Genomic DNA, 72,089 nt, shown 5'->3' on the forward strand with positions numbered 1-72,089 from the left:
CTGCTTTAGTTGGTACTCTATTCAAAATGTAAGCTGCTGTCTTTAATGCTTCTCCCCAGAGAGACTCAGGTAAGGTAGAATGAACAATCATGCTCCTTACCATATCCTTAAGAGTCCTATTGCGTCTTTCAGCTACACCATTCATGCTAGGTGATCCTGGCATGGTGTACTGTGGGACAATACCGCATTCCTCTAGGAATTTAGCAAACGACCCTGGACGTTGTTCGCCTGAGCCATCATATCTACCGTAGTACTCACCACCACGATCGGATCTGACGTTTTTAATCCTTTTGTTGAGTTGATTCTCAACTTCAGCTTTATAAGCTTTGAACACATCCAGAGACTGTGACTTTTCATGAATAAGATATAGGTACCCATAACGTGAGTAATCGTCTATGAATGATATGAAATATTGTTGACCATTCCATGATGCTGTAGGGAATGGCCCACAAATATCTGTATGAATCAATTCTAAGACATCTGTAGATCTGTTGGCACCTAATCTCTTAGTTTTGGTCTGTTTTCCCTTGATACAATTGACACAAACATCAAAGTTTGTGAAGTCAAGAGACTCTAAAATGCCATCAGCCACAAGACGCTCAACTCTACCTTTTGAGATATGACCTAAGCGCTTATGTCATAATGAGGCTGAATTTTCCTTATTTAATTTGCGTTTAGTACCACGTGATTCCACATGCAAGGTTTCATTATAGGATGCAATTGTTTCTAGCAAATAAAGGTTGTCATAAGCATTCAAGTAACCAGTTCCAACAACATTTGAATTTAAAGACAAACTAAATTGATTGTTTCCAAAAGAACAACAATATCCAAATTTGTCCAATAATGAAACATAAACTAAATTCCGTCTAAAAGACGGTACAATAAAAGTGTCTTTTAAATCCAAATAAAAACCAGTTCCTAATAACAACCTAAAATGCCCAATAGCTTCAACTTCTACCGATTGTCCATCACCCACAAAGATGTGTCTTTCACCATCACTTGGCTTTCGGTAGCTCAGGCAACCCTGCATAGAAACACTTATGTGAGTAGTAGCACCAGAATCTATCCACCAAGTGTTTCTAGGTACTAAAGATAAATTAACCTCAGAACAGACCAAAGTAAGAAACATACCTTTCTTTGCACGCCATGCGTGATATTTTGTACATTCCTTCTTCACATGTCCAGGCTTGCCACAAAAGAAACAACCTGTTGGTTCCTTATGTTGTTTCTTTTGCACTAGACCCTTAGCAGCTTCATTTTCATGCTTTCTTTTCTTGCCCTTATCCTTAGAGGCACTGGCCAAGTGAGCACTTTTAGTTTTATCTTGCTTCAACCTTTCTTCCTCTTGCACACAATGAGAAATGAGCTCGTTTAGAGTCCATTTCTCCCTTTGACAGTTATAACTGACTTTGAACTGATTAAAATGTGCACGAAGCGATATCAAACCCATAAGAACAAGCGAATCCTCAGAAAGCTCGATCTTAAGTGCCTTAAGTTTTGAAGCAATTTGGTACATTTCCATAATGTACTCTCTAACATTTCCTCGACCCTTATACTTCATGGACATCAAGGAAGCCAGAAGTGAAGTCATTTCAGCCTTATCATTTCTAGCGAAACGTTTTTCAATTGCATCGAGGAAATCCTTGGCCTTAGTGATCTCTTCAGATTCTGTGCCTCCGAAGGCTTCTGTTATACCCAAAAATTGGAGAATGCATCCTAGGAGACCCCAAGGAGGATGTGGTCCTAGGAGACCCCAAGGGAGTGGTCTTAGGAGACCCCAAGGAGAAAGTGGTATTAGGAGACCCCAAGGGGAAAGTGGTCCTAAGAGACCCCAAGGGTGTGTAGGAGACAAGCCTCCCAAGGTTTCCTAAGTGTTGGCTCGAACGTGTCCAAGGTAAGTAGCTAAGGAGGAGGAGTCTCATGCAAGAGGATGGAGACTTAGATTTTGATAAGGAGAGCCTATACAATGTTCGATCAGACATGTTTGGGAGATGCTAAAGGAGAATGCCTTGAACTTGTCCAAGGTGAGATGTCATGGAGGAGGTTGCCTCAATGTTGTCCAAGGTGAGGTGCCAAGGAGGTTGCCTCGGACCACCTTGGTCCGAGGAGAAGCCAAGGAGATTGGTTCAAGGAGGAACATGGCATGCTAGAGGAGAGTGTCATGTTAGAGGAGAGAAGTGCATGTCCTACCACCATGCACGTTCAACCCACGAAAACATGTCCTACCACCATGCACAAGTCCTACCACCATGCACGTTCGACCAGCACTTGCATAGGTAGTCAGTAGGAGGTGGATCAATTAGCTAGAGGAGACTAAGTCAAGGTTCCCAGAGACAGCTTCAACAACATACGCGGGAATCTCTCATTCCTCACTCAAATTGAGGAATTAGTTATATTTTAAATATTTCTTGTAATATAAATATAAGATGAATAATAAAATATCCCTATCTAAAGGGGATATCAGTTGAGTATCACAGGCCTATAAATAGAGGGCTTATGGATTAGAGAGGGGTTCTTCGGCTTCTTCTTCCTAGAGAGAGAAAATTGGGTTTGTGTATTCTAGAGAGAGAAAGTGCTGATATTTGAGAGAACTCTTGTATTTTCACAATCTGTACTGAAGAAACTCAGTTGGCTCAGTCCATCTGATCTTGAGTATAGATCTATAAATCACAACTCTAAGTGGATTAGGCTATTACCGACAATCGGGGCTGAACCACTATAAAAATCTCCTGTGTTATTTACTTTTCTTGCTTATACCGTCTGTTGTCGTTTTTATTTCTCTTGAAGGCTTGTCGTTATTGACGTTCTCACGTCGTTGGCTAAAAACGCAGTCAACAGCTTCTGGAATGCATTGTTGCATGATCATTAGACTCATGCGATTAGAACGATCCCATCTCTCAAACTCCATCTTTTCATCAAGAGTGCTTTCTGCAGTAAGAGGTGAAGGTTGTTCTTGCCTTAATGCATAGTCTAATTCCATGCAACCAAGGTTTACAAGTAATTTTCCTTTTCACGCCTTGAAATTTGTCCCATTAAGCATGGGAATAGAGTTAATGTTGGCAGTTATTGTGGCAGGAGTAGATGAATTAACTGAATATATAACAAAATAACAAAAAAAAAACAAGCTCACATAAGAATCCATATAAAACAATAAAATCAAATAATGGTTAATCCCATCTCAAGATACCAAACACATCATTAATATTAAGTCTTTGGACAGTAATATTAACTGTAAGCGGTACTCTTGTTGTAGCGATCAAACATTAACAATAAATTATGTCAAACAATATGCAATCTTTGGACTAACATATTATTCGCAAAAAAATACCTTACAATTGCCACATATTTATCACCACAGGTATGCATAAAATTCGGCCAAATATTAACTCACATTTGGGTTAATTAATAAATGCATGAATTATATACACACTATTATCTTGATATTTTAATTAAATTAATCTACACAAAAGAGATCACTTTGGTGATATTTTGTTTCAATTAATTTAACTAAAATATAAGATATCCTTAATTAAATCCAAAACCAAAATCAAAATTTATTGTTACTGTATTCCAGAATCAATAAACTGTATATAAGAAATATATACAGGTAAATTAATATAAGCAATGATCATAACACTTTAACAGTAAATCCTCAAGAATTAATTTAGAGATGGCTCTGGTACCAAATGTTAGAATACTATAATCTGAATTTAGCCCTAATTAATTCAAGAGAATCAAACAATAAATAGCCAAAGGTTAGCGGAAGCGTACCGGAGTCCATTGAATCGTTTGTAAAAGAGTATGATCTTCCAATTTTGCATCAAAAACCTTTGAAACCTTATTTTCCTGATGATGGGGATTCAGGAATCTGAAAAATACGATACGATGCAAAAAATGGGGACCATTACCTGTTATATTACCAACTGCCAAAACAGTTAGTAATATTTATTAACTATTTCTAATTTGGCCCCTCATCAAATCAGAAATTGTCTAATTGGTATCCACATATTAAAATCATGACAATCATGCCCTTAAGTCATAAACTTTATTCCAAAATAGACCACATAATTTTGACTCATTTATATGATGACCCAACACACATTTTATATATACAATTGTGACCCCAATAAATTTCTAACACTAACAACCCAATTTTTTTTTTGGTAAATAGGAGTTCTATTATGGGTGTTTGTTTTGAGTAGTTATGTGATCTTGGAAAGTATAGAGGGACTTAGAATGAAGGTAATATTAAACTTAAGTGTATAAAATGGTTCAATTTACCCTTAGGGGGTGTTTGGTATGGGGTAAAGTAAATGTGAGAATAGAAATCTAAAATCATTTCTATATTTGGTTCAAATTTTAAGGGGGTAAAGTGATTAATTTGTGTAGGTCCCTTAGTGGGTCCACACAAATTATTAACTTTACCCTCTAAAAATTTGAACCAAACATGGAAAATGTTTTAGATTCTTATTCTCACATTCACTTTATCCCATACCAAACACCCCATTAATGATTATAATCGAATAGTGAAAAAATCAAATAGCAATGACAATTTTTTAAAATAAAAATGAACTAAATAAGCTAACTAAGTAGTAGTCGAAACTAAGATATAAGCCAAAGATCCAACAAAGAACAAAAGTGAAATAGTACAAAACTAATGCAACAACAAAACTTGAAAGCAAAGATAACATCACATCATAAACTTGGACTATCATTCATTCAACTATGTACGTTTACTAGTAGGGATGCACATTTTCTCCATGGGGACCCGCCCTAATGGGGCGGGGAATCCTCATCTAAATGGAGAACGGAGGCAGGGACAGGGATAATTTTCAATCCCCGAATATTAAATAGGGATGGGGCAGGGATAGTACTCCCCGCTCCGACGGGGCTCCGTTTAAATTTTTATATATTTTTGTAATATTTTATATATATTTATTTATGTGTTACTGTAGTATAGTAGTAACTTTTTAAATATTTAAAATTTTATTTAGGATAATGTTTAATATTTTAAATAATAAATATTATACAATATTTTAATTTACATATAATTTATGATTATTATTTTAAATTTTATTTTTCTAAATAAATAGGTTCCCGTGGGAATTCCCCTCTCCAATAGGGATTCCTCACCCTGCCCCCAACGGGGAATAAGCAGGGATAGGGCGGGGATGAGAATTAAAAATATAAATAAGAACAATGATGGGGGAGTACTCCCCGCCAAGTGTGCATCACTATTTACTAGGCTGAAAATGTTTGGAATGGAATAATCATGACCATTCTAGTGTTTGGTTTGTAAATTTAATAATGGAATGGCACTCCTATTATTCAATGGAAACAAGTTTCCAATCATACACCATTCTATTACTAAATTAAATTTAAAAAATGATATAAAATACTCATTTTAATCTTTTACTCTACTTTCCTAAATAAAAATATCATAGTCTAATAAAATAAAAATAGTGTGATGTTGATACAAAACTTATTAAGTTCTAGTGTTGATTCTAAAGTTTATGCAAACAATTCCTAAAATTATTCCTATTTCTTTTCTTAACTATTTTCATTACCATTTTCATTACCTTCCATCAAACCAAACTTGACTCAAATGTATCCCAATCAAAACCATTGATCATCTTAATTACTTTTTGTTTTTTATTTTATGAAAATAACGGTAGGTATAATTACAACAAATCAGTATAAATTTTACTACTAAAAAAATTAAATTAAATACTTATGCGCTACTCTTAGAATTTCATCATCAATATTTTAATTATAGATCAGACTACACTAGTATTTTGTCTTTATAAAAAAATTTAAGTAATTAAATATAACCTAAAAATAATTGTGTCCCTTGGTAAAATAACATATTTTTTAAAGTCATTTTGTATTTTAGCATAATTTTAATAATTTTTTGCAAAATGACTTCTCATAATTTAGACAGTTAGTCAAAAATTTAGACAGGTGGTCAAAAATTTCAAACAGTCAATAAAAAAATTTAGACAGCGGGTTGAATCTTAGACAGAGACAATTTTGTAAAAAATTATCAAAGTAGAACAGACTGCAAAATCACTTAAAAAAATATATATATATCATTTTCACCAATTTCTGAAAAGAATTTATAACTATTGCATTCTATAATAGTTATTACACCTGATTATGATTTGACTCTTAAATACCAAACCCCACAAAATGCCCTAGTGTAAGGTGATGAGAAAAGCACTTGATCTAGATTTCAGAATAAGAATAATGCTGGAGAAGACTAGGCGGGGGCGTTGAGCAATAGTATCTCAAATTGAAGAAAATGCAAATAATTAAAAGAGCTCTTTCCAATCCACAAGATGTAAGTGAGCTAATACTCGTTACTTCGTTAGTGGTTGGCGTTTAGAAGAGAAAGAGAGATTAAATCAATAACATTTAAATAATCTTTAACTCAATCTTTTTAAGTTTTAAATATTACAAGTTGCTATTGCCAAAAAAAAAAATTACAAGTTGGTAAAATTATTGTACTAAAACAATGTCACTGTAAGAGGTGCTGCAAAAATGTATGCCAGTAACATGTTGAAGCATCCAACAAGCAATCTTAACCTATTCTGAGCCCTAAATAACATCTCTACTTGCTGACTCCGGAGGCTTGTTCCAAACCAACTTTACAATTTCAGCAATGTGTCATGCACACAAGTTGAAACTGCAGCAGAACTCCTTAATATTCAAATTGGCAGCGAAATGTGCACAAGTGGCTTCCAAATTGTGAGATAACATCAACAAGGCCTCCATAACCACCAACGGCTGTAACCTGAACGAAACAGTGGTTCAATGAAATGAGAAGCATGGCTGAGCCTGAGTCACTCAAATAGAGAGAAAGAGACATCAAAATCATACCCCAGATGGATGTAATGAGACAGAAAAAGCTGACTGAGGAGCACATTGTATTTGTGAAAGAATCTCCCCGTTTATATTGAATCGATTGAGCAGGGGTTCTGCCCCAACTGCTACTATCTGATATGGAGCCAAAAATGTTAAAAGCTTAACTGCATGTCGTGCTGTTTAACAGCTGAGAGTAAAAGGAAAAGCCACTCACTTGGTTCTCATCAAATACCACATCCTGCACAGATGCAGAAGTTGAAATCTTCGAAATACATTCAGAAGCAGGAAGATTCCATACTGATAAACTCCGACCACTCCCACAAGCCTACAAATGTGTGCTACTAAGTAAGAAATATCAAAATAAAGAAAAGAAAAAGAATAATACTACAGTAAATGCATACTAACCAACCAGCTTTCACTTGCATCAAGATTAATGCAGCCAACATATGAGGAATATCCTTTCAGCTTCATCTCCTTTGCTGGCTCAATCACTTGAATACACTTTCCACTTCTGCAATCTAAGTTACACCGCATTACTTCCTCTTAAAAAGAGAACTCAGTACTACTTACAAGCTTAAACGAAGGAAAACAAATTAAGATTATATATTACAAAGTAGTAGTCAAAGTAGAGAAACCAATAGACCACTTAAGACAGAGGACAACAAGGAAATCAAAACAAAGAAAAGGAAAAAAAAAAATATATATATATAATTGGTTTGGTGCAAAAACTTCTGCTCTAAATACTTCAAAACCAAAAGTGCTAGATTTTTACCCCATATTCGTGCTGTGCCATCCTCTGAACCAGTTATAATCTGAATATTAAAAAAATGAGAAGAAACAAATAGTCAGGAAAATAATGCATGATCTCTATATTTAAACGAACTCTGCCTTTGGAGCTATCATTGTGATTAAATTTTAAATATGTCAAAGGAAAGCTACTCCCTCCACCCGCTTTCCCTCTTATCCTCAATTAAGAAAATTCTTTCAAGACATTCATGCCTCTCTTGATGGAACATTTTTTGCCCAAGCTATTTGTGTTGAGGAGAGCCAGGTAAGAAATTTTTTTATTACAGGTTAAAAATGTGAGATATTAGAGCATCTCTAGGAGTGCCAAATTAGTGATGCAATGCTAAAATATAGCACACTACAAAAAAACTGTTTTATGGTGTGTCAAAATCTGTGCCAAATTTGGCGCGTGCTATGATGTATATTTTGGAACAAACATTAATTAATTACTTTAGTGCAACATTAAATGTAAATGGAGACTTTTTATATAATTAGATTTTTAGATAATAATAAAATAAATAAAAAATTATTACTTTTTTATATTTTCAATAAATATTAAATGAGCATTAATGAAATATTCATATTTGTATCAACTTTTACAGTACATTGGAGCACAGTTGTAAAAATTGTGCAAAATATATCAATTATTGACTTTTTGTGCCAAATATAACACAACATCTATATCTACAGTTGAAGATGGCCTTAGCCTACTAGACATAGCTCTTAAGAAGGTTTAAGAAAAACTAAAAAAGACATTTTCACCTGATTAGTAGAGTTTCTAGCAATTATACTATGCAAGTAATCTGAATGCCCCTTATAAACCATTTTCACTTGACCAGTCTCCTACAATTTTCCAACAAAAGTCACACAGGATTAGTGTAGATAAAAAATCAAATCAATAATAATTTGAAGTAATGTATGTCTGCCAGGAAAAGTCATAACATAAGCAGTACGAACAAATACATACCACATCCCAACAATAAGCACAAGAATCACCTGCAGCTGCATATATGGACCCCCCCTGGAAAAGAAGTTATTGTTAGAATTATTTCACCATTCTGAGGGGAAGGATTGATGAAGAGACACAGAATTGAAATGTTGAAAGAGCACACACCAGAGTATTAACAGCAATAGCATTGTTCTCAGGGACTGGAGATAAAGCTCCCCAAGGACCTCTAGAAAGCACAACAACATGAGATGAAAATGAAAAAACAGTATTTAGGAAAAATCAAACTAAAAAGCAGAATGCCTTCAGAAAAACTAACAAAGAAAGTAGCATCATAATATTAAAAGAAGTTCAGATTTGCAACTCTGACAAGAAAATCCAATCCAAACATATAAATCTCATCTTTGTTTCAGTATACCAATAAGGTTCAATGATTTTACATATTATATGAAGGCAGTAACAAGACTACATGTGACAGATCCTGCAACTAGAAAATGTGAGGCAACTAGACTGGCCCTTCATACTCCATTACAATAAATATATAAAATTTGAAAAACACAGTAGTAAAATAGTTTATCATTTTTAATAACTCACTTATGTTGAGGATTCATCAAGTCAAGAACTGGTCTCATGTGCTTTCCTGAAAAAATAATAATAAAAGAACAACAACAAGTAAGATTTTACTTAATTTCAATAAAAACAAGGCTATTAACATATCAATTATCAAGCTAAGCTAAGGCTTAGAGATTCCAAGTTACACTGCTAAAAAAACAAAATTCAAAAGGCATGCTTGCACCAAAACTTGTTACAGAAAGTTACATTCAATACCTTGCAGTGGAATAGGAACCTCAGATTCCGTACAATCCTTCCACCTCCATCCTCGAATACGACCATCATCACCGCAACTGCATTTAAAAATTTTAAAAATCAAAATCACAACTTTCAGATGAAACGATAACTTGTGTTTAAAATACAAGCATGAAACGATAAATAAAATATTGCCCGTTAACAAGCATTATCTTTTTACAAAATACAAAACTCAAAATGTATCATTGAACTATTACCTTAGCAGTAAAGCATCCTCACCATCACCGTAGAATTTTACATCATATAAAGGTCCTTCATGCCCTTGAAGGAAGCACTCAGGTTCAGCCTCAAAATAGCTAAATTAAAACCAAGCAACATAACACCATGCTCAGCTCAGTTCAACAAAATACTCCCAAAAAAAGAAATGATCGACACGGCATACGTACTGTGGAGCTTTGGCATTTTCTAGTCCTAATGGCTGTAATCGAAAACGAAGAAAACGCAATTATGCTCAATTATTATTTGTAAGAAGAAAATATCCATTTTCAGAATTTAAGGGTTAATATCAGGGAGAGAAAATGATGAACATACAAGCTCGGAAATAATGGATGAAATGGAGTAAGAACCGAGGGATCCATCACTGGAGGCGACGACGATGGAGTCCGGACTAGGGTTTTGTGAGGGAGTCCAGACGGTTCGGAAAACGGTCCGAGTTTGAATTTCTCTCTCCTTCAATATGCTTTCCCTGTAAGTCTCTTCGTCCCAGTTGGTTGCGTCCCCGCACATTCTGTAATGGAAGAAGTGTTGAGCTCTCTGGTTCGATTAGCCGTGAGGTACTGTTACCGAACTTGCTATAAAACCAGGTTTGAAAAAATGATGTCGTTTATTTCAAAAAACGACATGCCAGAAATAATGACCCAAAAACAAAAGAATTGGATTAAAACGACATGACGTAATTTTCATGAAATAACAATCACTTTAGCTGGTTGAATGTGTAAAACTATTTGTCGTCTGTTTCGTTCTAATGAGAAGATTGATAACAAGTATTGCTTAACCCCACAATTGAAAATGTGTTGATAAATGTGTGGTTAAAAATATAATTATAATTAATCATTTTATCAATATAAGCTTTTTAGCACATTTAATTTAGTTTATTAATTCATATATTTTTTTCTGTCAAACAAATAATTTTAAAAATTTGTCTAGTAATAATTAATTATTTTATATTATCTACTAAAATTAATCTTATACTAAATTATGGTTTATTTTTAAATGATTATTTTGCTCGTAGATAAATAACTTAATATAATTAATAAAAATCGATAAAATATTATCTTTGTCAATACTATACTTAACTCTTATTTTAAACCTACCAAATTTAATTAAGAATAAAATTGTTATTGAAAAAAAATGACAAAAATTCAACATAAAATTAATTTTGTTGGTTTTGTAAAACAAATAATCATTATTGTAATATTTCATAAAAAATATTTATTAATGGTATTTAGGTGAAAAAAAATAACATTTTCCAAAAACTAAAAAAAAATTAAAAAAAGACTTAAAATTAAACAAATGGATCATTATTATTTTATATGTTGTAAATAAACAGGCTTAATTCTATTTTGGACAAATATATAAATATCTATATATACATATATTAGGTGAAAGCAATGTATATTGCAAGTTTGCTTAATTTTATTTTTAAAATATATTAGTTTATTTTTATTGTGTTTTTTAATTATCATATAAATTTTAAATAAATAAACAATAGCATATATTATTTTAAAAAATGACATAAACATATAAAAAATAATTAATCAAAACATTTTTTATAAATTTTTAAAATAAATCATATAATAACTTTTTAAATCATAAATTACCCTACTTATCTCTATTCAAGGTATAAAAATATTCGATCATGATATTCTTCAAAATACACATTAGTGATTGAAGAATAAACTCGTTTATTTTTTATAGAAAAGGGATATTCTTTTTTCTTATATAGTTACCGCTAACTATATATAATGTTTGTTATTATTTAACATAAATGTAAACATATATATTTATATAAACTAGACTAAGTAATAAAAAAAAGTGTATTGTTTTTTTAAAATAATAAAAATTAGGACTGTGTATAAAATATTACTATAATAATGATATTTTATAATATTTAAATTTATATTAATGTAATTATTAAGAGAAATTGCAATGTCTCAAATTCCCTAATGTAGCTTAATGTCTGGATTAGGGGGTCAGAAAGGTCATAATTGATTTAATATGCGATTATATGCATGACTATGTGAGTATTATTATTATATGATGATAATTGCATGCATGTGGGCCCACTTCTTATTAGAAGGGTATTTTCATAATTTTGGCCCGTTAAGGGCATAATTGTATATTTATGTGAATGTATGTGTGATAAGGTCATTTTTGTATTAATATTTGTTAAGTTTTTCTATGCTTGGATGGTGTTATGATAGTTTTTAATAGTTTTAACTTAGTTTCGTGATTCTACAACATATTTTATACATTGCATTCTATGATGATAAATCTGATATTTTGATGGCAAGTGTAGTTAAAATGAAGTTTTAGGAGTATTCCAGGATTTCGGGATTGAAATGTTAAAGTGGCGGCAACGTACAAGTTATCTAAGGTCAAGAATTGAAGAAATTGAAGATAGGTCGCAGCTCATAAAATTCAGGGCGCGGCACTTCAATTGGAATTGACGTTTCAGTTTTTTCTGTTATAGATAGGCCGCTGCTCAGTTTTTTCAAGCCGCTGCCCAGTTTTTTTCAGGACGCTGCCTGCGTGACCAATTTCTGCACATATTTTGTTTTAGGCCGCAGTGCAAATTTTCCAGGCCACGGCTTGCAACGTCATTTTCAGATTTTTAATTACTTTTAATTAGAATTTAATTGACACTATAAAAGATTATTAGGGTTAATTTTAGATTAGAGTTTTTATTACGGTTCAGGAGAGAAAAAGACTGAGAAATGGCTGGAGAGAAGACTGCAACACTATTGTTCATCAATCTAATTTCTTTTCTTCCCTTAATCTCTTTAATTTTAATTATAATTATGTTTGTGATTATGATTACTATTATGGAGAAGGTTCTTTTTAGGTTAAAGGTTAATTCAAAACTCAATACATGAATTATTGATTGTTGATAATGAATATTATTCTTTAATTTCTCTCAATATTAAATTGTTTCTATTTTTCTAATTAAATGTTATGAATTTTGTGATTTCTTGTTAGGTGGCCAACTAATTAAGGTTTTATATTATTCAATTGTCATCTTAGAATTACTACTCACCTAATAGTTTAGGGTTCTAAGTGTATGTGATAAATTACAATTGATAGTGATGTCAACAGAATTGTTGATTGTGATGAAAAATAGAGCCTAGGTTAAATGAATTATATGCTTTATTAATTTATTGCCTAGATTAACTTGTTTCTAGAGGACTTAATGCTTTATCTAAGTTAAATAGATTGTATGCTTCATATATTTATTGCTTAGTTAAAGGAGTTAATTATTGAGTACTTCGCCTTGATTACTTATAATAGGGAGACTAGGATAATTGACTGCTTCAGCGTTATCTGTGAGGTTAATAGTTTAATTGAGAAATTAGAATAATATTTATTATTAGTGATTAGGAATGATTGTTGAGGGTGGAGATTAACCTTTAACTATTTCTTAATATCGTAATATCAATCTTTATTTGCTTTCTAATTTATGTTATTTAATTTTGAGTTAAAAATCAAAATCCTCCATTTAAGTTTTAGTGTTAATTATTGAATAATAAAATGAACAATAATCCTCGTGGGTTCGACCTGTGCTTGCTATTATACTAAAATAATTGGAAGTATTGAAAGAAAAATCATTGTTAATTTTGTTGTGGTATACGACATCCATCAATGTGATATATGGGTAAGACCACATTATTATGTGCATATGTTTGAGCTATTCGGCATGAGGCGATCCTACGAAGCAAGTTAGCGGTTTTGTCATAACGGGGTCAAATACTAGGCTCAAGGCGAGCCTAAGGGTAATTTGGTAACTTAGTACATTACCGGGATCGGATAATGGGGGAAATTATTTGGTAATTACTTGAGGATATTGGAATTAACGAGAATTGTGAGACATTAATTATGATCAACGGGGTAAGTGGCAAATGACGAAACTGCCCTTGAAGGGCTTTGATAGAGTGTTATGGCCCTAGGAGCAAATTAGTCTTTTGGACCAATATGGTGACTTAGTCACTAAAACCCTCTGGTGAAGGAAACCACACAACAACACAAAAACAGAGTGTTACCTCTCTCTCTTTCTCGGCTATCTCTTCATCTCTCTATCTCTTGGAAGTTTTGAGGAAGGGCTAGGGAATTGACGATTCAAGCTAGGAATTTAGTAGGAGGAAGTTATCCATCACTGAGGTAAGCTTTAACCCCACTTTGATTCATGGTTTTTCTGAGTTTTTCTTGTGGTGTTCTTGGGTTGTTATTGAGCTTCAAAACTCAAGTATTGATTTTGAGTATTAATGGTGTTTTGATTGTGTTTGAACTCGGGTTTTGATGAGGTTGAGGTATTGATGAAGTTTTGGAGTTAAAGTATAAGTTTGGATAGTGTTTAGGTCAGTTTGAAGTTTAGAACTTAGGGGAAAACGCAGGGGAAAAAACTAGAAAATTCTGGTCTGTAGAACTGGCGCCCCAGTGCTATGCCTGTTTCAGCAAGAACCATTTTTAGGGCTTGGGGACTTGGGGGCTTATTAGTCATCTACATCAGAAAGACTTATTAGTCATTGATAACTCTACAAAATAGAGTTATTTTACCACTTTTTATGTGCTAATTGTTGCTTAATTCTTGAGTTTTTAATTGATTTATTAAATTTTAAAGTAATTTTGAATTTATTGGGCTTATTTTGATTTTATATACTTTTGTGTGTTTTTATAATTATTTTGTTGTAAATTGTTGTAATTTAATTATTTGAAATATTGTTGTGTGTTTAGTGGTAAAAATAAATGCATATTTATTCAACTTAAGTGTCAAAACAAATTAAGTTTAAATTAATATTTTCTTTAAATTAATGAGATGTATTTGTATGTTGAAAATATTTATTTGAAGTTAATTTATACTATTTTATAGAAATTAATTTGCATTTTTTTTGTTTAAAGGAAATCAATGATAGAGGTGGCATTTTTAAAAAGAAAGCAAAGAAAATGGCTCAGCCCAGCCATGGCCCAGGCCCAGCCCGCTGCCCCCTGGCCCGTGTCCCTCCCAGCCATCTTCAGCTCCTCCAACAATCAATTCCAATGCCTCCAGCAAGCTTCCTCTCCTGCCGCCACTTGTCCACATAAATTCAGCATCACACCTGATGCCACAATGCCTCCAGCAAGCCCTTGAATCTCCTTCAACAATTTCTTCTTCCACTCCACGCCAAAATCACGCCCAAGCCATCTCACAGCATCAACCTCATCACTTCACCAGCCCACTAACCCCCACGGCCCAAGGCAATGCCCAGCCGAAGACTCCTCCAGGCCCATGCCACCCATTTCCTGCTCAGCCGCCTGGTGTACCGTACACCATTCCCTTGAGCCCATCAACTTGCTCTTGTGTCCCCTATGACAAAAATGCCAACTTTTTTACCCTTTTGTCTACACATTTTCACCACAACATCATAATTACACCCTATAATTTACCCCTATTTGCCATATTATAATTAATTCATTTAATTTAATCAATTTAATTAATTTAAATTGATTATTTTAATACCACTTTTTTTGGCTATAAATAAGGGAATTTGGTCCATTTTTAGGAGAGGTGACTATACCATAATTTCTACACATTCAAAACCTCTCTATTCTCTTCATCTTCTTCTTCTTTTTGGCTATTTTCTATGTATTTTTAGAGGAAATTTTGGGGGTTTCTCCTCCAAATTTTCCTATTTATGTTTGTAATTTTTAGTGTGTATTTGCTATTCTAGTTATGAGTTTCTAATCTTTTTAAGATTATTAAGGTGATGATGAAACAATATGTAACTAGATAGTGTTTATTTTGTATGTTGATTTCCCATTTTATGCAACAAAGTTTATGGAATTTTATTCTTCAAATATCTTCTTTCATCTTAAATATCATGTATTTTTTATTGTTAGCACATATTTACACTTTGTTCTTCATTAGTGCATAAACATAATATTTTTTGTGTAAGATGTGTCATTAAATTGTACACATCCATGCTTAGAACAAAAATATTATGTTTTGCCTTTTAAATAATGCTCATTGATTTATTTGTTATTTCATTAGATTGATTTACACTAAATGCTTTGAAATTATAATTTTGAAAAGTGAAGAAAAATTCTATCTTTTTAGAAGTAATTTGTGCTTAAAAATATAAATCTATTTGGAAAATGATAGTTTGAATTATTTTAACTATCACTAAAACTTGGGAATCAATATACTTATAAATATTATTGAACTTATATTTTGTGGATTCTAATCCTTAATAATCTTATTTTACCATCTTAATTTTTACTTTTAATTTATGTTTATATATTTGTCTTTAATATCTTTAGCATTGTCTTTTATTTTTATTTTCATTATTCAAATTTTCATCAATCTTTGGATCTAGGTTATAATTTATTAATTTTGATTTAAAATAGTTTCCTTTTTCGATTTTAGTCAACTCCTTTGGGTTCGATCTCGTGCTTACACGAAAACTATTCTATAAATACGATTCATGCGCTTGCGAGTATAAATATTTAAAACATACCCGTTTTGGGTCCATCAGTCATCTACCCCAGAGAGACTAATTAGTCATCTATCCCAGAGAAACTTATTACTCATCTACCCCAGAAAGACTTATTAGTCACCATCTGATTAGGGCTGCAAGCCTAGTAGGATTTATTTATATTGTATACATGCAGTAATAAGTTTTCTTGCTGAGCCTCGACTCACGGGTGCTATGTGGTGCAGGTAAAGGGAAAGAAAAGCTCACCCAACCTTGAGTGGAGAGCGTAGGTGGCGACGTGTACATATGCGGCCGCTTGACCACCACGACCAAGGTGTTTCTCAAGGAACTAGGGTTTAACCCTATTTTTGCCGCTTAGGTCAGCAGATTGTAACTTTTGAACTGTAATGACCATTTTGGATTGTAAATAGCTTTGTAAGCACTTTTATGGAATCCCATGTATAGTTTAATGTTTTAAATAAAATATATCAATTCCTTTTAACCGAAATTTCCACCCTGGCCTATTAATGACATTTAGATGCACGTTTATAACCTAATGACTTGTTTAGCGAGATAAACACTATTTAAAGTACACAGTGTGACAGTCTTGGGTTATCCAGGGCGTTACAACTTTGTATTAGAGCGTGCCAAGGTTTAGGGTTCCTGTAGACTGGCTTGGCACGTGCACTTGCCACTGAAGACAAGATAGACTCATGGTTTGGTAACTATTTATGTGGTTATGTGTTTAACTGCTTAAATATAATATAATTGCTTTACATGCATGCATGAGCTACACTAATAGGTTTGGCCATTGACTGCTACATGATAAGCAAGAACGTGCTTATTAGCACTGATATTGCTATAACATGCTTATTAGCATTGTTAATGGTTGATCGATGATTGCTAAATGTTAATTGCTATGATTATGAATCAACATGTTTATTGGTTTGATTGTAGAACAATTGATGAGTTCTATTGAATCTTGGACCATGAGGCAGCAAGAGGTTTAGTTATCATTACCTAACTGGTTGTATTGATTATTGTAGCAAGGTATAAGTTGAAAATATGCTTCCAAGACAGGTAGACTCATCAGCTGGCCAGGAAGGTCAGGGCCAGAATGGCAGACAGGGTCAGGAAAATGACCAGGGTCAGATCCTTCAGCCAGCTCTTGATTTACAAGCTAGAGTAATGAGGCAGGAAGAAGAAATCTGCCTTCTAAGACAACAACAAGTTCCTGCATGGAACATTTTACCAGAGGCACCACCTATATCGGTGCTAACAGTTGAGCATTTACCAGAGGGTGGAAGTAAATGGGAACCTCTTTATGAAAGGTTCAGGAAACAACACCCTCTAGTTTTTTAGGGTAATGCAGATCCATCTAAGGCTGAGCAATGGATGAGCATGGTTACCACCATCCTTGACTTTATGAGGGTGTCTAGTAATGAGAAGGTGGCTTGTGCCACATATATGTTTCAGGAGGATGCCCGAATTTGGTGGGAAGTTATATCCCTGACCAGAAATGTTAATGCCCTGAGTTGGGAAGAGTTTCAGACTTTGTTCAATGAAAAATACTATAATGATGCCATCAGGGCTGCAAAAGCTGAAGAGTTCAGCAAGCTATTTGAGGGAAGTTTGTCAATGACTGAGTATGCTCTAAAGTTTGACAGGCTGGCCAAGTTTGCAATGGAATTAGTGTCCACTGATGGGACCAGAAGGGAGAGGTTTCTCCAGGGGCTACAACCTAGAATAGCCCTTGATGTTCGTATTACCACTGTGTTTGGAGTTACTACTTATCCACAGGTGGTTGAGAAGGCGCTCACAGCTGAGAGCGCAAAGAACAAGATATGGCGTGACAGTGCAGCCATGAGAGACACTAGGAGGGTGGGACCTCCATTTATAGGTTCAGGTAGGGGGAGAGGCCCCAGTGATCAGAAGAGGAAGGCTCATGATGCCTTCCCAGCTCCAGGCCCTGATAGGCGACCACGTGGTATTACAATGGGCCGCCAGGGTGGCAGTGAGGCCTGGAGGGTTTATCCTGAATGCCCTAGGTGCAAGAGGCACCATATAGGGGAGTGTAGGGCAAAATCTTGCTTCTTATGCGGAGTAGTGGGACATTTGAAGAATGATTGCCCGAGAGCAAGGAAGGAAGAGCCAAGAAAGGCGGACAACTCGGCCCTAGCTCGAGTGTTTGCATTGACTCAGGCAGAAGCTGAGGCTTGTCCCTCAGTAGTTACAGGTCAGCTTTTTAGTGCTGGAACCTCTTATACTGTTTTGATTGATTCTAGTGCTACACATTCTTTTGTTGCTAGTAGAATTATTGATAGGTCGTGTAGATGTGATTATTATGTTGTGGGGTTCAGAACCTTATTACCCACTAGGGAGCTAATAGTATCCAGAAGATGGGTCAGATCATTGCTAGTGACAGTGGAGGGCAGAGAGTTAACAGTTGATTTGATAAAGTTGGTTATGTCCGACTTTGACATGATTATGGGTATGGATTGCTTAGTGAAGTATAGGGCAACCATAGATTGTAGAAGGAAAATGGTAACCTTTGAGCTTGAAGGTGAGGATCATTTTGTGTTTGTTGGCACTGTGCATGGACCCCGCATACCTATGATATATGTTCTAAAGGCTAGAGATATATTGCAAGGATGTTGCATAGGATTCTTAGCCAGTGTGGTTGATACCACTCAGGTCATGCCAGTGGGACCAGAGGAGAACGGACTAGTTTGTGAGTTTCTGGATGTGTTTCCAGAAGATTTACCAGAGTTGCCACCACATAGGGAGATTGAATTTGTGATTGAATTGGCACCAGGGACGGAGCCAGTAGCTAGAGCACCTTACAGAATGGCCCTAGCAAAATTAAAAGAACTGAAGGTACAGTTGTATGAGTTGTTAGACTTAGGTTTTATCAGACCTAGTTTCTCACTGTGGGGTGCACCAGTTCTATTTGTAAAGAAGAAAGATGGTTCTCTGAGGATGTGTATTGATTACAGAGAATTGAATAATTTAACAATTAAGAACAAGTATCCTCTTCCAATAATAGAAGATTTATTTGATCAGTTGCAAGGTAAAAGGGTGTTCTCTAAGATAGACCTTCGATTTGGTTATTATCAACTGAGGGTCAAGGAGGGAGATATACCGAAGACTTTTTTCGAACCAAATATGAGCATTATGAGTTCTTAGTCATGTCCTTTAGGTTGACTAATGCCCCATTTGTGTTTAGGATTTGATGAACTGAGTGTTCAAGGATTATTTGGATCAGTTTGTGATTGTCTTCGTCGATGATATTCTAGTTTATTCTCAGTCAGAGTTAGAGCATGAGTAACATTCGAGGTTGGTTCTTCAGAGACAGAGAGAACATAGATTGTTTGCAAAATTCAAGAAGTGTGAGTTCTTGTTATCTCAGGTAACTTTCCTTGGGCACATTGTCAGTAAGGAGAGGATTAAGGTGGACCCAACCAAGATTGAGGCGGTCAGAGATTGGACAAGGCCGAAGAATGCTTCAGAGGTTAGGATTTTTCTTGGATTGGCAGGTTATTACAGACGTTTTGTGGAAGGGTTCTCAAAGATTGTCATTTCATTGACCGAGCTGACACGCAGGAATCAGAGATTTGGGTGATCAGACAAGTGTGAGAATAACTTCCAAGAATTGAAGCAGAGGTTGATTATAGCTCTAGTTTTGAGTGTTCCAACAGATCAGGAGAAGTTTGTGATATATTGTGATGTCTCACATCAGGGTTTGGGTTGTGTTCTTATGCAGTCAGGGAAGGTGATTGCTTATGCCTCACGTCAGCTAAAAGAGTATGAATAGAGATATTCTACTCATGATTTAGAGTTGGTGGCTGTGGTCTTTGCATTAAAGGTATTGAGGCATCACCTTTATGGAGAGAAGTGTGAGATTTATATTGGCCACAAGAGCCTGAAGTACATCTTCACACAGAAAGATTTGAACATGAGACAAAGGCGTTGGCTGGAGTTAGTGAAAGATTATGATTGTGAAATCTTGTATCATCTAGGAAAGGCCAACGTGATAGCAGATGCTTTAAGTCAGAAGGGTCCGGGGCAGATTTTCAGTGTGAGGCTGATATCCAGGGAGTTAGCAGAGGATATGACCAGAGCTGGTGTAATGCCCCAAAATCCCTAATGTGGTTTAATGGCTAGATTAGTAGGTCGGGAGGGCCATAATTATTTAATTATGCCATTAAATGACTATATGCATGTTTATGTGAATTATATTATAATATGATGGTAAATGCATACATGTGGGTCCACATTTGATTATTAGGACATTTTAGTAATTTGGCCCGTTGATGGCATATTTGTGTATTTTGGTGCATATTGTGATTTATGGATGAGTTCCCATTATTATGGAGATATATTCAAGCTATTCGGCATGAGACGGTCTTATGTTGAAAATTAGCGGTTTTGTCATAACGGGGTCAATTATTGGGATATTGGACAATGAAAATGTTTATATGATGATATATTGGAAATTATTGAGATCAGGAGGAAATTTTGGGAGTTTTGACTATTTTGCCCCCGAGGATGTTTTTGGAACCCCGAGCATTAGGTTTTATTTGAGGTTACTTAAGCCTGAAGTAGTCTGATAGAAAGAACCGTACGTTAAAAACACTTTCTCTCTCTCCCGTTAACCTTTGTGACCATTCGAGGCAATTTCGAAGAAATCTTGAGTTCTAGGAGTCGGAATCAAGCAAGGATTGAGGCATAGAGATCCTAGGAAAGAATATAAGCTTCTTGATTGAAGGATTTAACGAGAAACAACCCAATCAAAGGTAATTCAAGCTTTAAGTTTTGAGTTTTAGAGTTTCTAAGCTTTGATTTGGATTTTGTGTATCGATGAGTTTTTGATTCATTTGAGCCTCGGGATTTGATGATTTTGGATCATTGGGAAGTTTGGGAACTCTGATTTTTGGATTTGGAGATGTTTAGGTATGTTCTTGGAAGGTTTAAAATGGGAGAAAATGGAGTTATGGTAGGTTTCCCAGGTGGGGCCGCGACCTAAGCTCGAAGATGAAGATGGTGGAGGTTGTGTGTGCTGGGGGCCGCGGCGCTTGCTCCTAGTTTGGCTGGGGGCCGCGGCTCATGGAGGTTTTTGAGGCCAAACGGGTGCTTTGATCATGGGAACTCAATTTTAGGCCTCGGGATCGTTCCTACTACCCGGTTTAGTGGGATTCGATGTGTCGGAGGCTAGATCTTGGTTCGGGAACCTTAGTTGTTCATTTTATTGATGGAATCCCATATTTGGTTATGATTAAGTGACCGCTAAAGGACTAAAAGTCAGATCGTTCTCAAGGGTCGTGTGGATGCCAAAAATCCACCAAATAAGAAATCTCTAAACCTCGATTAGAACAGAGGGATAAAGGCCACTTAATCATGCAATTGGACTCGAGCCTGTAGGCCCTTTTGAATACAAGAGATTGTCTCATGAGAAATGTGGATGCTCGAAATTCAATAGTTACAAAAAGGCCAAAAGCGCGTGATAGGCTCCCATAAACGCCTCGTGGGTACGCCCGATATGCCACGGGCATATCGCACCAACTGTTTTAGGGACCCATCTCGCGCCCATGCATGACACAGCCTCGTGTGCCCCCGCACCATGGCCTCGCGTGCCACCAAGGCCCCGCACCACGGCCTCGCGCAGCCACGCTCGCACACCAGGCGGCCTCGCGCCCCAGCAGGCTCTCGGCCTCGCGTAGCCACGCCCGCACACCAGGCGGCCTCGCGCCCCAGCAAGCCCTCGGCCTCGCGCAGCCACGCCCGCACACCAGGCGGCCTCGCGCCCCAGCAGGCCCTCGGCCTTGTGCAGCCACGCCCGCACACCAGGTGGCCTCGCGCCCCAGCAGGCCCTCGGCCTCGTGCAGCCACGCCTGCACACCAGGTGGCCTCGCGCCCCAGCAGGCCCTCGGCCTCGTGCAGCCACGCCAGCACACCAGGTGGCCTTACGCCCCAGCAGGCCCTCGGCCTCGCGCAGCCACGCCCGCAGCATCAGGTGGCCATGCGAATGGGGGCACGCGTCAAAGGAGCCTTGCCCTCAAGGGCCACGCATACCCAGTGGCCTTGTGTGCCTCGCCTTGCGCACCGGCCACGTCAAAGGCCTCAAGAGACATAGCCTCCACTGAACACCCTTCGGCCATATACCAGGGGCCTCGTAGTGTGGGGGCTGCAAAGTGATGGTTTCACAAGATGAGACCCTCATCCCATTTGTAGGCATCATGCTTCATCACACACACAGCAGGCCCCGTTGAAGAGGCCTTACCTCTCTTCCTGAGGTAAGTGCCACCAATGGGGCACCACTCTCCCTATGAGTCACATGAGATAAAGAGCAATAGGAGAGACCCAATAACTATTAGGTATAGAGCCAATAGTGGAATAGATGACTGAGTATATCGTTCATGTCAACACACTAGCTTCCCTACACTTAGTAGGACGTGGAATAGCCTTGAGCAGATACATGCCTTGGAGAGGCGAGAATAACCATCGGGTACATAGTACTCGTACGTGTACGGGTGCATGACGTACAACCATGAGGAGGACAGAAGCATGACCCTGACACCTGTATCACACAGGTAGTGGAGGTACGGATTTGTACAGAGAGTGGAGGCATTATATGCATGCCTCTGACTATGTACCAGGCTGACACTATGATCTTCTGCTCCACCACTCTTCCCATACCACTACCACCTGTGCTATTACCCTGACAGTGTACTTATGTACTATTTTGTCCCAAGGGACCACTATGTATAAGGGGCCATTAGAGCCCAGCTATAAAATGAGCTTGACCCCTCAGAATGAGGGGTTGGAAAATTCATTGTAAGCAGAGGCTATGGAGAAATATACCAAGACTTGCTCCATCATTTATCTGTGTTTACTTTTCCTTAAAGTTTATTCTCAGTTCTTATATAAACATCACCTGACTTACCTTTGAGTTTTCCGATCTAATTTCGTTGACGAGATTTCACCGTCAACAGGTCGTTCTTTTACTCATTCTTGCTCGAATCAGAGGTAAGAAAACTACACTCTGTGTATATGACATGCGTGGTTGTTATAGAGGCATGTTGGTTGTTAAATGTGGACGTTGATTGCATATTAAATGGTTAGAAAATCTTGCTTACTTGTGTATGGCACTAACTAGTCAGGGTCGGCACTGGCCGCGTATTACTAACCTAAGAGTCAGAAACGGCATAAGTGTCAAGAACGCAGAGCCGATAAAAGATTAGATCTAATCGATATCAGCGTTGAACGACTCTAGGAGCATTAATGTTGGACCGACCCTAAGGTCGATGAAAATTATAAGCGATTGACTAGTCTAAGACTAGTTACTCAGAGCCAGGGCCTAAGGCCTAGATGACTGTTTGTCACGTGGCTAGGGAGAGGAATCCCATGGTTGTGACTCTATGGTCATGCGGTAGGTTATATTGGTGACTAGTTCATCGAACACCTATCTTGATAAGCTAGTGAAAGGATCACTTATTTGTAAAGCCCAGGTGACCCTATCGTCACATGGCTAATGGGAATGAAACCCACTTTAGTGACTTTTCTAATTGTCACTCCTCTATTTTGGACTGAAAGTCCTAAATGATTATTATGATCATTGTTGATATTATATGCATGCAATATTGTGGTTTCTTGCTGGGCTTTGGCTCAAGGGTGCTATGTGGTGCAGGTAAAGGGAAAGAAAAGCTCACCCAGCCTTGAGTGGAGAGCTTAGGTGGTGCTGTGTACATATGCGGCCGCTTGACCACCACGGCCAAGGAGTTCTTGTTGGAAAAAGCTTATACAGGATCTTTATTTATTTTCATGTATATCTAATATTAAACAAATTAATACAAGATAGCCTAAAACATGTTTCTAAAATTGAATTCAAAGAGAAACAAATAATATAATACTTACAGTATACGCAGCGGAATTAAGAGTCCTTCCTTCAGTTTCTCTAACTCTTGTATCCTCTCTGTCGCAGAGTATTATCAAGAAACTGAACCGATCTTCTATTTTCTTCACGATCTTCCAATGTATCCTTAGAACCACCTAGACTAGTGTGGGCAATTCTCAACACATGAGATAGATATAGAGAGAAGAAGAGAAAATAACAAAGTGGCTTAGAAAAGGACTTGTGTTTAGAGAGAATATAAAACTATCAGAAAATCTGATTTGTGACTTATCTGTCATCTCTGAAATCTTCTCTCTAAGCACTCCTTTTATAGACTCAATTAGGCCATTTAATTTAATTAAAAAATCAATAAAATAACAGCCATTTTGAAGCCCTAGGTCGAAATTATCATGGGCTATAGGCCCGTGAAATTTCCCATTTGATTATAAGCCCATTGGACTTAAAATCAAGGCCTGTATTATTTTCTATTGATTTAATTAATTAAATAATTATTTAAATCCTTTATCAAATTAATTATTTATAATTTGAACCTTGATTTAAATTTATTTATTAATTTAGATACCAATTTATCTTAATTAATAAATCTGCCATAATTCTCTTTTCTTCTCAAAATTACACAACTCTGTGAAACTATCCAAAATTGACCTGGTCAACTTTGATAATTCTAATTGATAATTAAATCAATTAATTGAGACTATCTAGATGATTTTATCCAAGGTACAATGGGGACCATGGGCCTATGAAATCAAGCTCCAATAAGTTATCATAAATCTAACAAATAAATTTACTAACTTATTAATTCCTCGTGACTCCACTATAGACTTGGAATTGCACTCTTGAATTCATAGAATGCTCTATAACAAATATAGATACGCTATTAATTATCCATTGTTACAACCATAATTTTCACTCAATCCTCTATAGACGGTCTACAATGAGATAGGACTAAAATACCGTTTTACCCCTCATTGTATTTTATCCTTAAAACACTTAGTTCCTTGTAAATGATATTTCAGTAAACTAATTTAATTACTGAAATGAAATCTCTATCATTTATTACCTTGAACCAAACTAAAAGGAAACCATCGTTTCACTTCTTCATCAGAAGCTATAGATGTTCATATCTATGATTAACACTCCCACTCAATTATACTACCGAGTTCCCAAGATGTAAGTATGGGCTAGTCTGTAGGGTAAGCTGGTAACGAACAAGTCAAAGAACTCAAATAATACAATCAGTTAGAATACTAACCACTCAGAATTGAGATTGAATTGACCTATGGTCAACTATATGATATGACTAGAATAGATAATAACGGTATGTTTACTTATCTTATCAACTGTCAATATCGGTCCTGTCCGATGTAACATATACATCCGATTTTATCTACTTTGCCAATGTTCTGGAAAGAACATAACACTGTAATGTGTAAGTAGATCATATCATAGATTGGCAAGTCAGTGTAAATCCGGTGCACTGACTAATCTTAGGACTAACTTATTTTGAACATATAATCATATTTATATTCCACTGTGATTACGTCACTATAAATAAGATTAGCTATATGCTCAGGATTTAATAAAAGTTTATATTAAACAAATAATCATGAAAATAAAACATGTGAGCAAAGTGATTGACCAAGTCAAAAAATGATTTATATTCTTTTATTGATAATAAAATGAGATTACAAAGAATTTGAGTTTTAATTAGGGCATAAAACCCCAACAGTTCTCAAGGGAACGAGGGGGTTTACCCTATTTTTCCCGCTTAGGTCGGCAGGTTGTAAATTTTATCATGTATTACCTTTTTGAGTTGTAACTAACTTGTAAATGTTTTGATGGGCCCATGAACAGTTTTATGTTTTAAATAAAATTTATCATTTCCTTTTGATTGGTTTTCCACCTTACCCTATTAATAACACCTAGAAGCACGTTTTTAACCAAAGAACTCAGGTAGCGAGTTAATTTCACGGCTCAACGTTCACCGTAACGATTTTGGGGTAACCAGAGCGTTACAGTTGGCATAGAGTTGTTGGTAGGCCAGTTGGCCAACATTACGCTACAGTCTATGTTGTTATAGAGAATAAAGGAAGGTCAGTTGGGTGATCCACCGCTCACCAAGATTAGAGAGGATGTTTTGGCTGGAGTATCCAGAGATTATACAGTGTCAGAGATGGCCTTGTTGACATACAAAGGTCGGATAAGTGTTTTGATGGACAATGTTTTGAGGCGAGAAATTCTGAATGAATCTCATACTATTCTTTACTCTTTGCATCCAGGCACCACGAAAATGTATCAGGATGTGAGATCGTTGTATTGGTGGTGTAACGCCCTACTTCTTTAGAGCTGTCACTAAGTGAGTTTGAAAACATGCAATTAACTCTCTAACCGAGGTTTTAAGACAAAAGTGTGATTAAACCATAAACAGAGTCATATATTTTGAAAATAGTTCCATTCATTGAAAATCATAAAGCGTTTAACATTTGGGATCCCAAAATACTGTTTAGAAATATTTACAATTAAAAAATATAACCAAAGTCGGCTAAACGACAAAATCTAGGTTTAGTACAATCATCTCCCAAAAATACCCCTGGCCGTGGCAACCAGGCAGGCCAAACATGTACACACCGCTTCACATTCTCCGTACTCATGGTTGGTCGACTTTCCCCTTGCCATTACCTACACCACAGAGCACCCGTGAGCCGAAGCCCAGCAAGAAAATCCTCACAAGCAGATAACATAAGCATATTTCACATTCAACATATAATAAAGCCATCATCAGGCTAAACACGTACAGCCATGCCGTCCCAGGCACTTTACCAGGCTCTGGGTTCGCGGTCCACACCGTGAGGTTATCCCAGGTATCTTTTAGGGTCTCGCCCTGGCAACTCGCACTCAGCGTGCTAAACGCTGCTCTCGGCCCCTTGTCGTTCTCGGCCTTCGCCGTTCCTAGCTCTTGCCGTTCATTCAAATATATGCACACATAGCATAATTAAGTAGATACTTAAACACGTATAAACTCATTCAAAGGGCTACGCCCTGCAACACAATCATATAGGGTCGAGCCCTACAACACAATCATATGGGGTCGTGCCCTGCAACATAAGCTCTACGGGAACATCAGTTTTCTTACCTGTGTCCCAAGCTTTCCAAGCACCGATGTCCCGAGCACAGTCCCCTAGTCCAAGCCTCGCTGAAACCCTAGTCACAACGCACCAACAATATCCATCCATTAAATAACTTTGGGTCATAATTCTAGTCTCCAGGACCTTGAATTCTATCAATCCGGGTGATAAAATCCATCCCGAGCCTTAACTTTTGGATTCCCAAGCCTAAATCCTCTTTAAAGCCCAAAAATGCACTAAGCATCGCAGTCCGCCCCCAACCAGAGACCTCCAACCATAGAATAAGGCAGGCGCATCGTGGCCCAAGCTAGGGCATGCCGCGGCACGCCCCTCTTCCTGGCCTCCAATCTGTTCTAGAGGGCCGCGGCTCAACAAGAATAATGCCGCAACCCGACCCTTCGAACCCAGAAAAATCCACCATTTTTACCACAAATACCCATCCAATTTACCCCAAAATCAACCTAACAATCCCACTCAACCATCACAACATTTCCAGAGTAATCCTAGTAGCAAAACCTAACAGAAACTATCCTCAAAACTCACCCGTATAATCAAGAGCAATTCTCAGCTTACAATTCAATACAATTCTCTAAGTTAAGAGCTTACCTTGAGCTGAGTTGAACCCCTGGATTAGTTCCCTAAGCTCCAAGCTTCTAGCTCCCAAAATCGCAGCTCAAAATCCTTAATCTTTGGTTAGTTTCCACCAAAATGCTCCAAGTTTCCAAAGGGAGAAAACACCAAGAGAAAGAGGAAGAAAGTGGGTCGGTTTCTAATTTTCTAAAAGCTTCTTTGGTTTTGTTTTATTTAACTTAAGTTTCTAACGTAATCTCAAAGGCTCGGGGTGCCAAAAACGTTCCCGAGGACAAAATGGTAAATTTCCCCAATATTCCTTCCTAAACATTCTAATCTCAAATATATCTCAAAATATTTATTTCCATAACTCGATAGCCCCATAAAATTCCTAATGCCCAAAATACCCCTCGACTCGCCCCGAGTCAGGTATTCGACCCCTTTGTGACTTTCTAGCTCACCGCTCCCTAGAACTGTCTCGGATTGTGCAACACAGATATATCACAAGTATATCGCAATTATTACAATTATCACATTTATGCCCTCAACAGGCTAAAATTACAAACATGCCCCTAATAACCAAACGATGCCCACATGCATATTTAATTTACCTAAACATGCATCTTTAATCACATACTCATACAAATACACATATTATAATAATAAATCACTTATTGCCCTCTAGGCACGCTAATTAAGGCCCTAAGCCTTATTAGCAAATTTGGGACGCTACAGGTGGCCTGGGATGAAGAGGGATATGGTAGAGTATGTGGCTAAGTGCTTGACATGTCAACAGGTCAAGGCTGAGCATCAGATACCAACAGAGCTATTACAGCCTATGGACATCCAATAGTGGAAATGGAAGGACATCACGATGGACTTCATGGTGGCGTTACCCAGGACTGTGGGTCAACATGATTCAGTGTGGGTTATTATGGATTGATACACCAAGTCAGCTCACTTCTTACCAGTGAGGACTACTTATACAGTTGACCAGTACACAGATCTCTATGTGAGAGAGATTGTGCGCCTTCATAAGGCACCAAGGTCGATCATGTCAGATAGGGATCCCACCTTCACTTCCAAGTTCTGGGGAAGTTTACAGAAGGCCATGGGTACACAATTGAAGTTCAGTACTACTTATCATCCTTAGACAGATGGACAATCTGAGAGGACGATCCAGATATTAGAAGACATGTTGCGAGTAGGGGTGTTCATAAAACCGCCCACACCGCACAAACCGCCTATATCGCACCACACTGCACCGCAATTTGCGGTTTAGAACCCTTTGCGGTGCGATTGGGGTTTGTATTTTTGCCAAACCGCGCGGTGCGGTGTAGTTTGCGATTTTAAATTTTATAAATGCGGTTCAAACCACACCACACCGCATCATTATATATATTAACTTTTTATATTATTTTTTTCAATTTTACTACATTTAAAGTTAATGCATAAATATTTATATAGTATAATATAATATACACAATATCTAGAAAAAAAATAATGTTTAATAGAATGCTAACACATATTCTACTTAAATCTAAAGATATTCCTCCTTAATTAAAATAATATTTACTTTTATATTACATTTTTTCTTTGTTATTAGTTTGTTATATTTTTATTGTTTTGCTTAAAGTTTATTATTTACTTATTTTGTTAAACACTCTATGGTTATGAGATTTATTATGAATCTTTCTTAATTATAATATTTAATTATTAAATTATTTTGCGATAGGTATAAACTGTCCACATCCCACCGCATGTTTGCGGTGTGGTTTATGCAGTTTGAGGTCTATGTGGTGCGGGTTGCGGTTTGGAAAATTGTTCAAACCGCATATACGGTGCGGTCCAAAAAATTAGAGAAAAACCGCACCACCCGCACCACGAACACCCCTAGTTGCGAGCATGTGTGCTGGACTTTGGTGGGTCTTAAGTAAGTATCTACCTTTGATAGAGTTTTCCTACAACAAAAACTATCAGTCGACCATTGGGGTGGCTCCTTATGAGATGTTGTATGGTAGGAAATGCAGATCTCTCATTCATTGGGATGAGACAGGAGAAATGAGATACTTAGGTCCTGAGGCAGTTTAGAGGACCAATGAGGCCATCGAGAAGATTAGAGCTCAGGTGCTCGCTTCTCAAAGCAGACATAAGAGTTATGCAGATCCCAAACGCAGGAACGTGGAGTTCCAAGTGGGAGACTATGTCTTCCTTAGAGTCTCACCATGGAAAGGGGTGAGAAGATTTGGGAAGAAAGGCAAGTTGAGCCCTAGATTTGTACGACCATTTGAGATCCTGGAAATGATTGGTCAGGTGGACTATATGTTGGCCTTAGCACAGGCATTGTCGGTCGTGCATAACATATTTCATATTTAAGCTCTTCGGAGATATGTATCAGATGTAACTCATGTGTTGAGTTACGAAGATCTAGAGCTTGAGGCAGATCTCTCATTTGAGGAACAGCCAGTCCAGATACTAGACAGAAATGACAAGGTCCTGAGGAATAATAATATACCTTTGGTTAAGGTATTATGGAGGAACAACAAGGTCGAGGAAGCGACCTGGGAGCTGGAGTCAGATATGCAGAGTCAGTATCTCGAGCTGTTCAGGTAAATTTCGAGAACGAAATTTCTATAAGGAGGGGATAGTTGTAATGTCCCAAATTTCCTAACATGGCTAAATGCCTGGATTAGGGGGCCGGGAGGGCCATAGTTGATTTAATATGCGATTATGTGATTATGTGAGTTATATTATTATATGATGATACTTGCTAACATGTGGGCCCACTTCTTATTAGAAGGGCATTTTCATAATTTTGGCCCGTTAAGGGCATAATTGTATATTTATGTGCATGTATGTGATATATGGGTGAGACCACATTATTATATGGATATGTTTGAACTATTCAGCATAAGACGATCCTAGGAAGAAAGTTAGTGGTTTGGTCGTAATGGGGTCAAATACCAGGCTCGAGGCTAGCCTAGGGGTAATTTGGTAACTTAGTACATTACTAGGATTGGGTAATGAGGGAAATTATTTAGTAATTTTTTGAGGATATTGGAATTAACGAGAATTGTGAGACGTTAATTATGATTAACGGGGTAAGTGGCAAATGATGAAACTGCCCTTGAAGGGTTTTGGGAGAGTGTTATGGCCCTGGGGGCAAATTTGTCTTTTGGACCAATATAGTGACTTAGTCACTAAAACCCTCTGGTGAAGGAAACCACACAGCAGCACAAAAATAGAGTGTTACCTCTCTTTCTTTCTTGGCTATCTCTCCATCTCTCTATCTCTTGGAAGTTTCGAGGAAAGGCTAGGCAATTGAAGGTTCAAGCTAGGAATTCAGTAGGAGGAAGTTATCCATCACTGAGGTAAGCTTTAACCCCACTTTGTTTCATGGTTTTTCTGAGTTTTTCTGGTGGTGTTCTTGGGCTGTTCATGAGCTTCAAAACTCAAGTATTGATTTTGAGTATTAATGGTGTTTTTATTATGTTTGAACTTGGGTTTTGATGAGGTTGAGGTATTGATGAAGTTTTGAGGTTAAATTAAAAGTTTGGATGGTGTTTAGGTCGGTTTTGAAGTTTGAAATTCAGGGGAAAGAACCAGAAAATTCTGGTCTGCAGAACTGGTGCCCCAGCGCTAGGCAGGGGAGAGCATGGGTGCTCTCTGACTTGGGGTAGCGCCCCAGCGCTACCCATGGGCAGCCCAGCGCTATGCCTGTTTCAGCAAGACCCATTTTTAGGGCTTGGGAGGACTTTGGGGGCTTGGGATATGGTTCCACCACCCTGGTTGGTGGATTGGAAGTCCCGAGAGCACGAGAATGGTCTCGGAGTTTGTTTTAAGAATTGAATCTTATTAGATTATTGTATTTGGTTATGATTAGGTTACCGCTAAGGGCATAAGGTGAGGATCGTTCTCAAGGGTCGTTCTTAACTTATTTTACGCTCGAGCATGAGGTAAGAAAACTGCACCCAGTATGTGACATACATGATTATTGATGAGGCATGTTGAGTGCTCTATATTTGGATATTGGGTGCATTGTAAATGCCTGGCAGGGTTGCTTATTAGTGAATGGCACTAACTTATTAGTCAGAAATGAGAATGGTGTTTAGTACTGGTCGTGAAGTTGACTTATCAGTCATGATCGATAATAGTACTGAGCGCTGGTCGTATGGAATTGACTTATGAGTCAAGAACGACATTAGCGTATTGAACGCATGCCGAAATGATTAGATCTAATCAACATGAGCATCAAATGCTTGACTGACCTATTGGTCGAAGAAAACTAAAGCGCTTGGCTAGTCTAAGGCTAGTTACTTAGAGCCAGGGCTAAAAGGCTCAGGCGACTGAAACGTCTCATGGCTTAAGGTGCGGGACCCCAGAGAGACTTATTAGTCATCTACCTCGGAGAGACTTATTAGGTGCGGGACCCCAAAGAGACTTATTAGTCATCTACCTCAGAGAGACTTATTAGTCATCTACCCTAGAGAGACTTATTAGTCATCTACCCCAAAAAGACTTATTAGTCACCATCTGATTAGGGCTGGAAGCCCAGAACAATTTATTTATATTGTATACATGTAGTAATAAGTTTTCTTCCTGAGCCTCGGCTCACGGGTGCTATGTGGTGCAGGTAAAGGGAAAGAAAAGCTCACCCAACCTTGAGTGAAGAGCTTAGGTGGCGACGTGTACATATGCGGCCGCTTGACCACCATGACCAAGGAGTTTCTTAGGGGAACTAGGGTTTAATCCTATTTTTGCCACTTAGGTCGGTGGATTGTAACTTTTGAACTGTAATGACCATTTTGGATTGTAAATAGCTTTGTAAGCACTTTTATGGGATCCCATGTATAGTTTAATGTTTTAAATAAAATATATTCATTCATTTTAACCGAAATTTTCCACCCTGGCCTATTAATGACATTTAGATGCACGTTTATAACATAATAACTCGTTTAGCGAGAAAAGCACTATTTAAAGTACACAGTGTGACGGTCTTGGGTTATCCAGGGCGTTACATAAATTTACACTAAATATTATTTTTAGCAAAAAAAAAAAACATTTATACTATTACACAAAAGTTTTTTTTATTTATACAATTTTAGTTTTTTTTAATGTCATTTTTTCGGTGTTATCTACGACAACATTATAACTCCTACCAATGCTCAACCAATGAGCTTCGAATGATGAGAAAAGTACTTGTCGGACTTCATTGATGACTGTTCAGACCAGTGGACGATGTGGAGCTCCATTAATGACTCATCGGGACCACTGGTGAATCGTCAAGCTTCGTCGACAACTTTTATACTAACTTGGTGACGGTCAGACTCAAGCATCTTGAGGGGATTAGGTTTTGTGGGAATGAGAATGTCAAATGCTACCTATGTTTGACAATTTTATTTTTAATGACTTGTCGGTTTGTGTTTCCAGATGGGTCCCACTTTTTAGCTTGATTTGATGGTAATCCTGAACCTTTGAAACATTTGAGCTCCACATTCCCTTAATTTAAACACCCCATAACTTTATTCTCACTAAATCTAACTGTTATACCTAGATTTCGAGCCATGTTAAATGTGACCTCGAAAGCTGGATTCGCAGCGAATGAACTCGTAAAGTCTGAAGTATGTTTCAAGACTAGACATCGAGCCTGCAAAGCTGAGACGACTTCGAATATGGTGGCCTCGAAATCCACACGATCTCGAAGGGTAGCACCCGAGATGCATCTATCCTCAGGGATGACCTCGGATCAGGGGTTCCGAGCCTGACGCGAGTACGATCTCGAAAGCCATGTGACCTCGAGAGATGTCATTAGCTCGAAAGTTGATGTAAGACCTGGGAGAATAAGGCCTTGGAGATATATGATAATAACCTTGAACATCTTCATGTGTTGTCCATAAGAGACGTGGTCTACATTTGTTAATGTAAATCCCCTGAAATCATGGGATATTATTTGATTAGTTATACACTCCCTGGTCTTCAGGGAACGTTTCCTTTTATATCGGATTACAGGCATTTAAAGCCATTTGATTTATTTGCAAAAAAAGAGTAACTACCCAAAATATGTGGGATAGTATTCTGCATATTTCTCTATAAATAGAGAAGTCATGCACCATTGTAAAGGACCGAATTTCTGAATCTTGAGAGAAAACTCTGAAGAATTCATCCTTGAAGAATTTTCAGAGATCATCTTGAGCTTAATAAAAAAGACTCGTGGACTAGGCATATTTAACTGCTGAACCACGTAAAAATCGTGTTTTGTATTATCATATTTATATTGCCCATCACTGTTCATTGTTTATGTGCTCTTCTTTCACTGTTGACGAAAAACGGCGTCAACACTAACCTCCTTACCAAACACCCCCTAAGTAAAGTTAATTTCGCTTCATCCTTATCTTAAAAAGATATGAGGAGTAGCTCGAGAGCTTCACAATTGAATCACCAATCCTAATTGTCTTTCAAACACATCTCAACAACTAAGCATTTTTTGTTAGAGGGAAAAGTGTGAGGAAATAAAATTTCGGAGAGAAGATCAAACGAAAGTTGGTTTAATAAGATAGAAAATGGGAAGGGAAAGAAAAGTAAGGAGAAAAAAAAATAGTAGGACCTACAATGAATATTTTCCCTCCAATTTTTTTTTTTATATAAATATCATTACACTACTACAAAAACAGTATTTTAGGATACTTTTTTAGGGCACTCACCTAGATGCGAGCCCTAAAAATAGCTTATGGACTTTTTAGGACACTCATTGAGAGTCCTTAAAGAATTTCTTCTAGAACACGCGGTGCGAGCCCTAAAAACTTATGTGTATCCTAAAAATTTGATTTTTTTTAACAAAAGTTCCTGGACTTTTTAGGACACTCATTGAGAGTCCTTAAAAACATATTTTAGGACTTGCAATGAATGTCCTAAAAACATATGTGAGTCCTAAAAAACCTGAATAGAAAATTTAAGTGTAATATGAGTGGTGACTTTTAATGGCTCACTTTGGGTGTTCTAAAAGAGTATTAAGGGCTCCCAAAGTGTGTCCTAAAAACTTTTAAGTAAAAAATGACCAAAATTTCTATCATTTTTCAAATTGGGCTATATTAGGGCATCATTTCTCATCAGTACACACAAAGGAAGAAGAAAAAAATGAGTCGCCTCTCCCTCTAGAACTCTCTCCCGCTTGCGTCAGTACGAGGCCCCGACCGCCGCCTTGCCGTCGTACCCCATTGACACACGCCACCTCATTGGACGCAGAAGGTTGCCGACCTTCGACCCCCGTGAGCCCAGCCCCTTACGCACTGCTCTCCACCGCCTAGAGTTGTTTGAAGTCGCGATGGTGCTATGTTTCCCAAACACTTTCGAGTGTTTTCCGACCGCCTCGAGCCACCTCGACCCAAATGACCACCACTAGTGCATTCCTTGTGCTTTGGGCTTCAAAACCCACTAAAGGATTGAACTCAACGTCCATCGGAATTGGAAGTCGACATTCGTCGGAATCCATGAAGGTCTGAGAAATCATAGTTCAAATCCAGCCATTCTAGGCCTTTCCAAGAAGAGCCACCACCACCACGACGCTCCCCAAGACTTGGGCTTCGATGCCCAGCCATCATTTTCCTGAGCCACCACCGTGGGATGGTGGCGCCGCCATTAACGTCGGAGCTCCGGCGGGAGCTTTGGCTATCAATTAATTTTTTTTAAATTAAAAATAAAACTTTTTAGGACTCGTAATGCGAGCCCTAAAAACATTATTTTGCGAGCCCTAAAAAGCCTTAGTTTTTAAGGCTCTCAAATAGAGAACTCACGCCTGGCGAGTCCTAAAAAGCCTTTTTTATAATAATGTTATTAGTAATATAAGTACCATATTTATATTTATTTTATTAATTTTTTCTCAATTTTTTTTTCTATTTTTTTGCTAAAATCAATTATTTTATTCTTTTTCACATTTTTATATATACCACTCAAATATCACATATATATTACTTTTAATTTATTTATATGTAACTTTTTAAGATTATTAAAGATATAAAGAAAAAAATATAGAATGGTATGTGTTGTCTGTATTATTTGCGTACGACAACATGACCAAAATGGAATATGTCCTTTAGTGGCTGTGGCCACTACTCTCTGACTCCCAGGCCGCAGCCACTAAATGTTGGTGGCCGCGGCCACAGCCCAAAATCTGGGCGTGCTTTTTCTTCGTAATCTTTAACTTTAAGCTCGAACCTCGGGTTTAGGGACTTCTAAAACACTTCAAATTTGTATCAAACTTCATTTTCTCGAGTCGTATCATTGCACATTCATTCCTAACCACAAAAATATATCAAATTCATCAATAATACCTTATAAAATATTTTATGGCTTAAAATCAAATACTCGTAAAACAAAGCTAAGAACACCTAAATACACTTGAAATTAACATTATCTAAATGCGAAAGGATAACAAATATAGTATCCAAAATATCCTTATCATTTAGTTTTCCTCGGAATCTAGAACCTAATATGTGGATGTCGTTCCTATCACTATCAGAGAACATGCCTGGCTGGTTATCAATGAGAGTCACCTCCTAAGAACTTAGAGGGGGAGTTGCCCTATAAGTAGTTACATCGATCCAACGAAGCTCCTCGGGTCGTGATCAACTTCTTAAACCCCAAGGACCCTTCTTCACGGAAGGAGAACGTTATTGCCAAGTGTCAACCAGAAAGGCACTCGGGACCACAAACACATGTCTGACACATCTAGTGGTTGCAAAGATCGTGTTGTCATTGTCGTACAAGAAGCAAAGGGTATGTCACAAGACGTCACCTGACATGGGGATACGTACAGCTACCACCCTAACAAGTATCTAAAATCACATTTCCCAATAAAGCAGTGGCCTTAACGTCCTCGTATTAAGTCTGACAAATAACTAATGGGACCCACGAGCCTATTTTATGGGAATTAAATCATCATCTATGTATAATTAATCCCATTATGGGAACATTATTGTAATCAACTCCCATTAATGAGCTTAACCCCCTCAGCCGCCTATAAATAGGGCTAGGGTATCACTTGTAAAATGATTCTAACTTTAGTGCATGCAAAAAGGCTGCCTAAATTTACAGAGAAGTTGAGCTTTGCAGGTTTTTCATCCTCAATATAATTGACTAGTGGACTAAGGCTAATTAATAGCCTAAACCACGTAAAATCCCGTGTTTGATCTTTATTTTATTTGTAGTTGACGAAGTAGGCATAATATTTTTTTGGGATTATTTCATGAAACTTTGGGGTCAATATAAAATTGTATATTTTCACACTTATTATTATTTTTTTAATCCTTATTAATAGTTTTTAAATAATAAAATTATACATTTTGACACCCACTCTTAAAATATACAATAAAGTAAGAGTCATTTTTTTTTTATATTATTATTAAAATAACATAAATTCTGCACAATCACCCTTTGTCGCCTATTCATAAAATTCTCATACACATTGACAACTACTAATCTTATTTTCACAATAAGTTTGACATATTGATTTATTTATACTAATTATGATAAAAATATAAGAATAAAAATGTAATTTTTCAATAATGAGTAATATAAATATAGAAAAAAATAAAATATAAGGGTAAAAATATAAGAATAAATTTATTTCCTTTCTATTTAACTCAAATACCAAACAAAAGAAAAAACATAATTTTCTTTCCCCTCTTTTTATTGAACAAGTAAGAAAGCAAAAACCTATCTCTTCTTTCCTTCACGTTTTTTATCCCAGTTCTCGTAATCATTATTATTACGGGACGAGTATGTCATCAAAGATCATTACCTTCCGAGAACCTAGTCGAAAAATGATTCTCTAAAATCCTCTCGAGCCGCGGCCAACTCGTCAAAGTGTTAGAAAACCTCATCCAAAGGAAGAGGATGATTGCCAGGTGTCAGCCAGAGAGGCGCTCTAGACCACAAACAGATGTCTGACATCCAGTGGCCATAGAGATCGTGTTGTCGATTCCGTACAAGCCGCAAAATGGATATCTCACGATATCGTCTGACATGGGAGAACATGCAGCTACCACCCTTACAGTGCCAAGAGAACTTTTCCAATAAAGTAATGGGATGAACATCCTTGTATCGGGCCCACCTAAGATCTATTGGGGTCCACCAGCTTATTAAATATAAAAAATATGCATTTATGTAATAACTAACTTCATTATGAGAAGAATAATTGTAATCAGCTCCAATTAAAGAGCTTAATTCCTCTAGCTGTCTATAAATAGGATTAGGGCATTACTTGTAAAAGGATCCCAACTTTCAGAGTAAGTAAAAACGCTACTTGAATTCTAAGAGAGCTTGAACTTTGCAAGTTCTTCATTTTCAATACAAATATTCGTGGACTAGAGTTAATTAATAGATCGAACCACGTAAAACCTGATGTTAATCTTCTCATTTTTTAAGCTTTTTTATTATCTTGGTAGTTGACGAAAAAATAAGTTAACATATATAATTTAGTATTAAGTCCCATATATTTTATTTTAAATTAAAAAAATATGAAACTTGATAATAAATTGCATCAATAATAATATAACATGTAAGGTGGTATTAGACAATATTAGGACTTTAGCAATATTCATTTTAATCTTATAGCAGAATATGTTGAATATATTTTTATTATATTTTACAAAAGAATTTATCTCATAAATAATTTAGTCAACCGAATAATTTAAACAGGTACAAAATCAAACTAGAACCAAAATAATATTTTACCTACAGTTTATTTATTTTAAGTAGAAAATCACCTCACATGATGAGTTTCTTTTGGCCGCACTTTCTCTTTTATTCGCTTATCTTACCTAATTCAACTTTAGGTGAAGTTTGAAACTTTACTGATCTAATATTTATATATTGTTCAATTCACTTAACAAAATTGTAAGGATAAAATTATAGTATATTTTCATGAGTAAACTGTTAGATAATTAAGGCTTAGCTTTAAACTAGTCTATTAACTTGAATGATTTAGGACATAATTGATGTCATTATTATTTAGTCTTTGAATTTCTCCAATTCAGTCCATTTATATTCGAATTTTGATTTAGTTAAATTGGATTTAACAAAGAAAGTTCCCATTTAATTTTATATTTTTAGGATAAGGTAAGGTATGTAATTAAAAAGAATAAAAAGACATAAAACTTGAAGAGAAAATTTAAGATGTAACGTGAAAAAAGCTGGGGATTTTTTAGTGATACCTTACCCAAAAAATAAGCCTAAAAACAAAGCAAAAGCATAGGGGATCACGAAATATAGCCAAAGCCACTCTTCTTTCTTTGGTACTTATTCTCCAAATTTGAGATCTGCTAAGCTTGTATTCGAAGCTGATCGGACGAAATAGCACCACCAAATCGTCACGACCTTGCAAAGCCCGTCCACTCCAACTGTGAGTTTTTCTAACTAAATATTTCTCTAAGTCATTGGGTGGTCTTAACTTTCATAGATCTGTCAACTTCTTCTTATATCGTATTGATTAGATGTTGATTATTTATAAGTGTTTTACTGTTCTGAGTCGTTATACGATTTATGGGTTTTGTTGATTTTGTTTCGAATATGACGATACTTCAGATATGTACGTGTGAGTGAGTTTTGATAGATCATGTTACTGGGGGTTGGATTTGAATTGTTTAATTTGAGTGCCTGATCTCGTTCCTGGCTTTTTAATTAAAGATGCTTTTCATTTCACTGATAGAAAATTAAAATAAACTCGGTGCTTACAAATTTTTGCTAAAATGGGTGATAGCAATTCTCCTCCTGAGTCTCCTAAAGAAACCCCAGAACATGTCTCTGATTCAAACCAAGTTGCTAAAGATGATAGTGAATTGGAAAATATCGTTAGAAAGTTCCAAGACACAATGTCTGTTAGCAAGAGACACAAGTTTTGGGAAACCCAACCTGTTGGGCAATTCAAGGATAAGGAGGATACTAGTTTGCCTGAGGGTCCTATTGAGCCTCCAACACCATTACCTGAGGTCAAACAAGAGCCTTACAATCTGCCTAGTCAATATGAATGGACTACATGTGACATGGACTCCGAAGAGACTTGCAATGAGGTGTATGTTCTTTTGAAGAATAATTACGTTGAGGATGATGAGAACATGTTTAGATTCAACTATTCGAAGGAGTTCGTTAGGTGGGCTTTGCGCCCTCCGGGTTTCTACAGGAGCTGGCACATTGGTGTACGTGCGAAGGCTTCAAAGAAGCTTGTTGCTTTTATTACTGGAGTTCCTGCTAGGATCCGGGTTCGGGATGAGGTTGTAAAAATGGCTGAGATTAACTTCTTGTGTGTTCATAAGAAGCTCAGGTCGAAGAGACTTGCCCCTGTCATGATCAAGGAGGTTACACGGAGGGTTCACTTGGAGAATATATGGCAGGCAGCATACACTGCTGGAGTGGTTCTTCCAACTCCCATAACAACTTGCCAGTACTGGCATAGGTCTCTCAATCCAAAGAAGCTTATTGATGTTGGGTTCTCAAGGCTTGGTGCGAGGATGACCATGAGCCGAACTGTAAAGCTATACAAGTTACCAGATTCTTCAGCTACTCCTGGATTCAGAAAGATGGAACTTCGCGATGTTCCTGCAGTAACCCGGTTGCTTAGAAACTACTTGAGGCAGTTTGTTGTCGCACCGGATTTTGATGAAGATGATGTTGAGCACTGGCTTCTTCCAACTGAGGGTGTAGTGGATAGTTTCCTGGTCGAGAGCCCAGAGACACATGAGATCACTGACTTCTGCAGCTTCTACACTCTTCCTTCATCTATCCTTGGCAATCAAACTTACTCAACTTTGAAAGCTGCTTACTCGTATTATAATGTGGCTACTAAAACTCCATTGCTTCAGTTGATGAATGATGCTCTTATTGTAGCAAAACAGAAGGATTTTGATGTTTTCAATGCTTTAGATGTCATGGAGAATGACTCGTTCTTGAAGGAGCTAAAATTCGGACCAGGTGATGGGCAACTTCACTATTATCTTTATAACTATAGGGTGAAGCAAGAGCTGAAGCCGTCAGAGCTTGGTCTTGTTCTCTTGTAGTTTGGCATTAGTTTTGGGTGGTTTCAGCTTTGCATTTGAACTAAAACAAACTGTTTGTCTGTTTTAGTGGCGTTGGTATTCTTGTCTTGTTTTCTTTGCAACAACAAAGGATGAGATTCTTCTTTTAAATTGGTTTTCTTCTATGCATGGTGAGAGAGCGAATGTGTTGAGATGGCTTTTATTAGAGGCAACAAGACCTTGTTTGTTGACCACGCTAATGGAACCATGATGTTTATCTGGGATCAGAAAACTGATCGAACTGATATATTGGCTGAAATTATGCATAATTTTCCTTTTCACTCGCAGCATGCTAATAATTAATTCATTCTCCTATATCATATATACCTTACCTTTCCACAATATTTACTACTTTCCTTCTTTGAAACCGTCTTTGAGGTAGGGTGAATGCTACACTCACTTGTAACGAACAGCAGTAATTTTCGCATACAAAAGTTCCAATCCACTGATGAATGTGAAGGCACATCCTGAGACATGCTAAAATGCTCAGCTAAGGGCCGTAGAAGTGCACTTTTAAAGCACATTAATCATAAAATAGTTTTTTTAATAATATAAAGAATATATCTTGAAAGAGGACTCAACACATTTTATATTTACAAAATACATTGTAATTTTAATTCATTTATCTTTATTCTCAATTTTCCTCATTACTTTATATTTGAAATGAATAAAAAAAATTTAAAACATTATATAGTGATGTGTAATTATTTTTAGCCACTAGTATTTTTAAGCAGGGCCACATCATTTTAAATTATGTAAAAAAAATTGGCCAATTATATAGTTAAAATTAATTATAAATTATTGTGTGTAATATTTGTGTAAAAATTTTGTGTAAGACTAGTATTACTCAATATTAATATGTTAGGAAGAAAAAGTAAAAAAAAAAATAGTTATGTATTCTTAAAAATAGGATGGAGTCGTTGAAATTGTTATAATCATTTTTGAAATTTCAAGAGAGAGGAGTATATATTAATTTATGAGTTTATACATTTTTGGACCCTGTGTTTTGTCCTATTATCTGTTTGGATCTTGTGTTTTGACAAATTATTTTTTGGATCCTATGTTTTGTAAAATGGTTAAAATAGAACCCTAAACTCAATTTTGAAGAAGAAAAAATTGAATATAACATCACAGTTTTTAAGCATTTTATTTTTGTTCTAGATTGTTAGTTTGGTAAATTATTTGTAATTTTGGTTGCGAACATTTATGAATGTGATTTTAGTTGAGAACATTTATGAAGGACATTAAACAAGATATACAACCCATGATTATTTGACATGTAATATTTTCCTTTTGAAGAAAAGTTTATTTGGAATGCATTTTATTTTCCTTTTTGTAGAGAAGAGATTGAGTTTTCTAAGGAAATATCCTCATAAAATTCCAAAGCAAACGCCATGGTCGACAATCAAATCAAATATATAAAATGGCAGACAAATATATTCTTGGGATTCCTTACTCCATCAGAAAAGAATAAATATAATCTGACAAAGAGTAAACCAAGAAGCCAGAAGGAAACAAGAGCACTTTTCTTATTTTGAGGGCTTATGCAGTTCTTGTACCCATACTTCAAGATCTATCTTTTTCAAAATTTAGTACCTCTTGAAGGCCAAATTGGGTTCTTCACCTAAATAATGCCATTGTTATATTGAGGAACATTCAAGAATTCAAAAAGATGTAGATGAAAAGAAAATCCATTCGATCGTTCCATTAATAAATATGCTACATTTGTAATTAGCGGAAGTGTCAATATTACAGCATTAAAGCCTTTGATAATTGCTGTACATGATTTTTCTTGGTTGATTAATCTTCCACCAGTGGCCATGCTGACGACAATGCACAAAATATTCTTAGTATAGGTTATAACTAGACTATTAAAAGAAGGAAAAAAATTCAATTTGGTTGCACCTGAAAGAAAAGTAAAAAAACAAGCAAAATTTACAAGTTCTAATCCAAGGGTTCATCTTCAAAAATGGGCAGAGCATGGATTCAGCTCTTATGTTACGCTGCGTACACGCGTTCACCCTGTGAACCTGTAAAGTTAGAAACACTATCTAGTTAAAAATAAGTTCGTTGGAGTGGAAAATCTTGGGGGAAAATAAGCTAGAGTCAAAATTTCTGGTATTACATTTCTCAAAGATCTCTTTTGCTAACTGCAGAAGCGATTCTGCGTCCTCGGCCATCTCGGAAATCCTATCTGCCTCCTTCACTGCTTCAGCTGCCACAAATGATTTATTTTCAGCTTCAGCTACCTTGTAGGCGGCAGCTACTGCTGCTTCGTCTACTACATCAGTAGAGGTCCTATAAACAGTAGTCTGCGTTTGGCGAGGTTGACTTTCTGGTTTCGGTGCAGGCGTCTTTGTTCCCAATGAGGCGTCCGCATGGCTTTTCACCTTGTAGCAATTTTGGACCTGCATTTTTTCAAATTTAACTATGATAACCAAATTGTTATAAACACCACACACGTTATTCAACAACAGACCTGCATAGACCCACTTCCTAAGTCCATTGGTCTTTGGATAGGACTAGATTATTTGATATACATCTTATATTTCTCCAAATTCAAAAGGATACAAGTGACCAATTAGGGCTTAGAAATTGGCAGGCAAACCATGCTTTTCAAGAAAATCATTATAAACGATAATTCCTACAATCCTGATAGTAAGCAATTAGTAAATCAACATCTTAATCTTGCAGCATACAATTTCTATTAGATAATTAAAATCAATGTTAAAAGTAAAGCAGCTTTAGTTTAATTATATGACAGCATGAATGTAAGTTTCAAATTACAATACCAATTGGATCCAGAAAAAAAAAAGGAAAACATAAAACTGAAGCAAATAACCTTTTCGAGTTTGTCTTGTGCAACCAGCCTTCTCAACCTTGTACTTAATAGCCTCCTAAAATTTTGGGGAACCTCGTGTCTTTGCTGCATAAATTATCAGAAAAAATTACTGCACTTTAAATCAAACCTTAAAAATATGGCAATGGAGTTACAATGATGAAACATGATACAGAAGCTAGAAAGTACTACAAGCTACAGATAGTAAGATAAGTCTGGCTATATCAAACTAAAACTTATTTATTGTCACCACTCACCACCCACGTAAGTGAAAGCACTTTATTTTAAGAAAATCATACAAACTCAAGCTAGCTCATATAGCTTAACCTAAAATGCAGAACAGGTTCATTTGTAAACCAACAGCATTTTTTCCAAAAGAACCAATAACTTTTAAGTATAGTCACAGGCACAGCATTAGGAGTTGAACATCTGGTGTGCTAAAAACATTAAATTTAGTTCAAAACTTAAAATTACTGCCAGATAACTGTTCAGCAGTGGAAATTGAATTTCCAATGCTAGTTCTCTTCTATTTATATACTAGTTAAGGAGCCTTTCTGAAGGCCTAGAGTAAAACAGTCAATAAAAGAAAAGCTTTTTCATTGATTATTTTGAATTTAGGTGTTTTTATAACATCCCATACTTGGTAAATTGAAAGTGACTAGCATGTTATTTCCAGAATAATTGTAAAATCACGTGTTTTTTTTTTGTGCATAAAGAATAAAACTCATCATGATTTGTTAATTGATCTTACACGTGTCCTCATCCCTTCGAATCAGCAAAATTATAATATCATGTCTTCATTTCTCTCAATGCAAATCAATCACAGATTAATTGCAATAAAATTTGTAAGTATTACTCAAACATACCTCAATATAGCTTACAATTGCACTAGTGTCTGATCCGTTTGGTTCTTTCAAAGAAGAAAGGGCTTCGAAAATCATTGTATTATACCTGTAATAAAATAACATTATAGAAATAGAAAGTATCAATAACCAGAAAAAAATAAGGAAGCATTATCATTAGGGAGACTGGCTATTTGTATGATGTGAAAGCAGAAAATAGTGGATAACCATTGAAGTCAAATAGAAAGAATTGCCTCTGTTCAATGATTATATATTTATTGTACATGTCCAATAAAATCAATAGCCGTTAGTTATGTTTCAAAAGTTTAGGTGTTAAAGCTTCTTTTTAACTTCTGTAGAGAAGTGCTTGAATCAATGAGAAAACAACACTAAAATATAGCAAAGAGAGAGAGAGATCCAACTGGGAACAAAAACATGATCATAATATAAAACTCCCAGAAGAGAGTTCACGCAAATCCACAGAATGCAAAAGAAAAAGAACTATCCTCTCGCAGAAGTAACTAAGATGTTAATCTAGACACCATCATATAGTCAGATCTATGTTCCCCACCACTATAACTACAAAACTTCAAAATCTGCACACTTAGTTTTCTGTTAATTGACCTTTTCGCTGGGTTCTCTTGGAAATATGACATCATGTATTCTAAGGCAAGGGAAGGGCAACAAAGCTGATATGTTGGATCAAGGATCAGAACAATAATGTACGTTTTACAAATCTACAGCACTATTACTTCCCACCAACTTACAGAAAGTAGTGAGTCTAAACACTTGATGCTAGAGGGCATAATCTTTCTCCAAGCCAAGGATTCAGGTCAATTAGTACCTTTTTTCTAAGATTATTAAACAATAACTAAGGGCCATATCTTAGTTTTACTGAAAACTGCCTTTGGCCTCACACACATTGACTACATTCTCTCTCTTCCTGACAGTTTAGGCAGCCATGCAATCATCATAGTGATGGCTAAATTATCTTGTTCCATTACCATACCACATATATAAATCTTCCCACTCATCATGCCTCACCTTCTCATATTCAGCAAAATTCCAATGAGCAGAAATGCAAACATATGCAGTATACCATACTGCTTCATGAAGTAACCTGCATAATCTTTCTGTTACAAAATGTACTAAAGAGCAGCATATGGATCAGGGTCAAGGACAACTGTCATACATTGAAGAGTTTTTTCCATCTGGCAATGCTTTGGAAGAATCATCCGCGTTTGGAGCTGTTGCGGAATCACGCACTGCTGGAACAGCAACGGCCGTCTGTGGAGTAGACACCTGAGTAGCAGGGGCATCTGAGTTGGCTTTAGCTTTCACGGTTCTCGACTTTTCCCTGGGACCTTGGCCATTGGCACTACAACTCATATTCCGCCATTTATCCTGTACATCCACAAAACAATTTTAGCACCATACCAGAAAATCTACAACTTACCAGGAAATTCACATTATGAATACACAGAAAATGAATCCAATATTATTATTGCAAATTCAAATCATTTTCAACATACTTGTGCACAACCAACATAAGAGCAGAGATTTTGATAAAAGGGAAAAACCAAAATGGAACTCAAACTTCATGAAAAATGCCTCCCAGTTCTTTTGGGTTACGATGGAATTAAATAACCAAGGATTCGACATAAAATAAATTCGGAGAGAACCAAGCCGGGAGTGACTTATGAAGATCGCACAGTATATAAATTCAAAGAACTACCCATAGAAGTTCTTGATGAAGCATAATAAAACAAGAAGGTCAAGCATTTTATGCCCAAATAGAACACAGAGAAAAAAGAAGAAAGAAAAAAAGCGCAAACCTTGAGATCAATATTGGAACGATTGACGAGAAAGGGATTGAACTCGGGATCTCTCTGAATATCCTTCCATTTTCCAGTCCCATGCTTTGCGACGCCTGCTCTTAGAGCTTCTTCTTCCTCCGAAGTCCATTTCTGCTTCGGATTCCCCATTCTCCTTCTCTCACTCTCTCTCCTCTGTTTCTCTCTCTAAAGTCTAGACGAATAAAAGTACCATTCCAGTCGAGCTCTCATCGAGTCCTAGTTTTTATTACGTTACGGTCCCGGCTTCAGGGGAGACAAGGGCTGCTTCTTGCTTTATTAAATTACGGCCCGCGACGACTCGGACTCTAATGCGGAGTCTGAGTCCCAGCCGGGGCTCCGCTTCCATCAAACGACGCCGTCTCGATCCTTTTTCCTAAGCTTTGAAAAAGACGCAGCCTAGCCCCACACATAATCACGTGATAAATTTTTTCAAACAAGTATATTTATTTAAACTATCTTCTATTAAATTAAAATAATTTAGTTACATAGAAGTGTGTAATATTGTGATATACTCTTATTTTAAATTTTAAAATATTTATATGTTTCTCAATAGTAGCAAATTAAATATATTCACATTTTATTTACATGTTTAATTCTACTAAATTAATATCAATTAGATTTAAAATTATGATAAAATTTTATATACACTTTTTTGAGTTTTTCACTGTTGGAAAATATTGAAAACGAAATAGAGAAAATTACACCAAATATGATATTTTTTTATAAATTTTGAAAAATATGGCAACTTTTTTTTTTAAATTTTTTATGGCATTTTTTTTTTACATTTTTATGAGAGTTTTTTTTCTTATATATTTGTAAAAACTTTATTTGTATACCATATTTTAACTTTTATACTTTTTTTAGTAGCTATTTTTGATATATTTTGATATTATTTTTATAATTTTAATCTATTTGTATTAATTTTTATCATTTATATTTGATAAAATATTTTTTTACATAATTCTTTGAAAGAAAAAACCGAGACATTCATCATCATATTTTTTATTCTCATTTCTTATTATTTTCTTTCATTTTTTATCTTCTTCAATCAACATTTTATCCACAGTAAATGTTTACCACTATCAAAACAATTTTAATTTTTTTTTTGTGATAATAATCGTATGCCACTGTCCATTTTTTTAGTGATGTGTGGCAACCGGTTACAACTATAAAAATCAGTTTTATTATTTAAGTAGCGTTGTAGTAACTGGTTACAACTATAAAAATAATTTTTATTTTTTAAGTAATGTACCATTATCAAAATATCAATTGAATTGTAACTGGTTACTTAGTGAGATTTGGAAGAAAAAAAAAACTGATATGAAAAAATTAAACTAAATTGATCGTGAAGGTAACTGGTTACAACTAGGTCTGAAAAAAATGAAAAAAAAAAAGCAAAGACAGTTGCGATGGTAACCGGTTACTTAGCCAAACTTGGAAAAAAATAAGATTCAAATAAAAAATCGAAATTGATCATAATTATAACTGGTTACAGCTAGGTTTAAAAAAAAAAATCAAATCTAAAAAAAAGAACTAATTGTCATGGTACCTGGTTATTTAGTCAGGTGTGAAAACAAAAGTATCTAAATTAATTGTTATCGTAAACTGGTTACAGCTAGGTCTAAAAAAATCAGATATGAATAAAATGAATCAGACGTCATGATATCTGGTTACTTAAACAGATTTGAAAAAAAAAATCTAGAAAAATCAAATATGAAGTACAAAATCAGATGTGAAGAAGAAGAAGAAAATCATATTTGAAGAAAGAAGAAGAAGAAGAATAAGAAGAACCAGGTCGTCGTCGTCGGGGGCAGCGATGGAGGTAGCATCACCGGCAGATATCTGAGATGGACACTAAATGGGGGAGGAGAAAGAAAGAAATGAGAAAAGAAAGAGATATCGTGATGGAGAAAAGAGAAAACAAGAGAGAGTTGTGTAATTAAGTTTATGGTAATTTATTTTTTATATTTTATAGAATTATCATATTTTAAACTTTTTTTTCCAAAACTTAACATATTTTATATAATTTTTTTCCCATAAATTTAGAAACTATATATATTTTCCCCACATTTATGTAAACTACCCTAATTAATAAACATATACCTGAAAATTAAATTGTAAACTTTGAAAAATAAAATAGTTTTAGATTTTGTAAGTCGTATTTTTAAAAATTGTATTAGGCATATACATATTTTGAAATATTTTATATAATTTTAAATTATTTTAGATAATTAATATGGGGACAATATGATCTTTTAAAAACTAAAATAAATGGGAACGACATTAGGGGTCCTCCCTTACATAAACAAAATTAGCTAGATCCTATTTTTTGCTTTATTGGCTAAGTCATCAGCCATACCGTTATCCTTATGCCTAATGTAAGTAAGGTTACATTGTACAAAATTTCTCATGAGAGATTAACTACATATATGAAGCCCATAGCTTCCAGTCACGGGGTCAAGTGTAAATTGTAGAAAGTAATTGTGGTAAAAGTCTCTGTCAATAGATATGAGAGCAAGGCATCTTATTTATAACGAATGAGATACAAGAATAGCCAAACAGAATTACAAGAACAACCTCGAGCACTAACCAAGATTACAACTTAATTAAGTGAACTAACTAACATAACAGATTAGCTAAGTAGGTTCTCTAATAGCCCCCTCAAGTTAAGTAGTTTGGGAAGAACAGTTAACTTGAGACACAAAATAGAGAACTTAGCTATAATGAAATGTTTAGTTAGTATGTATGCAACTTGGACGTCCAAAGAAATATCTCCGACATGAAGTTGCTTTCGATTGACCATGTCACGGATAAAATGGAAGTCTATTTCGATGTGTTTGGTCCTGACATGAAAGATTAGATTGACAGCAAGGTGAGTAGCTGAAATGTTGTCACACCACAGAATTGGAGTTGAAGCAATATGGAGATGTAAATAAGAGAATAGGTGTTGAAACCAAGTGAGCTCTGCTGCAACATTAGCCATAACCCTATATTCTAATTCAGTACTGCTTCTAGATACAACTTTTTGTTTGGTGGAGGACCAAGATACAATATTGTCACCAAGGAATACACAATATCCGCCTATGTTGCGACGATCATTTGGATTGGAGGCCCAGTCAACATTGGTGAAGGCTACTAGAGGCAAAGATGGTGCAGTTGTAAGAATTATGCCATAAGATTGAGTTCCTCATAAGTATCTGAGTATACGTTTGACACCAACCATGTGAACTGAGGTAGGGTGATGCATAAATTGACAAGCTCGATTTACCACAAAGGCGATTATGATCGAATCATTGTGACATACTGCAGAGACCCTACAATTCTTTTGTACTTTGAAGGATCTTCAAGAGGTATGCCATCATTCTTGGACAAAGGTTTGCCTACTGAACCAGGCGTGGGAGCAGACTTGGAGTCCAAAAGAACAATCATAGTGAGGATGTCTCAGATGTACTTTTGCTATCAGAGATGAATCTGATTGGTGGAGTAGGTAACCTAAATGTTGGAGTTTTATGTACTAATTAAAACTTAATTTCTTTGTAATTTAATTTTATTATCAATAAAAGAATACAAATCAATTGTGACTTGGTCAATCACTTTGCTCACATGTTTTATTTTCATGATTATTTGTTTAATATAAACTTCTATTAAATCTCAAGCATATAACTTATCGTATTTATAGTGACATAATCACAGTGCAATATAAATATGATTATATGTTCAAACATAAGCTAGTCCTAAGATTAGTCAGTGCACAGGATTTACACTGACTTGTCAATCTACGATATGATCTACTTACACATTGTAATGTTATGTTCTTTCTAGAACATTAGCAAAGTAGATAAGATCGGATGTATTTGTTACATGTGACTGGACCGATATTGACAGTCAATGGGATAAGTAAACATAGCGTTATTATCTATTCTAGTCATATCATATAGTTAGTCATAGGTCAATTCAATCTCAATTCTGAGTGGTTAGTATTCTAACTGGTTGTATTATTTGAGTTCTTTGACTTGTTCGTTACTAGCTTACCCTACGGACTAGCCCATACTAACATCTTGGGAACTCGGTAGTATAATTGAGTGGGAGTGTTTATCATAGATATGAACATCTATAGTTTCTGATGAAGAAGTGAAACGATGGTTTCCTTTTAGTTTGGTTCAAGGTGCTAAATGATAGATATCTCATTTCAGTAACTAATATTAGTTTACTAAAATATCATTTACAAGGAATCAAGTGTTTCAAGGATAAAATACAATGAGGGGTAAAACAGTATTTTAGTCCCATCTCATTGTAGACCGTCTATAGAAGATTGAGTGAAAATTATGGTTGTAACAATGGATAATTAATAATGTATCTATATTGCTTATAGAGCGTTCTATGAATTCAATAATGCAATTACGAGTCTTTAGTGGAGTCACGAGGAATTAATAAGTTAGTAAATTTATTTGTTATATTTATGATAACTTATTGGAGCTTGATTTCATAGGCCCATAGTCCCCACTGTACCTTGGATAAAATCATATGGATAGTCTCAATTAATTGATTTAATTATCAATTATAATTATCAAAGTTGACCGGGTCAATTTTGTATAGTTTCACAAAGATATGCAATTTAGAGAAGAAAAGAGATTTTAGGGTAGATTTATTAATTAAGAAAAATTGGTGTCTAAATCAATAAATAAGTTTAAATAAAGGTTCAAATTATAAATAATTAATTTGATAAATTATTTATATAATTATTTAATTATTTAATCAATAGAAAATAATACAGGCCTTAATTTTAAGTCCAACTGACTTATAATTAAATGAGAAATTCCACGGACTTAACGCCCATGATAATTTCGACCTAATGGCTGATATTATATATTATTTTATTGATTTTAATTAAAATAAATGACTTAATTGAGCCTATAAAAGAAAAATGTTAAGTGAGAGTTGAAATCAGATTTTTAAAAAGACAAATCTGATACTTGTTTTGAGAAGATCAGAAGATCTATTCTTAATGCTTTAGGTTTTAGATTCTCTCTACAACACAGTCCTTTTCGGAGCCTCAATATTCTCTTTTATTCTTTTTCTCTTTGTATCTATCTCTTGTGTTGAGAATTGTCCACTCTAGTCTAGGTGATTCTAATGATACTTTGGAAGACTGTGAAGAAATTTGAAGATCGGTTCAGTTTCTTGATGATACCCTGAGACAAAAATGATTAAAGGGTTAGAAAAACTGAAGGAAGGACTAATACATTTCGTTGCGTATAATGTAAGTGTTCTTATCATTATTACTGTTTAAATTCAATTATAGAAACATGTTCTTGGTTGTCTTATATTAATGTGTTTAATATATGATTTACATGAAAGTAATTAAGATCCTGTATAAGTTTTCCTAACACTCAATGCCAAGAAAGTAGTGAAGTGTACCTAAATCACGTACATCAAAGGTTTGCTGAAGTAGACTAATGATATGATCAATGTGCTTCTGAGATGAGCCTGTGATGATAATATCATCAACGTAGACAATGAGCAGAACTGTAAAACCTGATTTATGGAGTGTAAACAAGGAAGAATCTGCTTTGGAACACTGAAATCCCCAAGTTTGCAAGGTCAAGCTAAGTTTGGAGAACCAGGTATGAGGGGCCTGCTTTAGGCCATAAAGAACTTTTGATAACTTGCAGACATGTGAGGGGTGATTGCTGTCAATGAAGCCTAGAGGATGAGACATATAGATTGTTTCCGGGAGATCTCTGTTAAGAAATGCATTATGAATGTCTATTTGTTGAAGAGGCCACTACTTGAATAAAGCCAATGTGAGAATGGCTCTAACAGTTGTTGGCTTTACAACTGGAGAGAATGTATCAAAGTAATCAATGTCGCCAGTCTGTGTAAAGCCTCGAGCAACAAGTTTGGCTTTGTGTCTATCGACTGAGCCATCCAAATTGTACTTTACTTTGAAGAGCCATTTGCAGTCGATGATGTGTGCATCCAATGGTGTCAGAACAAGTGTCCAAGTGGCATTGTGTTGTAGAGCTTTGAGTTCCTAAACCATTGCTGACTTCCAGTGAGGTGACTGTAAAGCTTGCTTATATGATGTTGGATGAACATGAGGAGCTAAAACTGTAACGCCCTGGTTACCCCAGAACAGTTACGGTGAACAGTGTTAAAAACGTGCTTCTAGGTATTACTAAAAGGCTAAGGTAGAAAACCAATCAAAAGGAAAGGATATATTTAATTGCATAAAACTGTTCATGGGCCCATAAAAAACATTTACAAGTTATTTACAACTCAAAATGGTCAGTACTGTTTCAAATTCACAACCCGCCGACCTAAACGGCAAAAATAAGGTAAACCCCCTAGTTCCTCTGAGAACTCCTGGGCCATGGTGGTAAAGCGGCCGCATATGTGCACATCACCACCTAAGCTCTCCACTCAAGGCTGGGTGAGCTTTTCTTTCCCTTTACCTGCACCACATAGCACCCATGAGCCAAGGCCCATCAAGAAAACACAATATAACATGAATATAATATCAACAATGATCATAATAATCATTCAGGACTTTCAGTCCAAAATAGAGGAATGACAATTGGAAAAGTCACTAAGGTGGGTACAGCTCCCTTTGGCCATGTGACGATAGGGTCACCGGGGCTTAATAGATAAGTGAACATTTAACTAGCTTAAACAGGTTAGCTGCATGATGACTAGTCACCAACATAACCTACCTCATGACCATAGAGTCATAACCATGGAACTCTGTTCCCTAGCCATGTGACAAACAGTCACCTAGGACTTAGGCCCTGGCTCTGAGTAACTAGCCAAGCGCTTATAAGTTTCATCGACCTTAGGGTCGGTCCATCATTAATGCCTTAGAGTCATTCAACGCTGATATCGATTAGATCTAATCTTCATTCGGCCCTGCGTTCAGGACGCTTATGCCGCTTCTGACTCTTAGGTTAGTGATACACGACCAGTGCTGTCCCTGACTAGTCAGTGCCATACACAAGTAAACAACATCTGCTAGCATTGAATATGCAATCAATGTCCACATTTATCAACCAACATGCCTTAGCAACAATCATGCATGTCATATACACAGGGTGCAGTTTTCTTACCTCTGGTTCGAGTGAGAATTAATATAAGAACGACCCTTGAGAACGATCAACCTTTTAATTCCTTGACGGTCACCTGGTCATAATCAAATATAGGATTCATCAATAAAAATGAATAACAAAGGTTCCCAAACCAAAAACTAGCCTCCGAGACATCGAATCCTACTAAACCGGGTAGTAGGATCGATCCCGAGGCCTAAGGCTTGAATCCCCAAGCCAAAATGCCACTAAGGGCCGCGGCCTTCCCTGGCCATGCCGCGGCCCTACCTGCACTCAGCCAAAAACTTGGTTATTCCTCCCTTCAAACTCATTCTAAAACCCCATTAAAACTCTCCCAACATCACCAAACAAAACCACCAATTGATACCACAACTTACCCACCATACAAGCATCAAAACCCAAGCTTTACACCAATCAAAACTTCCATTAATTCCAACTATCCACATCAAAACTATGGGCTGAAAACTAAAAGGAAAAACAGAGCAATACTTGAAATTCATGGACAAAGTCTTACCTCAAACTGGTTTTGAAACCTCTTCAATGGTTGAACCAAATTCCTAAGCTCAAACCTTGATTTTTCCTAGCTTAGTTCTTCAAATGAAGGTCAGGAATTCCAAAAGAAAATGAAGGAGAAGGAAGGTACGGGAGGTAGAAGGAACTTGCTCTATTTTTGGTAACTTCTACAGCCTTCAATGGCATATATCTATCCTAGGGGTAAAAAGACCAAAATACCCCTAGGTCAAATAAAGGTTTCTAAAAGCTCTCAAGGGAAAAATTAGTATTTCCCACTTATCTCGTTAATCATAATTAACGCTCTCCAATTTCCGCTATTCTCAAATACCAATAATTCATATCTTGTTACCCTTTTATTCCCGGCAACGCTCTAATCATCGAAACACCCCAAGACTCACCTCGAGCCCTAAGCTTAAACCTGTTATGACCAAACCGATAGTTTATATTCAAAGATCGTCTCATGTCGATTAGCTCGAACAAATCCAAATTATAATGTGGCCTCACAATATATCACCGACATGCATACAAATATACAATTATGCCCTCAACGGGCCAAATTACCAAAATACCCTTGTAATGAAATGTGGACCCACATGCATGCATTTAACATCATATTATAATATAATTCACATACACATGCATATTATCAATTAATGGCATAATTAAACAGTTATGGCCCTCCCGGCCTACTAATCCAGCCATTAAATTGCATTAGGGATCTTGGGGCATTACAAAAACCTATTTAGCAACATAAGCTTTTGGTTTGCTAATCCCCCATTTAGCTTTAGTCAGCATATGATGCACATTTCTAATAGTTGGTTCCTGCACAATAGATTTGTTAGTGATATTTGGCTCCTCAATAACAATGGTGATATTTGGACGAGGTGAGGGTGGAGAAGAGGTTGAGTGTGAGGGTGAAGTGGGGGTGGTGTCAGGCGTAGGTGCAGGAGAAGATAAGGTGGTAAATTTGGTTGAAAGTGAGTAGTGGTAGAGGGAAGTGTAAACATAGGAAGTATGGCTAGAGGATATGTGGATGGGACAAAGGAAGTGCTTATAGATGAGTAGAAGGGAAACTGTGTGTCATCAAAGATGACACGCCGAGTAGTATAGATACAATGAGAGATAGGATCTAAACATAGATATCCTTTGTGATTGGTACTATAGCCAAGGAATGTGCAAGATGTGGATCTGTATTGGAGTTTTGTGACATTATATGGTCGAAGGTGTGGGAAACAAAGACAACTAAAACACTGCATGAGTGAGTAATCAAGGGATTTTCTATATAATGATTGAAAATGAGAGTTGAGATGCAACAATTTTGTAGGTAGGTGATTGATTATGTAAACAACAGCCTTAAATGCATAAAGCAGTAGTGAAGAGGTAGGGATGCATGTGCTCATATGGCTAAACCAGTTTCTACTACATGACGGTGTTTCTGTTCGACCCTACCATTTTGTGGTGAGGTAAAGAGACATGAGAGTCCATGATGAATGCCACAAGAGTTTTAAAATGGAATAAAAGACTTTAACTCTCCACCATTGTGAGATTGAAACTCTTTTATTTTGCAAATTGATTTTTGACTAACATTTTGAAATTTTTAAAAGCATGTATGGCTTGGTCTTTTGTATGCATTGTATATAACCATGTAAATCTTGAAAATTCATCTAAAAATAGGATAAAATAATGAGATCCATCTATTGCAGGGGTTGGAGAGGGACCCATAGATCGTAATGTATTAAGGCAAGAGGTTTAATAGTGTAATGCCCCACGTCACTATGGCTACTTCCTGGAATGACGATTGGCCCTACAAACAAACACAAGTCTTTCCAGCATACTTTGTCCTCGTTCACACACTTTCTGGGAAAACTTCCCAGGAGGTCACCCATCATAAGACTACTCTAGGTCAAGCACGCTTAACTTTGGAGTTCTCAAGTGGGCTATCGAAAAGAATATGCATCTTGTTGGAATAGGTAGTACCCATCATTCAATTTAAGCCATCTTCAACTGTGTAGTCTCATACCTACACAGTCTTAGAATCATCACACTTGACCTTCCCCAGGCAATGTGGGATTGCACAGCTTTTTAATCGGTCTTTCCCCCTGCAGATCATGGGATTCTGACTATCACAAATAGCATGAGATGTAGATAAATCAAAAAGAAAATTGTGACTTTTAGCCAATTGACATGAGGAATAAATATGGGTTTCATTATATGAAAAATATTGATTACATCTTTGCAAAACATTATTGACAATTTCAAGATTTACATGCCCAAGTCTTGCATGCCAAATGGTAGCAGGCGACTGATGATGAACACGAAATTGAGAAAGAGTGTGAAGAGTTGAGGAAGACTTGAGAATTGTGGAAAGATAGGCATATTTGGCTGGAGATTGTGAGTCAGCTTGTAAGGATTTGAAAGCTTGGAGTGTGTATAGGCCATTATTAAGAGCTCCTTCACGTGGAAGCCTTCTCGTGGACACATCTTGTTGGGCATAGTGCCCTTAAATCAATGAAAGTAGTTCATTATTTATGAAATTTATAAAAGAAATATTTTTATATGTAATTAATTTTTATTATTATTGAATAATATTTAGATAAATATCAGAAAATTCCTAATTCATTAATGTAGTTATAATCTTGTATTGGTATGAGATGATTAAGATTATAGATAATGATTAAATAGTCCACAATTTATATTAAAGTTTTGGAATCTTTAATCAAACACTGCTAGTATGGTACACTAGTATTATGAATACATGTGATTTAGATCCGAATCACTGGTGTAGTAGGACATCTTAGTGGAGGTGCTTTATATAAAAAGATTGTATAGGATTGGACTGGATATGTATTTAACTCTTTATTAAAATATTTTTTACTATAAATAGTTATAATCATATCACTCGATGATCATATGCTAATCAATCTAAATCCCGAAGTTATCATGAACTCATGTTTATGTTATTTTGGTCCTTTGATTCACTCGTTAAGGTCTGTCAGAATGATCAGGCTAAAAACTTTTGTTTTGGGAGCTCATTAACGTAGATGGCTGGGGACATGATTTATAGATATGGAATCCAAGTCTTCTTCATATGAAGATTGAATAATGGTTCCCCAAAGTGTTAATTCTGGAACTGAATAGTTTGAGGCCTCTAATTTATAAAAGGTTTATAAATTAATTGTTCGCTAGTGAATTAATGATCCTTAAGGATAAAGAGGTAATTAGATGGGTAAAACAGTAATTTTACCTAGCTCTAATTATGAACCAATTATTGGAGGATTGAATTGCATGAAGTGATTAAATCAATGGACACTTAATATAGTACTCAGTAAATATAAGTCTATAATTACAAGAGTTCAATCCCATATTTTTAGTGGAATAATATTGAGATTAATAAATAAGATTATTATATTAAAGACCTTTAATTAATAATCTAAATTTATTAGAGCTTGAAATTATAGGTCCATAGGTCCCCAGATTAGCTCTATAAACAATGTACAGGGTAAGAGAATCACTAGAACAAGTATGGGTATAATTGTCAAGAAAATAAGTTTTTGGGCAAATACGTAATTATGAGATAATTATGAAAAATATATTTATTATTTAATTAATTGTAGTTTTCGTAATTATTAATTAATTAATTAAAGTAATTAGTTTTGAATTAATTATGTTATCTTATTTTGAATTAATTTGAGAAATTAATTTAATATTTAAATTTTAGAAATTTAAATTTAGATAAATGATTTGAAATAAATCATATATCTTATCTGAGTTATTAGATTGATTTTGAATCAATTTAAATTCAATTGAATATATTTTGAATATAATAATAGTTAAAATTTATTTTAATTGAATTAATTAAAAAAATATTTAATAAAACCCTAGATGACTAATATAAATATATATATTATTATATTTATCTCAAAAAAAGGATACAGATCGTAATATCCAGTCTGACTGAAAAAGAGAGTTTTCTCAGGGAGAAAATAAATTGTTTAACCCTTTTTCTTTATCCAAACTTCATTGATCTCATGTGTTGAGAATATCAATGGAGTCCTAAATTGTCCTATTGAATCTCTACGTGCCCACACACGTCCTGTTGTGTTGAGATTACGATATAGAAGACTTTGGTGTGAGTCTTGCATGCTTGGATAGGATAATCGTTTGTTATACAAAAAAATAGCAAGGACACTTGATAGGCTTGAAGAGATAAATTGTAATGCCCCAAAATCTCTAATAAGGTTTAGGACCTTGATTAGGAGGCCGGGAGGGCCATAATTGATTTATTATGCCATTAAATGATTATATGCATGTTTATGTGAATTATATTATAATATGATGATAAATGCATGCATATGGGTTCATTTTTTAATTATAAGGGCATTTTGGTAATTTGGCCCGTTGATGGCGTGATTGTGTATTTTCATGCATGTGGGTGAATTATGAGTAATACCACATTATATGTGGATTTGTTCGAGCCATTCGACATGAGACGATCTTTGAATGCAAGTTATCGGTCTCGTCATAACGGGGTTGGTTTCGGGGCTCGGAGTGAGTCTCGGGGTAATTTGGTGATTAGAACATTGCCGGGAATTAAAGAGTAATGGGATATGATTTATTAGCATTTGAGAATATTGGAAGTATCGGGAATTGGGGGGTAAAATTATAATTAACGAGATAGGCGAGAAATGATGGTTTTGCCCTTGGGGGCTGTTAAGAAAATAAATATGACCTAGGGGCATTTTGGTCTTTTGACCTTAAGATATATGTCAGCCATAGGAAGTTGTAAGAAGCTTAAGCAAAAACAGAGTAGCTGGTTTCTTCTCCCGTTCATCTTCTCTTTCTCCTTTCCTTTGAATTTTTTAAGTTCCATTTGAGGATTCAAGCTAGGGAATCAAGCCTTGAGGGTTTAGGATTGTGTTCAGCCATTGAAGATGGTTTAATCTTGAGCTTGAGGTAAGATTCAGCCATGAAATTTCTGGTTTTTACTCTATTTTGAAGTTAGTTTTGAGTTAGAACTTTTGATTATAGATAGAGTAATTGGTGTGGTTTTTGGTGGTTCAAAGCTTGTGTTTTGTTGTGGGAATGTTGATTGTGTTGTGGGGATGCTTGGTTTTGATTTGGAGATTTTTGGGTAAGTTTTGGAAGGATTAAAAGAGTGAAAAAATGAGGTTTTGATGGGAGAAAACAGGGGTTTTTGGCTGATGGCCAGGCAATGTTGTGGCGCTTGGGAGGCAATGTCGCGGCATAGGGTGCAGGAGCTTGAGGCTGGCGCCTCTGTTTGGGAGGCGGGCCGCAGCGTGGTGAATGTAGGGTCGCGACCCTTAAGAGCATTTTTGGCCAAAATTGGATTTTTGGCTTGGGGACTCAAACCTTAGGCCTCGGGATCGTTCCTACTACCCGGTTTAGTGGGATTTGATGTTCCGGAGGCTAGGTCTAGGTCTGGGAACCTTTATTATTGATTTTATTGATGGAATCCCATATTTGGTTATGACTAGGTGACCGCTAAGGGATTAAATGATTGATCGTTCTCAAAGGTCGTTCAATTATTATTTCTCGCTCAAACCAAAGGTAAGAAAACTGCACCATGTATATGACATGCATGGTTATTATTAAGGCATGTCGAGTGTTTAAATGTAATGCATGTGATGCACGAGAAACATGTGGCTAGGGCATGCCATGAATGTTAAATGTGAGATTGATCAGAGCTTGAGTTTCTGTGTCTGTGCATGATCCTAATTATGCTAGCAATAGTTAAGTAAGCATGTTGAATGCCCTATATTCAGATATTTGACATATGATATATGCTTGGTAGCATTGCTTACTTGTGCGTGGCACTGACTTACTAGTCAGAATCAACAATGGTGTCAGATCTGTCTGTGAAGCTGTGACTTATAGTCAAGTTCAACAACGGTACTGAGCACTGGTCGTGTGTTACTGACCTAAGAGTCAGGAGCGACATAAATGTCATGAACGTAGAGCCGATAAAAGATTAGATCTAATCGACATCTGCATTGAATGACTCATATGGAGCATTGATGCCGGACCAACCCTAAGTTCTATGAAAATTATAAGCGCTTGTCTAGTCTATGACTAGTTACTCAGAGTCAAGGCCAAAGGCCTAGGTGACTGCTTTGTCACATGGCTGAGGGAAACAGAATTCCATGTTAGTGAATCTATGGTCACTCGGTAGGTTTATGTTGGTAACTATTTCATCAAATACCTATCTTGTTTAAGCTAGTGAAATGATCACTTATTTGTAAAGCCCAGGTGACCGTATCGTCACATGGCTAATGGGAACGGAACCCACCTTAGTGACTATTACAACTGTCACTCTACTATTTGGGGCTATAATTCCAGCATGGTTACCGGAACCACCAGTGTTAAATCACTTATCTGATTAGGATTGACTTGATAGTCATCCATTCAGGAGGGCATGATTCCTTATCCTGGATACCCATCATTATCAGAACTTATTTGCATGCTTGAATAGGGCTATACTTACTAGGCATGCACGTTATGACTTGATGGCATGATATTACTGATCATGAGCATGTTGAGTTTTCTTGCTGGGCTTCGGCTCACGGGTGCTATGTGGTGCAGATAAAGGCAAAAGAAAGTTGGACCATCCTTGAGTCTGAGAGCTTAGGTGACGATGTGTACATATGCGGCTGCTCGACCGCCACAACCGAGGGTTGAAAGAGGAACTAGGGTTAAACCCTGTTTTGCCGCTTAAATTGGATGATTGTAAATATTTTCTTGTAATTAACCTTTAAATTATATTTTTGGGATCCCAATGTATACAGTAAACGTTTTAGTGAAACATTATATCTTAACCAAAAATTTTAATCCCTAAACCGCTAATCATACTTAGTTACACGATTATGGCCAAATGACTCGATTAGTGAGTTTAGCACTGTTTAAAATGCGCACCGTAACGACCCCTGGAGTTTAGGGCGTTACATAAATCTTCTTCTATTAGATTAATATATATAAATCATAGGATCGCATACATATAAAATGGTTTTATATATAGAATTTTTGTAATCTACTAGGGTCATAAATCGCATTCCACTGTGCACTCGGAAAATCTGTTTCCAACACATCCTTTATTCTATAAGAGTTGGAATAGAATTCAAGAAAGACATTATTGCCAAAACAAAATTGAGAAACAAATGGGAGATTAGTAGCTAATTGAGGAACATGATAGACATTATGTAAGTGAAAATAATGATTATAAGTATTGAGAGAAGTATTGTCAATGGAAGTAATAGGGATTGAGTGGCCATTACGTATTGTTACAGAGTCAGAGATGGTGAAAAGCACCATAATCAAGAAGCCAAGTAACATCAGCAACTGTATTAGCAGTAGCAACCATAGCTAAAACTGAATATGTGGTCAACTGTGAAGCAGTGATCTATAATGCTGGAAGGTTCAAATCAAATCAGGTATAGCAGTTGTAGGCATTGTGCCTAGGGTGGAACCAGACTTGGCAGATGATTCTTGACCCATTTGCAACTCTTGAACTTGTTAAAGCATCACGATTGGAGTTGGGGTATGTCGAATGGTGAGGATTCCCATGGCCATGAGTAGATCGATTCCAAGAAGGGCAATATGGTTGTTGTTAGCAATAAGAAACATTGGCCACAATGGTGGCTGCTGTTGGGGTTTTATGCCCTAATTAAAACCCAAATTCTTTGTAATCTTATTTTATTATCAATAAAAGAATAGAAATCATTTTTTGACTTGGTCAATCACTTTGCTCACATGTTTTATTTTCATGATTATTTGTTTAATATAAACTTCTATTAAATCCCGAGCATATAGCTAATCTTATTTATAGTGACGTAATCACAGTGGAATATAAATATGATTATATGTTCAAAATAAGTTAGTCCTAAGATTAGTCAGTGCACTGGATTTACATTGACTTGCCAATCTACGATATGATCTACTTACACATTACAGTGTTATGTTATTTCCAGAACATTAGCAAAGTAGATAATATCAGATGTATATGTTACATCGGACAGGACCGATATTGACAGTTGATAAGATACGTAAACATGCCGTTATTATCTATTCTAGTCATATCATATAGTTGACCATAGGTCAATTCATTCTCAATTCTGAGTGGTTAGTATTCTAACTGATTGTATTATTTGAGTTCTTTGACTTGTTCGTTACCAGCTTACCCTACGGACTAGCCCATACTTACATCTTAGGAACTCGGTAGTATAATTGAGTGGGAGTGTTAATCATAGATACGAACATCTATAGCTTCTGATGAAGAAGTGAAACGATGGTTTCCTTTTAGTTTGGTTCAAGGTGTTAAATGATAGAGATCTCATTTCAGTAATTAAATTAGTTTACTGAAATATCATTTACAAGGAACTAAGTGTTTTAAGGATAAAATACAATGAGGGGTAAAACGGTATTTTAGTCCTATCTCATTGTAGACCGTCTATAGAGGATTGAGTGATAATTATGGTTGTAACAATGGATAATTAATAGCGTATCTATATTTGTTATAGAGCGTTTTATGAATTCAAGAGTGCAATTCCAAGTCTATAGTGAAGTCACGAGGAATTAATAAGTTAGTAAATTTATTTGTTAGATTTATGATAACTTATTGGAGCTTGATTTCATAGGCCCATGGTCCCCATTGTACCTTGGATAAAATCATCTAGATAGTCTCAATTAATTGATTTAATCATCAAAGTTGACCAGGTCAATTTTGGATAGTTTCACAGAGTTGTGTAATTTTGAGAAGAAAAGAGAAATTATGGCAGATTTATTAATTAAGATAAATTGGTATCTAAATTAATAAATAAATTTAAATCAAGGTTCAAATTATAAATAATTAATTTGATAAAGGATTTAAATAATTATTTAATTAATTAAATCAATAGAAAATAATACAGGCCTTGATTTTAAGTCCAATGAGCTTATAATCAAATGGGAAATTTCACGGGCCTATAGCCCATGATAATTTCGACCTAGGGCTTCAAAATAGCTATTATTATTATTATTTTTTAATTAAATTAAATGGCCTAATTGAGTCTATAAAAGGAGTGCTTAGAGAGAAGATTTGAGAGACGACAGATAAGTCACAAGTCAGATTTTCTGATAGTTTTATATTCTCTCTAAACACAAGTCCTTTTCTAAGCCACTTTGTTATTTTCTCTTCTTCTCTCTATATCTATCTCATGTGTTGAGAATTGCCCACACTAGTCTAGGTGGTTCTCTAAGGATACATTGGAAGATCGTGAAGAAAATAGAAGATCGGTTCAGTTTCTTGATAATACTCTGCGACAGAGAGGATACAAGAGTTAGAGAAACTGAAGGAAGGACTCTTTAATTCCGCTGCGTATACTGTAAGTATTATATTATTTGTTTCTCTTTGAATTCAATTTTAGAAACATGTTTTAGGCTATCTCGTATTAATTTGTTTAATATTAGATATACATGAAAATAAATAAAGATCCTGTATAAGCTTTTTCCAACAACTGGCCTGAGAGCATTTGGTAATCTTTATTTTCATGCATGAACATGTTTAAAATTGGATTATTTGATATGTTTGAATAATTGGATGGTTTTCATGTTTTTATGAGCATATTGATTTTATGTGAATTTTAACAATTTTTAGGTTATTTTGTTGTGTTTTCTATGCTATTAATTTTTATATATGTTTTATTTTGTGTAAAACATGTTAAAATTAATTAGAAAATGGTTTTGGTTTGAAAAATTGCTCAAAAAAAAATTTTGAACAAAATTTGCACTGGCTCCCATGCGCGCGCGCACCCAAGCCCCGCGCGCGCGCCACCAGCAGCCACAGCACTCGGGTGAACAGTACCCGATACGGGTACTGTTCATCTAGATTTTTTAATTTTTTTTTAATTTTTATTTTTTGAAAAATAAATAAAATTAAAATTGTAGAAATTTATTATGTATAATCGAAACCTAAAATATATTTTTTGTTTTATCATTTAAATTTTTTAAAATAAGATATTTTGGTTAGTTGAGATTTAAATAATTAGATATTTTCTACAAAGATTCAAATTCAAATTTAAAATTAGACTAACAACTTAATTTTAAATATTTTAATATATTAAAATATTAGAATTATGATATCAGATATTTAAGATATTTTCATTTAAATTCTTGATATTTTTATTAAATCTTTATTTGAAAATATAAATATCTTTTTATTCTATAGTTTTTAATATTTAAATTATTTGAAATTTAATATTGTTAGTTAGATATTTTTATGGATATTTGAATTTTTTTAACTATTTGAGATATTTTAGGCTTGTTATAACTATTTGTATTTTATTATTTTTAAATGGTTAAAATATTAGATAATAGTTGTAACAACACAAGATATTTTTTTGAAAATAGTTTAGATATTGATTTTAAAATTTAGAATTGTTTAAATTTTGAAAAATATCATTTTTTTTCAGCCAATAAATAAAATATTTTTTTTAATAAATGGGATTTAAATTAACTTTGGTTAATTGTTGATAAATCCTATTTAAATTAAATTAATATATTTTTTTCAAATTAACCTAAAACCAAGTTGATTGTTGATAAATGAAATTTAAATTAACTATTGTTAATTGTTGATAAATTTAATTTAAATTGACTTATTTTTGTAACAATTTAATTAATTTGAATTTTTTTTATAAATTCTAGATAATTAATTGTGGTATTTTTGCAAATAAAATAAATTGTGGTATTTTTGCATAAATTCATAGAATTGCTCATATAGTAACATGATTAGGCCCATCAAATTATAATATGTATGTTTGCACTATATGTGGTATTTTTGCAATTGGGCTTAGATGCATATAGTGGCACATATGTTTGTTAGATATATGGTATTTTGCCAAATAAAATATTCATAAAATGATATGTTTTATTTGGGCCCATTAGAAAATGTAAAGTTTAAATTCCTCTCTTGTGGGTGATTCCACTTGTGAATGCCCATTTGCTTTGCATGACTATAGTAGGCCTAATCAATTAATAACATTTAATAAAACGAAGGTTTAAATTCCTGTCTTTTGGACCTTGTATGGAAGAGAGGGGGCCTTTGTAGTGGGAACGACATACTGGACCCAGCCCTCCTCCATACAAGCTCAATTGTTAAGGCCCATTTACCTGAGTTGGACTTAATTGTATAGGTTCATTATATTAGTTAAACCTAAATATTGATTAGCCACAAATTAATTCTAAATTAATTGAATTTGTTTCAATGTGACACTTTAGAATTAATAAGAAATTATAGGACTTTGGTTTTAAAAAATTTAATCTGTTTAATTTTTTTTTTTTGGAAAACCATAGTCATTAATTTTCTAAAAATAAATAATAAAAATACTAATTTTAATTTTATAATGAGCTTATTTTAAGAATTTTATTCGATCTCCACCGTTGGTTTAACATAGTCAATAGCTTAATGGGGCCTCGAGGCGCTTTGATTCGTCCCCCTACGGAAGGTGTTCATTAGTTATTTTGACAAGGTTAGATTTCGAAAGATAGATAATTATAGGTCAAATTCTACTAGACTCACCCCTACGGTGACTACTAGAACTAAATCTATGATTATTGAAACCGTGGGTCTAGCTCATAAAATAAGAGATTTTTTTTTCTTATTTTGATCAAATAGTAGGTTGTTAATAATGGTGTCCATTATTAAATGAGTTTACAACTCTATTTAACTAGTGATATTTTTTACTCTCGCCAACCGGGACAAGGATATCATAGATTAGTTAAAAACCTAAAGAAATAGAGATATGATTGTTTTTGGTATTTTTTCTCATATCTTACATATTTTTGGTATATGTTGTGTTATATCTTGAAATTTGTGTGAATAGAAGTTTTATTGAGCAAATGTGATTGATTTCTATTTTATTGATAATTTGTAGTTTTAAGCTAAGTAGTGTTTGTGTCTACTCCCATCCCTTCTCAACTTTCGATGGAGAAACTCACTAGAAAAAACTTCCTTAATTGGAAGCAGAATATCAACATAAAGTTGATTGGTGACAACTCCGAGTTCGTCATGATTGAGGAATCCCCAGAACGAGCATCGTCTCTGCACGTTCTTGATAGCACCGTAAATGCTTGGATAACACCGTCTCCACACGTACGTGATGGCACCGTGAGTTCTCGGATGGCATCATGTCTGCACGTTCGTGCTCAACTCAACTATGGTCTGACGCAGCTCATGAACGAGCTTCAGATTATTGAACCTGTCATGGGTGGACCTAGTAAAGGAGGTGAAAATAAGACTACTGATGTTGCTGCTGATCTAGCTAAGGTTGAAGCTCATCCAGCTTCGTCTTCGAAGGCTAGAAACAAGAGGAAAGGTGGACAAAACAACAACCCCAAGCCTACAAAGGCTGCAAAGACGAGTGCACAACCACGTGCACAGACGCCTAAGAGGAAGAACATGAAAAACAAGAAAGGTAAAGATAAATGTTTTCACTGCAAAGAGAATGGGCATTGGAAAAGAGATTGCCCCAAGTTTCTAGCAGCTAAAAACAAAGGTAATGATTATAGTTCATTTATCTTAGAAACATGTGTTTTAGAGAATGATAAATCCATTTGGATTATTGATTCTGGATCTACCAACCATGTTTGCAACTCTTTACAGCTTCTTGAATCATGGGAGGAAGTGTACGAAGGCGGCTTAAAGCTTAGAGTTGGGAACGGAGCGTTCGTTGCGGTCCAAGCTAGAGGAAGAGCTCGTCTGAAGTTTGGAAATAAATACTTAATTTTAAAAGATGTATTTTTTATTCCAGATTTTAGTAGAAATTTAACTTCAGTTTCCATGTTGCAATTAGAATGATTTGTTATGACTTTCACAAGTTTTAATATATCTATTTCTTTCAATGGATCACAATTGTGTATTGCATGTTTGGAAAACGGGCTTTATATTCTGCGACCTAACGAACCCCTCGCTCTTAATAATGAGTTATTCAAAGTAGCTAAACCTAGGACCAATAAACGTCAAAAGATCGATATCGATAATATGATGTATTTATGGCACTTGAGACTAGGTCACATTGGCTATGATAGGATTCAAAGACTTACAAAGTACAGACCTTTGAGGGAACTCACCTTAGGTGAATTACCTGTCTGTGAATCTTGTCTAGAAGGCAAACTGACCAAGCGTCCATTCTCTGCAAAGGGTGATAGGGCCAAAGAACCACTTGGTCTTGTGCATTCAGATGTTTGTGGACCTTTGAATGTACAAGCCAGGGGTGGTATTGAGTATTTCGTCACTTTCATTGACGATTACTCTAGATACTCGTGTCTTTACCTAATGCATAGGAAATCAGAAACATTTTCAAAGTTTCAGGAATTCCTAGCAATGGCTCACAACCAATTAGGTAAAACGTTAAAGATCTTGCGATCTGATAGGGGTGGAGAATATTTGGATATGCAGTTCCAAGATCATTTAACTGAACTTGGGATTTTATCACAACTTACTGCCCCAGGTACTCTGCAACAAAATGGTGTAGCAGAACGCCGAAACAGAACTTTATTGGAAATGGTTAGATGCATGCTTAGTTACTCAACTCTACCAACTTCGTTCTGGGGACATGCAATTGAAACCGCAAATGACATTCTCAATGTTGTGCCGTCAAAATCAATCCCCAAAACACCTTTAGAATGCTGGAATGGTCGTGAACCTAGTTTACGCCATTATAGAATCTGGGGGTGTCCCGCTCACGTCCTAAGGAAAAAGGAGGGAAAGCTAGAACCACGAACTGAAGTTTGCATGTTTGTTGGCTATCCTAAAGGTACTCGGGGTGGAATTTTCTACAGTCATTCAGAAAAGAAAGTGTTTACTTCTACAAATGCTACTTTTCTGGAAAATGACTATGTCCAGAACTTTAAACCTCGCAGCAAAGTAGTTTTAGAGGAGATGGTTAAAGAATTGACTCCAACCAATGTTCCATCGTCATCAACGCGAGTTGATGATGAAATTCCCACTCTTCATGTACAACCGACGCAAGTTGATTTAAATGAAGAAAGTACCACTGTTCCTGAGCAAACAGTCACGGAGCCTCATTGTAGTGGGAGGGTTTCTAGAAACCCAGTTCGCTATGGTTTGGATGGTGAAACCAATATGGTTGTTGGTGACACTAGTGATGATGATCCATTGTCTTTCAAACAGGAAATGGCTAGCCCTAAAAAGGAACTATGGCTCGAAGCCATGAAACAGGAAATGGAGTCCATGTACTCAAATTCCGTCTGGGATCTTGTGGAAGCACCTAGTGACTTTAGGGCCATTGGGTGCAAGTGGATCTACAAGAAGAAACGAGGTGTTGATGGAAATATCGAGACTTATAAAACTCGATTAGTGGCAAAGGGTTATACCCAAAGAGAAGGCGTGGACTACGAGGAAACTTTTAGTTCGGTAGCCATGCTCAAATCCATTCACATCCTCCTATCCATAGCAGCTGCTCTCGACTATGAGATTTGGCAAATGGACGTCAAGACATCTTTTCTTAATGGAAAGCTTGACGAGGTCATTTATATGGATCAGCCAGAAGGATTTAAAGTATCTGGACAAGAAGGAAAAGTTTGTAAGTTAAATAGGTCCATCTATGGACTTAAGCAAGCTTCTCGTTCCTGGAATCTTAGGTTTGATGAAATAATCAAAACCTATGGCTTTGAACAAAATATTGATGAGCCCTGTGTTTACCAACTGAAGGCAAATCAAATAGTGGTATTCCTGGTTCTTTATGTAGATGATATCTTACTCATTGGAAACAATGTTAAGAAATTATCAGATGTGAAGAATTGGCTGAGCACTCAATTCCAGATGAAGGATTTGGGTGAAGCAAGTTATGTTCTAGGTATCCAGATCATCAGGGATAGAAAGAACAAACTTTTAGCTCTATCTCAAGCAGCTTACATTGATAAAGTGCTTGAACGTTTCTCAATGAAAAATTCCAAGAAAGGGCGTCTACCGTCCCGCCATGGAATTCATCTTTCAAAGAAGCAGTCTCCCCAGACTCCTGAAGAGGAAGATGCAATGAGAAAAGTTCCTTACGCATCTGCAGTTGGAAGTCTGATGTATGCCATGTTGTGTACTAGACCAGATATCTGCTATGCAGTGGGAGTAGTGAGCAGGTATCAGTCAAACCCAGGACCGGAACTGTAATGCCCCGGATTCCCTAATGTGGTTTAATGGCTAGATTAGTAGGCAGGGAGGGCCATAATTGTTTAATTATGCCATTAAATGTGTTTATGCATGTTTATGAGAATTATATTATAATATAATGTTAATTGTATGCATGTCGATGATATGTGTTGAGACCACATTATGATGTGGGTTTGTTCGAGCTATTCGACATGAGACGATCTTAGAATATTGATTAGCAGTTTAGTCACAACAGGTTTAAGTGTCGGGACTTGGGTTGAGTCTCGGGGTGATTTTGATGATTAGAGCGTTGCCGGGAGATAAAGGGTAACGGGTTGTGAATTATTGGTGTTTGAGATTATTGAGGATAGCGAGAATTGGAGAGCGTTAATTATGATTAACGAGATATGAGGAAAATACCAAATATGCCCTTGGGAGTCTTTAGAAACTATTAATTGACCTAGGGGTAAAATGGACATTTCACCCCTAGGATAGACATAACCTTTGACAGCTGAAGAAGAAAGTGGAAAAACAGAGTATGCAAAAGAGTTCTCTCGTACCTTCTTCTCTTCACCTTTCTTTGTGGTTTTTGAACCAATTTTTGGGATTCAAGCTTGGGAAGCAAGTCTTGGGAGTTTGGGAGTGTGTTCCACCATTGAAGACCATCATAAGCCGAGCTTTGGGTAAGTTTCTAACCGAGGTTTTCTCTGGTTTGACCTGTTCTGGTTTTATTTTGCAGCTGAGATTTCTAGGGTGAATTCATGGTTTTGTTGGGAGTTTTGGCTAGGGTTCCCATGCTTGTGATGTTTGGGGTGTGTTATAATGGTTTTTGGGATCATTTGGCATCAAGAATAGGATTTGGAAGCTTGGAAATCGAGTTAGAATCGAAGGAGTTGAAGAAGGTCGGTTCAGGGGAGATTGGGTCTGGAGGTAGCGCTACAGCACCCACCTTAGGGCGTTATAGCGCTCCTCAGGAGGCTTTCTGGCACTTGGGTGGTTCTGAGTGTAGCGCTAGGGCGCTAGGGGTTGAGCGCTGTAGCGCTACCCTGTTCCTTCTAAGTCCCGTTTTGAGTGTTTTTAAGGGTTTTTGACTTGGGGTTTCAATCCTTAAGGCCCGGGATCGAATCTACTCACCGTGTGGGCATGTTTCGAGGTCCCAAGGGTGGTGCGTAGGTTAAGACCCTATTGTTATGGATTCTCAATAATGGAGGTTATAATTGGCTGTGATTAGGTAACCGCTAAGGAACTAAAGGATCGATCGTTCTCAGGAGTCGTCTTTATCATACTTCTCGCTCGAACCTGAGGTAAGAAAATAGTGTATGAGTAAAGTTGCACCCTGTATAGGTATATGACATGCATGGTTTGATATTGAAGCATGTTGGTTGATATATGTGGACGTGGATTGCATATTAAACGCTAGTGAACGCTGATTACCTGCTTATGACACTGACTAGTCAGGGACCGACTCTAAAGTCGATGATCACGCATTGAATGGCTCTATGGCATTAATGCGGGACCGACCCTAAGGTCGAAGAACTTATAAGCGCTTTCCTGGTCTACGACCAGATGACTATAGCCAAGGTATATGACCCCGGTGACCGTTTGTCACATGGCTAGGGGACGTTGTCCATAGCTTCGACTCTAGGGTCGAGAGGAAGGTTATGTTGGTGACTAATCACCATGCACCTGTCCTGATCAAACTTATGAAATAACTTCTTATCAGTTAAGCCTTGGTGACCCTATCGTCACATGGCTAGAGGGAGTGATGCTCACTATTGTGACTTTTGGCTATTGTCACCTACTCGCTTGGACTGATAGTCCTGAACGATTATTATGACTGTTGTTGATATTATGTCATGCTTTATTGTGTTTTCTTGCTGGGCCTCGGCTCATGGGTGCTTGTGGTGCAGGTAAAGGGAAAGAGAAGCTTAACCAACCCTGAGTGGAGAGCTTGGGCGATGTGATGTACATACAGGGCCGCTTGACCGCCACGGTCAAGGAGTTCTCAGAGGGACTAGGGGTTTACCCTAATTTTTGCCGCTTAGGCCGGCGGGGACTGTAAATTTGAAACTATAGTGACTCTTTTGTATTACAAACTACTTGTAAATATTTTGAAAGGCTCATGAGTAGTTTATTTACTTAATGAAATGCATCCTTTCCGTTTTACTGGTTTTCCACTTTAACCTGATAATAACACTTAGATCACGTTTATAACCAAAGGACTCGGGTAGCGGGTCAAATTTCCGGTTCACTGTTCACCGTAACTGTTCTGGGGTAACCAGGGCGTTACAGGAACATTGGATAGCAGTTAAGCATATCCTGAAGTATTTGAGACGGACTAGAGATTATATGTTAGTCTACAAGGGTGGTGTTCTGAACCCTGTAGGCTACACCGAGTCAGATTTTCAGACTGATGTCGATGACAGAAAGTCTACTTCTGGAATGGTTTTTACTCTTGGGGGTGGAGCTGTGATTTGAAGAAGCATAAAGCAGTCTGCAATCTCAGATTCCACCATGGAGGCTGAGTACATAGCCGCGTCAGAAGCAGCTAAGGAAATAGTCTGTCTAAAGAAGGTCTATTCGGATCTTAGTGTTATTCCAGAAATGGATAAACCGCTTATGTTGTTTTGTGACAATACAGGAGCGATAGCCAACTCAAAAGAACCTCGAAGTCACAAGAGGAGTAAGCATATAGAAAGGAAGTATCACATTATTCGAGAATATGTGGCCAGGGGAGATGTGAAGGTTATGAAGATTGCAACTGAAGACAATCTTGCGGATCCATTTACAAAGACACTACCAGAAGCTACATTTGATAAGCATATCAAGGAAATAGGATTAGTAGAATTAAGGCATTAGTTTCAATTAGTGCAAGTGGGAGTTTGTTGGGGTTTTATGCCTTAATTGAAACCCAAATTCTTTGTAATCTCATTTTATTATCAATAAAAGAATAGAAATCATTTTTTGACTTGGTCAATCACTTTGC

At 36.1% G+C, this 72,089-nt stretch overlaps 3 protein-coding genes across 4 annotated transcripts; 1 reads left to right on the top strand and 2 right to left on the bottom strand.

Annotated features, from left to right (window-relative positions):
- Window positions 1-6,399: 6,399 nt before the first annotated feature.
- On the bottom strand, window positions 6,400-10,240 carry LOC133797244 (THO complex subunit 6). The gene is made up of 13 exons (XM_062235085.1): window positions 9,995-10,240; window positions 9,850-9,881; window positions 9,661-9,759; window positions 9,425-9,501; window positions 9,191-9,236; window positions 8,765-8,825; window positions 8,618-8,671; window positions 8,413-8,493; window positions 7,637-7,676; window positions 7,270-7,382; window positions 7,079-7,189; window positions 6,880-6,996; window positions 6,400-6,793 (listed from the first exon to the last, which is right to left on the bottom strand). Exons 1-13 carry the CDS (start codon window positions 10,187-10,189, stop codon window positions 6,701-6,703), a joined length of 1,119 nt encoding a protein of 372 aa, XP_062091069.1. The 5' UTR covers window positions 10,190-10,240; the 3' UTR covers window positions 6,400-6,700.
- Window positions 10,241-38,907: 28,667 nt separating this feature from the next.
- Window positions 38,908-41,083, top strand: LOC133797245 (glycylpeptide N-tetradecanoyltransferase 1). Of its 2 annotated transcripts, none has more exons than XM_062235086.1 (2): window positions 38,908-39,133; window positions 39,440-41,083. In XM_062235086.1, the coding sequence occupies exon 2, from the start codon at window positions 39,480-39,482 to the stop codon at window positions 40,782-40,784; it is 1,305 nt and encodes a 434-aa protein (XP_062091070.1). In that variant the 5' UTR covers window positions 38,908-39,133; window positions 39,440-39,479; the 3' UTR covers window positions 40,785-41,083. The 2 variants fall into 2 exon arrangements, with proteins under 2 accessions (XP_062091070.1, XP_062091071.1); XM_062235087.1 differs by having other exon boundaries at window positions 38,910-39,133; window positions 39,491-41,083.
- Window positions 41,084-42,477: 1,394 nt separating this feature from the next.
- On the bottom strand, window positions 42,478-46,594 carry LOC133797246 (single myb histone 4-like). The gene is made up of 6 exons (XM_062235088.1): window positions 46,319-46,594; window positions 45,676-45,887; window positions 44,508-44,592; window positions 43,645-43,728; window positions 42,928-43,210; window positions 42,478-42,832 (listed from the first exon to the last, which is right to left on the bottom strand). The coding sequence occupies exons 1-6, from the start codon at window positions 46,466-46,468 to the stop codon at window positions 42,801-42,803; spliced, it is 846 nt and encodes a 281-aa protein (XP_062091072.1). The 5' UTR covers window positions 46,469-46,594; the 3' UTR covers window positions 42,478-42,800.
- Between the last annotated feature and the right edge of the window lie 25,495 nt (window positions 46,595-72,089).

This window comes from Humulus lupulus, chromosome 8 (genome assembly GCF_963169125.1).
Source record: "Humulus lupulus chromosome 8, drHumLupu1.1, whole genome shotgun sequence".
Classification (NCBI taxonomy): Eukaryota; Viridiplantae; Streptophyta; class Magnoliopsida; order Rosales; family Cannabaceae; genus Humulus; species Humulus lupulus.

Excerpts from the sequence above, each read along its gene's own strand:
- LOC133797244 (XM_062235085.1), bottom strand. The coding sequence starts at position 10,189 with ATGTGCGGGGACGCAACCAACTGGGACGAAGAGACTTACAGGGAAAGC. Across the intron at positions 7,677-8,412 it reads CTAGAAACTCTACTAATCAG|ATTATAACTGGTTCAGAGGA; the intron begins GTGAAAATGTCT and ends TTTAATATTCAG. Across the intron at positions 7,190-7,269 it reads ATGCAAGTGAAAGCTGGTTG|GCTTGTGGGAGTGGTCGGAG; the intron begins GTTAGTATGCAT and ends ACACATTTGTAG.
- LOC133797246 (XM_062235088.1), bottom strand. The coding sequence starts at position 46,468 with ATGGGGAATCCGAAGCAGAAATGGACTTCGGAGGAAGAAGAAGCTCTA. Across the intron at positions 44,593-45,675 it reads GATGGAAAAAACTCTTCAAT|GTATAATACAATGATTTTCG; the intron begins GTATGACAGTTG and ends ATTTTATTACAG. Across the intron at positions 43,729-44,507 it reads CAATTGTAAGCTATATTGAG|CAAAGACACGAGGTTCCCCA; the intron begins GTATGTTTGAGT and ends TAATTTATGCAG.
- LOC133797245 (XM_062235086.1), top strand. The coding sequence starts at position 39,480 with ATGGGTGATAGCAATTCTCCTCCTGAGTCTCCTAAAGAAACCCCAGAA.